Source organism: Lissotriton vulgaris, chromosome 10 (genome assembly GCF_964263255.1).
Source record: "Lissotriton vulgaris chromosome 10, aLisVul1.2, whole genome shotgun sequence".
NCBI lineage: Eukaryota > Metazoa > Chordata > Amphibia > Caudata > Salamandridae > Lissotriton > Lissotriton vulgaris.
Genome location: NC_141698.1, coordinates 55,970,067 through 56,042,155, shown reverse-complemented (window position 1 = coordinate 56,042,155; position 72,089 = coordinate 55,970,067). Strand labels below are relative to the sequence as shown.

General features: G+C 42.8%; 2 protein-coding genes across 2 annotated transcripts; both read right to left on the bottom strand.

The window, feature by feature from the left end:
* Nucleotides 1-19,566: 19,566 nt before the first annotated feature.
* LOC147684599 (uncharacterized) lies at nucleotides 19,567-57,323 on the bottom strand. Its single transcript, XM_086939719.1, has 7 exons — nucleotides 57,227-57,323; nucleotides 55,593-55,756; nucleotides 55,158-55,373; nucleotides 37,755-37,952; nucleotides 37,250-37,702; nucleotides 36,805-37,011; nucleotides 19,567-19,623 (listed from the first exon to the last, which is right to left on the bottom strand). Exons 1-7 carry the CDS (start codon nucleotides 57,321-57,323, stop codon nucleotides 19,567-19,569), a joined length of 1,392 nt encoding a protein of 463 aa, XP_086795845.1.
* An 11,773-nt stretch (nucleotides 57,324-69,096) lies between these two features.
* Nucleotides 69,097-71,383, bottom strand: LOC147684598 (uncharacterized). The gene is made up of 3 exons (XM_086942371.1): nucleotides 70,949-71,383; nucleotides 70,531-70,746; nucleotides 69,097-69,354 (listed from the first exon to the last, which is right to left on the bottom strand). Exons 1-3 carry the CDS (start codon nucleotides 71,381-71,383, stop codon nucleotides 69,097-69,099), a joined length of 909 nt encoding a protein of 302 aa, XP_086798497.1.
* Between the last annotated feature and the right edge of the window lie 706 nt (nucleotides 71,384-72,089).

The following is a 72,089-nucleotide window of genomic DNA, read 5'->3' as shown; positions in this document are numbered from 1 at the left end:
GGCTTGTTCTCTTGTGATCTTTTTCGAACGATTGATAGCCCCATCAATTATTTCATTACTGTATCCCCTATTAAGGAACCCTATTTTACTTTCCCTTTGAGCTAGATCACATTCAGCATCTGAACTACATATCCTCCTCAACCTAAGCATCTCCCCGTAGGGGATGCTGCGGATGAGATGTCGTGGGTGTTGACTAGTTGCATGAAGCAACGTGTTCCCCGCAGTTGCTTTTCTATGTAGTTTGGTCTCTACCTGAGTTTCTTTGTTGTACACTTCAACGTCTAAGAAGTTAACTGACTCCTTATGAATTTGTAAAGTCAATTGCAGATTAAAGTTGTTGACATTCAATTTCTCTGCAAAATCAGTGGCTTCCTCAATAGATCCCCTCCATACCATGAAGAGATTGTCTATATACCTGAGGTATAACATCACATTGTTGGTCATAATGTCCCTGTGTTGATCCATGAGGACCCGCTCCTCCCACAGCCCCCTGTGCAAGCAAGCGAAGCTGGGGGAAAAGCAGGCCCCCATGGCCACCCCTCTCATCAGTTGGTAAACCTGACTTTTTAAATGTAAAAAAGTTCTGCTCTAGGCAAAGTTTTAACATTCCAACAATCATTCTATTGTGGTGCATACAATCCATAGGCCGCTTATCCAGGTCATTTTCCACTGCTTTTACACCATCACTATTCTTTATAGACGTATAAAGTGAGGTCACGTCAAGAGTCATGAGCAAAAAATCAGCACTCTAGCTTACTCCTGCCAACGTGCAAATAAAGTCAGTAGTATCTCTTACATATGAATCCAGTTGCTTAACCCACTCAAGCAAGAAATAGTCAATGTATCTGGAGATATTTTCTGTAGAACTGTCAATGGCCGAAATGATTGGCCTCCCTGGTGGCATCGAGGCATCCTTATGTACCTTCGGTAAAAGGTAGAAGGTAGGAATAACAGGGTGATCTTTTTTGGGATAACGGAATTCATCTTAAGATATCAGGCCACTGCTCCGCCATGCCATCAATTGGAGTTTTGGTCATTCCATGCCGACTTTATTGCTGATATATTACTCTTTCTGTAGCAAACTAAGTCTCCTAGTTGCTGCTCAGCCTCTTTTATATATTGTTCTCGGTCCCAAAGGACGATGTGTCCTCCTTTGTCCGCCTATTTCACCATTACTTTGTTGTCTGCTTTTAGTTTGTTGACCAAATTATTATAGCTTTGGTTTTGTCTATTGATGGCCAAATGTTTTTTGTTAGAGGCAGTGTACAGTTTTTTGAGATCCCCTTTGATGAGTTCATGATAGACATCAAGATTATCATGCGTTAGGACTGGCAAGAAGGTGGATTTGGCTTTAAACGGTGTGGTTCCAATCCCGGTACCACATATAATAGTGCTTGTTGCCCCTAAACTGGTATCCATGCCCTCCCGTTGGAGGTCCCAGATTTCCTGAAAGGCAGGCCCCTCCCCTGCAGGTAGTAGTGAGGGGCTTTGTACTCCTATAGTTTTGTACTTCTTGTATGACTGCAAGCGGTGGAATTTACTTAGTTTTAGTTTCCTGACAAACCTAAAAGTTTCCATCCTGGTATTTGCATAGTTAAAATCCCTGGGTGGACAATAAGATAGTCCAAGGTTTTGAATGGCCATCTCTTTAGGTGTTAAAGTAATATTCGTCAGATTGATTATTTATGGGGCACTGGGACCTGCCCCCGTTTGTTCCATTTGCCTCGATTGGTCTTTTTCTCTCCACCTATTTTTGTGGCACTTCCGCCGTTCGAGCCGCTTGTGGTTTGCCCTTTGTTGCTTTAAGAGGACTTTAAGAGAACCCTCGGCCTCAGGGTGTCCCTGCGATTTTCACACAAGCAGCTCACTTCCTGCGTGGGGGTGAGTTTGGTAAACCCCAATCTCTGAGTTTTAGAGGGATCCCCCTCTGCCTCACTCTCCGCTGTCGAGCTTAAATCAGTTGATGAGGCAGACGCCGATATTATTCCCCGCGGTTTCTGCCCCAATTTTCTAATTCGTGCTCTGATGCCATCATATTTTGGGCAAAAGTAAAAATGTGTCCATTCAGGTAGTCCAATCTATCACGTTCAAACTTAAAGGCTTTTCGCTTTTTTATTATGTCCTCCTCCTTTGCCAGCCGTAATAACATGTCTTCCCTCATTTTTTTAATGTTATCATCAATTTCGACATTTTCCAATTCTGCCTCCACATTTTCTATTTCAGTTTGGAGCTTCACTCCATCGTTCTCCGCATATTTAACCAGAATCCTCATGAGTTTCGCAGAAGACTCCAGATTTGCTGTGGCCCATTCCTATAACATCAATGGATCCGGGCTTTCATAACTTGGTGCAAGCGTTATGCGGAGACCCCTGGGAACTCGTCCCACTTCGAGATAACGTGTAAGATTTATTTTCCCACCATTTTCCTTGTTCTTTTTTGGTGAGTTTCTCCAGTTTTCGAAATAAATCTCTAGTTGTAGGGTTTGTGTTGCCTGGTTGTTGGGAGATAGAGGCAGAGTCTCCCCCCCCAGCCGGGGTATCAAAAACAGATTCGGCAGCCTGTTCCCTGTGTCTCAACACGGCGGCGGACATTGCTCTTAATGGCTTTCTCATGCAGTTCACTGAGAAACCGATGACCTACGTGCTCAAAATTCCCCACGTTCTCACTGTGCACACTCTTCACTGCGCTGTACGTTAGCTTTCTTACCCGGATTAGGCTGCCCGCATACCTCAATTTTGCTCCGGTAGCGTCAGCTCCTCCAATCCCAGATGGACATGTGCTCACTCGCAGGGGCTCTCACAGCTTCCTCTGACCGAAGTCAAGTTTCCGATTCCGGTTCACGGAATCTCAGCTTCCTGACGTTTCTTGCCCAAAATCGAAGAGGGGTTCTGCTCTCACACGGGAGGCTTCCAGGTACTAAGAACTCGTAGTACTGCATATATTTTAATCTGTGTAAATATTTTAATGGTGCATTTTAGCTGTACTCACACGCACTTTGGGCGAGATTAGCGTCGCGCCAAAGACTATCTTCTTTTCGCTTTGTGCATCCACAGTGCAGCCGATTTTGGGGCTGGTACGGGAATTACACACACTCGGACGCCATCTTGAGGGGAGGAAAGGGGGGCGCTCTAGTTGATGCATGATCCCACCCTCCTCCAAACGCTTCCACTGACATGCTTAAAAACAATCCACCTTCCCGGCCGCTTAGCGGACGGGCGCAGCGGGCGCGCCAAAGGCAAACCAAAGGCAAACCAGTCTGCGCCCGTCCGCACTGAGTCCGGGCCTAGGGCCATGAACCCTGGTCAGCACCAACTGGACTCAAGGTTGGTGTACTCACGCTCGGCGCTGATAAGCCTACAACCCTCTCTCAGCTCCTGCTGTACGCGCCATGATCCTGCTACTACACTGCATAACAGCAACTTCACTTGTGTGGTCTGTAACACCATGATCTATATTTATAATCATATTATTCGTAATAAGCCCCAAACTCTGCATATAGGAACAGACATCGTTATGGCACTAATTAATGCACGTTCTGCTTGTAAACATCGTCAAGAAATAGCAGACCTAATCACTGATAACAATCTTGATGTTCTGTTCATTACAGAGACCTGGATGGACGATGCTTCTGCGCCTGATCTAGTCCTCGCCGTGCCGATGGCCTATAAGGCTTATCGACAGGATAGACAGCGGAAAAAAGGTGGAGGATTAGCAATTATAGCTAGAGAAAGGTTCTCAGTTAAAACACTCCCCATTCCTATTATCACATGCGAAGCCTTACAGTTTGCCATCAAGCTTACTCCCTTATTAGTTTCAATGGAATACTGGTATACCGATCACCGGGAGCAAGGGCGGCGTTTTTAGCCGACATGGGTACCTTAATGTAATCTCTAATTATGGAAGAGTCGTTCACCATAATGGGGGACATGAACTTCCATTTGGAGAAAAAAGACGATAGGGATACTAGAGCACCCATCACTGATATGGCCACATGGGGACTAAGACAAATGATTACAGATGCGACACATCAAGCCGGTCATACCTTAGATTGTATTTTTTCCAATATGAAGAACCTACATATATCTAACATTCAACCTATGCCCTGGACCGACCACTATGTTGTTTTTAGTAGACTCAACATTGGAGAAAAATTGAAGAATGCGAGCAATAAACAGACCCCACGATTGGTCAAAATCTGGAAAAACATTAACCAGATTGAACTACAAAACCTTCTGGATAGCACCTGCCCGTTACCATTCATAGACCCAAATACTGCTACCCAACAATATCATGATTGGATTGCCCACGCCACAAATATGCTGGTACCAACCAAGACTTTATCAAGCAACAGAAATACCCCAACTACGCCATGGTATACAGAAGAATTAAGGAGACAAAAACAGCAGAACAGAAACAGGGAAAGGCAGTGGCGAAAAAATTACAACCTGGAGGACAAGGCAAAGTATAGAGAGTCTCTGAGGATCTATAAAACCATGATAACAGAAGCTAAGAACTTTTTTCGCAGCTCAAATTGAAAATGCCAAAAACTCATCTAGGCAACTGTATGACATTACTAGATCCTTGTCAGGCAATGCCCCCGATCTAATCCCGCCCCCTTCCCAATTTCTATGCGATGAATTGGCTAAATTCTTCTTTTCGAAAGTGACCGATATTTATCAGACCTTTTCCTCGCGGCCCATAATACCCGCCTCAGTGGCTCCTCCTATGGGCAACGCTTTGACAAAGTTTAACACACTCAATACAGACCAAATAAAGGCTCTGGTTTCTACCATCAAATCAGGATCGTCATTAGACCCTTGCCCCCTATCAGCACTCTCTCCGGTGATGGACACCCTCATCCCGGTCATCACCGTAGTTTGCAACTCGATACTTACCTCCGGAATCTATCCAGATTCCCTAAAGAATACTCTGGTGAAGCCCCTGCTGAAAAAAGAAAACCTTGAGAAATCTGATTTAAAGAACTATAGGCCTATTGCAAACCTCCCATTCCTAGCCAAGGTGATAGAAAAGGCCATGAATCAACAGTTAGTTGAACATCTAGAGAAATACTCCCTCCTGGATGATTCGCAATTCGGCTTTCGGAAACATCACGGCACGGAAACTGCTTTAATCAAAGCTGCCGATGATATAAGTACCATCAGAGACCAGGGAGCAACGGCAATCTTGGTAATGCTGGATTTATCCGCGGCTTTCGACACGGTCGACCATAAGATCTTACTCGACCGTGTCGGAAAGAGTGCCATCCTCCTTACGGCAAAGGACCTAATTGCATCCTTCCTGGCTGACAGAACCCAGAAAGTCACCCTGGGCCCATATCAATCAGTTGAGATATCCCTCCCATGTGGGGTCCCACAGGGCTCATCCCTAAGTCCGACCCTATTTAATATATACGTGTCGGACCTTGCCAATGTCATCGGAGCATATGGGATGAGCATAACCTCATATGCAGATGGCACTCAACTAGTCCTAGCTATTAAAAACAATGGACCAGAGGGGGCAGAGTGCTTTCAATGTGGAATGCTAGCCATCGAAGAATGGATGGCAGCGAACTGCCTTAAGTTGAACACCGGAAAAACGGAGGTACTCATTTTTGGACCGCTCTCTCCTGACTGGTCACCAACCTGGTGGACTGCAGCGATGGGTGACCCCCCCACGCCGGCTGCCAAAGTTAGGAATTTGGGCATAATCTTTGATGGGGACCTCAACTTTTAGCTCATGCAAACAAGGTAGCAGCAACAGCCCACCACAAGTTAAGGCTGATCAGGAAAATTCTCCCATTTCTACCGGACTCTGCTGCTAAAACCCTGGTCACCACCCTAGTACTATCGTCCCTAGACTACTGCAATGGTTTGTTTATAAAGGCTCAGGTAAGGGTTATCACCAAGCTTCAAACTATTCAGAACGCAGCCGCACGTCTGCTCTCAGGGACTCCTAAGTTCCCCTCCATATCAAACACCATCAGGAAATATGATTGGTTGACCATCGCCAATCGAAAAAAATTTAAATCCCTGTGTATTGTATATAAATCACTGAACGATTTAGGGCCTCGGTACTTTAAGGATCAGCTTAGTTTTTATAAACCAACCAGACCGCTTCGATCGGCTAACCTAATCTTACTAGCTACCCCACGATCTTAAACTGTTTTCTGGGGGGACCGTCGCTTTTCGGTTGCAGCATCTAAGCTGTGGAATTCGCTACCCCAGCACATTAGGATGTGCCCTTCTTTGCTACTGTTCCGTAAGGGCCTTAAGACGTGGTTGTTTGACCAATAATTTGGTCTGCACTCGGTGAGCTTTCAGGATGATATAGGGCATATCTAGTGCCAAGACGCCTACGGGTAATCGTGCGCTTAACAAATAGCAAAAATAAATAAATAAATAAATAAATACTATTAGATTTGGGAAATCGTCATTCACAAATGCTTCCTTTCAAAAGAGGCTGAAAAACGAAAGAGCAGAACCACCATTTCTGTGCTTTTTCTCAGTGCTTTATTTGTGCAGAGTTTTCAGCCCGCAAACCGCCATGACGCTTTTCGCCTCCACCAACGAGGCTTGATCACATGACGTGTCGTAGACCTAAATAAGGACATTTATAGCTCAGAATATCTCATGGGAGCAGCTGTTATCAGTTCATTCATAGGCAGCAAGGAAATACTGCATATTTAAAACGACAGTGACAATGTAATAAAGGACATAGTGCCCATTTAAATATTAGGAGGTTCTACATATAAATTCATGGATATAAGTTGTCCACAGTTTCATATATATACAAATGTCTCACTAATTCATAAGAGACTGAATAATTTTTTCTGTACATATTTACATATGAAGAAAATAATAATTCATAAATATATACACACTTCTTCTGTACAAACTAATTACAATTATATACCAACATGATTTTTGCATAATAATTAGTCAGAACCATATAATACATGTTATGTCGTACAAAGATAGAATATAGCTCCTTGCTGTCATAAAAATCAAACCCCGGTGGGTCATAAAAAAATCAGTTAAAACAGCTGATCATACTCAAATTGATAATTCCTCCCTACAACGCCCTCCTTGGGATCCTGTAGTAAATTTGTGTATTAATTTCAAGTGCAAGTGCTTCATATTTAAAAACAATTCTACATTTCTTTACAGATTGTCGAATCTATTCATGAACCTTTTATTCGGGGGCTCTATTGCCATCATATTCATGGTTAAAAGGATTATTTTTAGAGTTGTTAAAGGCAAGCATACATGTCTTCACTGGCATTTAAACCTCCAGGGTTTTTGCTGTTAAAGCCCAAAATATATCTAGTTTCTAACAGCCGCAACTTCGCATCCCTGTTGCCACCCCTTTTAAGGGGTAGAATTGAATCAATGAGGAAATATTGGAGACCACTGGAGTCGCTGCTGTGGATAGATTCAAAATGCTGTGCCACTGGATATGACTGAGCTTTCCCTGATATGGCCCTAAGGTGTTGCAATATACGTTTATGGGCGGGCAGACGTGTGCTGCCCACATATTGGAGCCCACAGGGACATTGCAACACGTAGACCACATATTCGGTCTTATATGTGAGTCTCTTACTTATTGCTATAGGTTTATCAAAAAAAGGGCTATAAAAATAGGTCTTATTTATTCCATGGCGACATGCTTTACATGATTGACACTTCATAAAACCTTTGAGATCCATCCAGGATTTCGTAGTGTCAAGACTACTGCTTACCAGAGCATTGGCCATAGTTGGGGATCTCCGAAATGGGAGGTCCGGTTTGTTTGCTACCAAACCTCCTAATATCGGGTCTCCCTTAACCAGGTTCCAATTCTTAGTAAAGATTTTTCTAATTTCTGAGTTCTGATTGCTATATGTGATAATGGCTCTTGGTTGTATCTGCTCCTTGCCATTTCCTATTGTAACAAATCTAGCTTTGGGTATTAGGGCTTGTTCTCTTGTGATCTTTTTCGTACGATTGATAGCCCCATGAATTATTTCATTACTGTATCCCCTATTAAGGAACCATATTTTACTTTCCCTTTGAGCTAGATCACATTCAGCATCTGAACTACATATCCTCCTCAACCTAAGCATCTCCCCGTAGGGGATGCTGCGGATGAGATGTCGTGGGTGTTGACTAGTTGCATGAAGCAACGTGTTCCCCGCAGTTGCTTTTCTATGTAGTTTGGTCTCTACCTGAGTTTCTTTGTTGTGCACTTCAACGTCTAAGAAGTTAACTGACTCCTTATGAATTTGTAAAGTGAATTGCAGATTAAAGTTGTTGACATTCAATTTCTCTGCAAAATCAGTGGCTTCCTCAATAGATCCCCTCCATACCATGAAGAGATTGTCTATATACCTGAGGTATAACATCACATTGTTGGTCATAATGTCCCTGTGTTGATCCATGAGGACCCGCTCCTCCCACAGCCCCCTGTGCAAGCAAGCGAAGCTGGGGGAAAAGCAGGCCCCCATGGCCACCCCTCTCATCAGTTGGTAAACCTGATTTTTAAATGTTAAAAAGTTCTGCTCTAGGCAAAGTTTTAACATTCCAACGATCATTCTATTGTGGTGCATACAATCCATAGGGCGCTTATCCAGGTAATGTTCCACTGCTTTTACACCATCACTATGCTTTATAGACGTATAAAGTGAGGTCACGTTAAGAGTCATGAGCAAAACATCAGCACTCTAGCTTACTCCTGCCAACGTGCAAATAAAGTCAGTAGTATCTCTTACATATGAATCCAGTTGCTTAACCCACTCCTGCAAGAAATAGTCAATGTATCTGGACATATTTTCTGTAGAACTGTTAATGGCCGAAATGATTGGCCTCCCTGGTGGCATCGAGGCATCCTTATGTACCTTCGGTAAAAGGTAGAAGGTAGGTATAACAGGGTGATCTTTTTTGAGATAACGGAATTCATCATAAGATATCAGGCCACTGCTCCGCCATGCCATCAATTTGGAGTTTTGGTCATTCCATGCCGACTTTATTGCGGATATATTACTCTTTCTGTAGCAAACTATGTCTCCTAGTTGCTGCTCAGCCTCTTTTATATATTGTTCTCGGTCCCTAAGGACGATGTGTCCTCCTTTGTCCGCCTGTTTCACTATTACTGTGTTGTCGGCTTTTAGTTTGTTGACCAAATTATTATAGCTTTGGTTTAGTCTATTGATGGCCAAATGTTTTTTGTTAGAGGCAGTGTACAGTTTTTTGAGATCCCCTTTGATGAGTTCATGATAGACATCAAGATTATCATGTGTTAGGACTGGCAAGAAGGTGGACTTGGCTTTAAACGGTGTGGTTCCAATCCCGGTACCACATATAGTAGTGCTTGTTGCCCCTAAACTTGTATCCATGCCCTCCCGTTGGAGGTCCCGGATTTCCTGAAAGGCAGGCCCCTCCCCTGCAGTTAGTAGTGAGGGGCTTTGTACTCCTATAGTTTTGTACTTCTTGTATGGCTGCAAGCGGTGGAATTTACTTAGTTTTAGTTTCCTGACAAACCTAAAAGTTTCCATCCTGGTATTTGCATAGTTAAAATCCCTGGGTGGACAATAAGATAGTCCAAGGTTTAGAATGGCCATCTCTTTAGGTGTTAAAGTAATATTCGTCAGATTGATTATTTATGGGGCTCTGGGGTCTGCCCCCGTTGTTTGTTCCATTTGCCTCGATTGGTCTTTTTCTCTCCACCTATTTTTGTGGCACTTCCGCCGTTCGAGCCGCTTGTGGTTTGCCCTTTGTTGCTTTAAGAGGACTTTAAGAGAACCCTCGGCCTCAGGGTGTCCCTGCGATTTTCACACAAGCAGCTCACTTCCTGCGTGGGGGTGAGTTTGGTAAACCCCAATCTCTGAGTTTTAGAGGGATCCCCCTCTGCCTCACTCTCCGCTGTCGAGCTTAAATCAGTTGATGAGGCAGATGCCGATATTATTCCCCGTGGTTTCTGCCCCGATTTTCTGATTCGTGCTTTGATGCCATCATATCTTTGGGCAAAAGTAAAAATGTGTCCATTCAGGTAGTCCAATCTATCACGTTCAAACTTAAAGGCTTTTCGCTTTTTTATTATGTCCTCCTCCTTTGCCAGCCGTAATAACATGTCTTCCCTCATTTTTTTAATGTTATCATCAATTTCGACATTTTCCAATTCTGCCTCCACATTTTCTATTTCAGTTTGGAGCTTCACTCCATCGTTCTCCGCATATTTAACCAGAATCCTCATGAGTTTCGCAGAAGACTCCAGATTTGCCGTGGCCCATTCCTATAACATCAATGGATCCTGGCTTTCATAACTTGGTGCAAGCGTTATGCGGAGACCCCTGGGAACTCGTCCCACTTCAAGATAACGTGTAAGAGATTTATTTTCCCACCATTTTCCTTGTTCTTTTTTGGTGAGTTTCTCCAGTTTTCGAAATAAATCTCTAGTCGTAGGGTTTGTGTTGCCTGGTTGTTGGGAGATAGAGGCAGAGTCCCCCCCCAGCCGGGGTATCAAAAACAGATTCGGCAGCCTGTTCCCTGTGTCTCACCACGGCGGCGGACATTGCTCTTAATGGCTTTCTCATGCAGTTCACTGAGAAACCGATGACCTACGTGCTCAAAATTCCCCACGTTCTCACCGTGCACACTCTTCACTGCGCTGTACGTTAGCTTTCTTACCCGGATTAGGCTGCCCGCATACCTCAATTTTGCTCCGGTAGCGTCAGCTCCTCCAATCCCAGATGGACATGTGCTCACTCGCAGGGGCTCTCACAGCTTCCTCTGACCGGAGTCAAGTTTCCGATTCCGGTTCACGGAATCTCAGCTTCCTGACGTTTCTTGCCCAAAATCGAAGAGGGGTTCTGCTCTCACCCGGGAGGCTTCCAGGTACTAAGAACTCGTAGTACTGCATATATTTTAATCTGTGTAAATATTTTAATGGTGCATTTTAGCTGTACTCACACGCACTTTGGGCGAGATTAGCGTCGCGCCAAAGACTATCTTCTTTTCGCTTTGTGCATCCACAGTGCAGCCGATTTTGGGGCTGGTACTGGAATTACACACACTCTGACGCCATCTTGAGGGGAGGAAAGGGGGGCGCTCTAGTTGATGCACGATCCCACCCTCCTCCAAACGCTCCCACTGACATGCTTAAAAACAATCCACCTTCCCGGCCGCGCAGCGGATGGGCGCAGCGGGCGCGCCGGCGGCGCGCCGAAGGCGCGCCAAAGGCAAACCCGTCTGCGCCCGTCCGCGCTGAGTCCGGGCCTAGGGCCATGAACCCTGGTCAGCACCAACCGGACTCAAGGTTGGTGTACTCACGCTCGGCGCTGATAAGCCTACAACCCTCTCTCAGCTCCTGCTGTACGCGCCATGATCCTGCTACTGCACTGCATAACAGCAACTTCACTTGTGTGGTCTGTAACACCATGATCTATATTTATAATCATATTATTCGTAATAAGCCCCAAACTCCGGATATAGGAACAGACATCGTTATGGCACTAATTAATGCGCGTTCTGCTTGTAAACCTCGTCAAGAAATAGCAGACCTAATCACTGATAACAATCTTGATGTTCTGTTCATTACAGATACCTGGATGGACGATGCTTCTGCCCCTGATCTAGTCATCGCCGTGCCGCAGGCCTATAAGGCTTATCGACAGGATAGACAGCGGAAAAAAAGTGGAGGATTAGCAATTATAGCTAGAGAAAGGTTCTCAGTTAAAACACTCCCCATTCCTATTATCACATGCGAAGCCTTACAGTTTGCCATCAAGCTTACTCCCCTTATTATTTTCAATGGAATACTGGTATACCGATCACCGGGAGCAAGGGCGGCGTTTTTAGCCGACATGGGTACCTTAATGGAATCTCTAATTATGGAAGAGTCGTTCACCATAATGGGGGACATGAACTTCCATTTGAAGAAAAAAGACGATAGGGATACTAGAGCACTCATCACTGATATGGCCACATGGGGACTAAGACAAATGATTACAGATGCGACACATCAAGCCGGTCATACCTTAGATTGTATTTTTTCCAATATGAAGAACCTACATATATCTAACATTCAACCTATGCCCTGGACCGACCACTATGTTGTTTTTAGTAGACTCAACATTGGAGAAAAATTGAAGAATGCGAGCAATAAACAGACCCCAGGATTGGTCAAAATCTGGAAAAACATTAACCAGATTGAACTACAAAACCTTCTGGATAGCACCTGCCCGTTACCATTCATAGACCCAAATACTGCTACCCAACAATATCATGATTGGATTGCCCACGCCACAAATATGCTGGTACCAACCAAGACTTTATCAAGCAACAGAAATACCCCAACTGCGCCATGGTATACAGAAGAATTAAGGAGACAAAAACAGCAGAACAGAAACAGGGAAAGGCAGTGGCGATAAAATTACAACCTGAAGGACAAGGCAAAGTATAGAGAGTCTCTGAGGATCTATAAAACCATGATAACAGAAGCTAAGAGAACTTTTTTCGCAGCTCAAATTGAAAATGCCAAAAACTCATCTAGGCAACTGTATGACATTACTAGATCCTTGTCAGGCAATGCCCCCGATCTAATCCTGCCCCCTTCCCAATTTCTATGCGATGAATTGGCTAAATTCTTCTTTTCGAAAGTGACCGATATTTATCAGACCTTTTCCTCGCGGCCCATAAAACCCGCCTCAGTGGCTCCTCCTATGGGCAACGCCTTAAAGTTTAACACACTCAATACAGACCAAATAAAGGCTCTGGTTTCTACCATCAAATCAGGATCGCCATTAGACCCTTGCCCCCTATCAGCACTCTCTCCGGTGATGGACACCCTCATCCCGGTCATCACCGTAGTTTGCAACTCGATACTTACCTCCGGAATCTATCCAGATTCCCTAAAGAATACTCTGGTGAAGCCCCTGCTGAAAAAAGAAAACCTTGAGAAATCTGATTTAAAGAACTATAGGCCTATTGCAAACCTCCCATTCCTAGCCAAGGTGATAGAAAAGGCCATGAATCACCAGTTAGTTGAACATCTAGAGAAATACTCCCTCCTGGATGATTCGCAATTCGGCTTTCGGAAACATCACGGCACGGAAACTGCTTTAATCAAAGCTGCCGATGATATAAGGACCATCAGAGACCAGGGAGCAACGGCAATCTTGGTAATGCTGGATTTATCCGCGGCTTTCGACACGGTCGACCATAAGATCTTACTCGACCGTGTCGGAAAGAGTGCCATCCTCCTTACGGCAAAGGACCTAATTGCATCCTTCCTGGCTGACAGAACCCAGAAAGTCACCCTGGGCCCATATCAATCAGTTGAGATGTCCCTCCCATGTGGGGTCCCACAGGGCTCATCCCTAAGTCCGACCCTATTTAATATATACGTGTCGGACCTTGCCAATGTCATCAGAGCATATGGGATGAGCATAACCTCATATGCAGATGACACTCAACTAGTCCTAGCTATTAAAAACAATGGACCAGAGGTGGCAGAGTGCTTTCAATGTGGAATGCTAGCCATCGAAGAATGGATGGCAGCGAACTGCCTTAAGTTGAACACCGGAAAAACGGAGGTACTCATTTTTGGACCACTCTCTCCTGACTGGTCACCAACCTGGTGGCCTGCAGCGATGGGTGACCCCCCACGCCGGCTGCCAAAGTTAGGAATTTGGGCATAATCTTTGATGGGGACCTCAACTTTTTAGCTCATGCAAACAAGGTAGCAGCAACAGCCCACCACAAGTTAAGGCTGATCAGGAAAATTCTCCCATTTCTACCGGACTCTGCTGCTAAAACCCTGGTCACCACCCTAGTACTATCGTCCCTAGACTACTGCAATGGTTTGTTTCTAAATGCTCAGGTAAGGGTTATCACCAAGCTTCAAACTATTCAGAACGCAGCTGCACGTCTGCTCTCAGGGACTCCTAAGTTCCCCTCCATATCAAACACCATCAGGAAATATGATTGGTTGACCATCGCCAATCGAATAAAATTTAAATCCCTGTGTATTGTATATAAATCACTGAACGAGTCAGGGCCTCGGTACTTTAAGGATCAGCTTAGTTTTTATAAACCAACCAGACAGCTTCGATCGGCTAACCTAATCTTACTAGCTACCCCACGATCTAAAACTGTTTTCTGGGGTGACCGTCGCTTTTCGGTTGCAGCATCTAAGCTGTGGAATTCGCTACCCCAGCACATTAGGATGTGCCCTTCTTTGCTACTGTTCCGTAAGGGCTTTAAGACGTGGTTGTTTGACCAATAATTTGGTCTGCACTCGGTGAGCTTTCCGGATGATATAGGTCATATCTAGCGCCAAGACGCCTACGGGTAATCGTGCGCTTAACAAATAGCAAAAATAAATAAATAAATACTATTAGATTTGGGAAATCGTCATTCACAAATGCTTCCTTTCAAAAGAGGTTGAAAAACGAAAGAGCAGAACGACCATTTCTGTGCTTTTTCTCAGTGCTTTATTTGTGCAGAGTTTTCAGCCCGCAAACCGCCATGACTCGTTTTGCCTCCACCAACGAGGCTTGATCACATGACGTGTCGTAGACCTAAATGAGGACATTTATAGCTCAGAATATCTCATGGGAGCAGCTGTTATCAGTTCATTCCTAGGCAGCAAGGAAATACTGCATATTTAAAACGACAGTGACAATGTAATAAAGGACATAGTGCCCGTTTAAATATTAGAAGGTTCTACATATAAATTCATGGATATAAGTTGTCCACAATTTCATATATATACAAATGTCTCACTAATTCATAAGAGACTAAATACATTTTTTCTGTACATATTTACATATGAAGAAAATAATAATTCATATATATACACACTTCTTCTGTACAAACTAATTACAATTATATACCAACATGATTTTTGCACAATAATTAGTCAGAACCATATAACACATTATGTCGTACAAAGATAGAATATAGCTCCTTGCTGTCATAAAAATCTAACCCCAGTAGGTCACAACAAAATCAGTTAAAACAGCTGATCATACCCAAATTGATAATTCCTCCCTACAACGCCCTCCTTGGGGTGCTGTAGTAAATTCGTGTATTAATTTCAAATGCAAGCGCTTCATATTTAAAAACAATTATACATTTCTTTACAGATTGCCGAATCCATTCATGAACCTTTTATTCGGGGGCTCTATTGCCATCATATTCATGGTTAAAAGGATTATATTTAGAGTTGTTAAAGGCAAGCATACATGTCCTCACTGGCATGTAAACCTCGAGGGTTTTTGCTGTTAAAGTTCAAAATATATCTAGTTTCTAACAGGCGCAACTTCGCATCCCTGTTGCCACCCCTTTTAAGGGGTAGAATTGAATCAATGAGGAAATATTGGAGACCACTGGAGTCGCTGTTGTGGATAGATTCAAAGTGCTGTGCCACTGGATATGACTGAGCTTTCCCTGATATGGCCCTAAGGTGTTGCAATATACGTTTATGGGCGGGCAGACGTGTGCTGCCCACATATTGGAGCCCACAGGGACATTGCAACACGTAGACCACATATTCGGTCTTACATGTGAGTCTCTTACTTATTGCTATAGGTTTATCAAAAAAAGGGCTAGAAAAATAGGTCTTATTTATTCCATGGCGACATGCTTTACATGATTGACACTTCATAAAACCTTTGAGATCCATCCAGGATTTCGAAGTGTCAAGACTACTGCTTTCCAGAGCATTGGCCATAGTTGGGGATCTCCGAAATGTGAGGTCCGGTTTGTTTGCTACCAAACCTCCTAATATCGGGTCTCCCTTAACCAGGTTCCAATTCTTAGTAAAGATTTTTCTAATTTCTGAGTTCTGATTGCTATATGTGATAATGGCTCTTGGTTGTATCTGCTCCTTGCCATTTCCTATTGTAACAAATCTAGCTTTGGGTATTAGGGCTTGTTCTCTTGTGATCTTTTTCGTACGATTGATAGCCCCATCAATTATTTCATTACTGTATCCCCTATTAAGGAACCGTATTTTACTTTCCCTTTGAGCTAGATCACATTCAGCATCTGAACTACATATCCTCCTCAACCTAAGCATCTCCCCGTAGGGGATGCTGCGGATGAGATGTCGTGGGTGTTGACTAGTTGCATGAAGCAACGTGTTCCCCGCAGTTGCTTTTCTATGTAGTTTGGTCTCTACCTGAGTTTCTTTGTTGTACACTTCAACGTCTAAGAAGTTAACTGACTCCTTATGAATTTGTAAAGTGAATTGCAGATTAAAGTTGTTGACATTCAATTTCTCTGCAAAATCAGTGGCTTCCTCAATAGATCCCCTCCATACCATGAAGAGATTGTCTATATACCTGAGGTATAACATCACATTGTTGGTCATAATGTCCCTGTGTTGATCCATGAGGACCCGCTCCTCCCACAGCCCCCTGTGCAAGCAAGCGAAGCTGGGGGAAAAGCAGGCCCCCATGGCCACCCCTCTCATCAGTTGGTAAACCTGATTTTTAAATGTAAAAAAGTTCTGCTCTAGGCAAAGTTTTAACATTCCAACAATCATTCTATTGTGGTGCATACAATCCATAGGGCGCTTATCCAGGTAATGTTCCACTGCTTTTACACCATCACTATGCTTTATAGACGTATAAAGTGAGGTCACGTCAAGAGTCATGAGCAAAAAATCAGCACTCTAGCTTACTCCTGCCAACGTGCAAATAAAGTCAGTAGTATCTCTTACATATGAATCCAGTTGCTTAACCCACTCCTGCAAGAAATAGTCAATGTATCTGGAGATATTTTCTGTAGAACTGTCAATGGCCGAAATGATTGGCCTCCCTGGTGGCATCGAGGCATCCTTATGTACCTTCGGTAAAAGGTAGAAGGTAGGTATAACAGGGTGATCTTTTTTGAGATAACGGAATTCATCATAAGATATCAGGCCACTGCTCCGCCATGCCATCAATTTGGAGTTTTGGTCATTCCATGCCGACTTTATTGCTGATATATTACTCTTTCTGTAGCAAACTAAGTCTCCTAGTTGCTGCTCAGCCTCTTTTATATATTGTTCTCGGTCCCAAAGGACGATGTGTCCTCCTTTGTCCACCTGTTTCACTATTACTTTGTTGACCAAATTATTATAGCTTTGGTTTTGTCTATTGATGGCCAAATGTTTTTTGTTAGAGGCAGTGTACAGTTTTTTGAGATCCCCTTTGATGAGTTCATGATAGACATCAAGATTATCATGCGTTGGGACTGGCAAGAAGGTGGACTTGGCTTTAAACGGTGTGGTTCCAATCCCGGTACCACATATAGTAGTGCTTGTTGCCCCTAAACTTGTATCCTTGCCCTCCCGTTGGAGGTCCCAGATTTCCTGAAAGGCAGGCCCCTCCCCTGCAGTTAGTAGTGAGGGGCTTTGTACTCCTATAGTTTTGTACTTCTTGTATGGCTGCAAGCGGTGGAATTTACTTAGTTTTAGTTTCCTGACAAACCTAAAAGTTTCCATCCTGGTATTTGCATAGTTAAAATCCCTGGGTGGACAATAAGATAGTCCAAGGTTTAGAATGGCCATCTCTTTAGGTGTTAAAGTAATATTCGTCAGATTGATTATTTATGGGGCTCTGGGGTCTGCCCCCGTTGTTTGTTCCATTTGCCTCGATTGGTCTTTTTCTCTCCACCTATTTTTGTGGCACTGCCGCAGTTCGAGCCGCTTGTGGTTTGCCCTTTGTTGCTTTAAGAGGACTTTAAGAGAACCCTCGGCCTCAGGGTGTCCCTGCGATTTTCACACAAGCAGCTCACTTCCTGCGCGGGGGTGAGTTTGGTAAACCCCAATCTCTGAGTTTTAGAGGGATCCCCCTCTGCCTCACTCTCCGCTGTCGAGCTTAAATCAGTTGATGAGGCAGACGCCGATATTGTTCCCCGTGGTTTCTGCCCCGATTTGCTGATTCGTGCTTTGATGCCATCATATCTTTGGGCAAAAGTAAAAATGTGTCCATTCAGGTAGTCCAATCTATCACGTTCAAACTTAAAGGCTTTTCGCTTTTTTACTATGTCCTCCTCCTTTGCCAGCCGTAATAACATGTCTTCCCTCATTTTTTTAATGTTATCATCAATTTCGACATTTTCCAATTCTACCTCCACATTTTTTATTTCAGTTTGGAGCTTCACTCCATCGTTCTCCGCATATTTAACCAGAATCCTCATGAGTTTCGCAGAAGACTCCAGATTTGCCGTGGCCCATTCCTCTAACATCAATGGATCCGGGCTTTCATAACTTGGTGCAAGCGTTATGCGGAGACCCCTGGGAACTTGTCCCACTTCAAGATAACGTGTAAGATTTATTTTCCCACCATTTTGCTTGTTCTTTTTTGGTGAGTTTCTCCAGTTTTCGAAATAAATCTCTAGTCGTAGGGTTTGTGTTTCCTGGTTGTTGGGAGATAGAGGCAGAGTCCCCCCCCCAGCCGGGGTATCAAAAACTGATTCGGCAGCCTGTTCCCTGTGTCTCAACACGGCGGCGGACATTGCTCTTAATGGCTTTCTCATGCAGTTCACTGAGAAACCGATGACCTACGTGCTCAAAATTCCCCACGTTATCACCGTGCACACTCTTCACTGCGCTGTACGTTAGCTGTCTTACCCGGATCAGGCTGCCCGCATACCTCAATTTTGCTCCGGTAGCGTCAGCTCCTCCAATCCCAGATGGACATGTGCTCACTCGCAGGGGCTCTCACGGCTTCCTCTGACCGGAGTCAAGTTTCCAATTCCGGTTCACGGAATCTCAGCTTCCTGACGTTTCTTGCCCAAAATCGAAGAGGAGTTATGCTCTCACCCGGGAGGCTTCCAGGTACTATTAGATTTGGGAAATCGTCATTCACAAATGCTTCCTTTCAAAAGAGGCTGAATAACGAAAGAGCAGAACCACCATTTCTGTGCTTTTTCTCAGAGCTTTATTTGTGCAGAGTTTTCAGCCCGCAAACCGCCATGACTCGTTTCGCCTCCACCAACGAGGCTTGATCACATGACGTGTCATAGACATAAATGAGGACATTTCTAGCTCAGAATATCTCATGGGAGCAGCTGTTATCAGTTCATTCATAGGCAGCAAGGAAATACTGCATATTTAAAACGACAGCGACAATGTATATATATATCTATATATCATTTTTGTAACTGATTTTTTTTTTCTTTCATCGCACCTTCATACATAATGTGCGTTTCTTTTTCCTAGATGGGAGATATTTAGTTTATTGATACAGATAATATCAATGGTAACAACCCCTCTCATGCACCTTGGGTACCCTAGAGGGCCAGTTGGAAACATCCACAGTGTCGATTACTATCTGTTGGCCAGTTAATTTCTATATGGGTTGAGGTCCTACTGCTTTTAAATCTAATCACTTCTGAAAATGTATGTCCCACATTTCATTGCAAACATAGGTTCAAAGAGCAGTTTGCTCATGTTGACAGTAACTAAGCTTTCCAGGATTGGAGTAGCACTGTATAATTAATTAATTGAACTATTGTTTCTACGAATTTACTATCTTTTCAGATAATAGATCACATCATTTAGGCTCTCAGATTGCAATAGGTGCACCTTCCGGAGGTTTTATGTGCTAAATACAACACTTTCAATGCTCCCAATCAAGTCCGCCTCATTCGGAACCTGCGTAATAGAAGTCACAATAAGTGAAAAAAATGTTCCACTGCTGAGGATAGCTGGAGGGAATTCTCACAAACATAATGATAAATTCTGATCTGGCAACCAGAGTGTGATTTAAGAGGATGAGATAAAGTTACGCCTTGCTTTGAAATGTGTCTCAATTATTTTCGCGTTTAAACTGCTAAGGTAGAGGGATTGTGCACCATCACTGACTCTCCTAAGAAAGTAAAGCCATATGCCACTGTGTTGAAAAAGAAGAAAAAATTGCTGTTTGTGAATGAACCTAATGGCAAATGCATACATTGCCTGTTCCCTAATCATAAGGGAACCCATATAAATGTTTCTGCAAAGTTTCTGCTAAACTATTGACGCACCAGGAAAGCCAAATCCCTTTAGTGCAGCAAGGATAAATCCACGAGGAGGGCTCCCTCTGTGAACGAAATTGGACACTTCCAAAGTATAGATGCCTTGCCTCATTAAGAAGCATCCACTGTGGACCTTCTACCTCAATTGAGCCCCTTCCTAAACGCCCCATGGCCTTCATAAAAGACATAGAAAAAGATTGACCAGCATTTCAAGTCACCCTCTGGGTCAAGTTGCAAGTAGGTAAAACTCCATCCAAAATAATTCCTGAAAGGAGTAGCGTTGGTGGCAACCTAGCGAGTGAAGCGGTTCATGGGTCCAGTATCTGTGCGAACGCTATTGCCACCTTACAACCACTGACTATCTGCAATGCAGAGTGTCAGCTACCACCTAATCAGCGACTACTTCCTCCTCTGCAGCCCAACCACCCCCTGGGATATCTCCGGATTTCTGCATCTCAATGCAGCCATTGCCCCCTAACGTTACCATCCTGCATAGCCGGGGTGAGAGGCGGTGCGGGAACTACTGAATAGGATAAAGAAACAGTAGTAGCACTGTTTGACAGCGGGCTATCCTCATCAAGAGCAGAGAGCGCACTGTACAGTGATAGTTCCTGTTTATGCTTCATGGAGGAGTTTGCATATGAAATGTTTGAGCTGCTAGCCAGAGCACCGGATCTGTACATCTTTTGGAATAGAGATAAATTGAGAGAGTCAAAACAAGTGTGGAGGGTGCAGCTGCTGGTGGTATCTCAAATGGAAGGCCTCTGAGCTCCGTGGGGGCCTGATGGCAATCCAGAGAAAGTCCGCAGTGATCCAAAGAGCCAGAGATTGACTGCGCAGAACTCTGTGCTGTGGCATGGCCGAAGGCCCTACAATCTTTGGTTGTGCCAGAACCAGCTGCGCGATTGGCTCTGAAGTCAGTCAACTTTGGGAGTAAGCTTGCGAGGGTTGGTGCTCAGGTGAAAATGTTGTGAAGAAGCGGTATCCCGTTTCAACTTATCTTTAGTACGCTTACCTGAGGATTTGGAGCATGACAAAGACCGACCTCTAGAGCGACTTCAACTCTGGGAGCTGGGTTGAGAGCGGGTTTTGCATGCATAGCAGAACCTGGATTTGTACTTATGGGGAGCCACCTCATGCTTCACAACATAGTTTCACAGCACGTTCCCTGATGGCTGTAGTGTTCATCAACACAGTTGCCACAGGCCTTGGCACCACCGGCACATCTGATGGAGATCCATCCGAGACATTTTGTTTGCGACAGTCCCTACAGGGCTTGAAACCTGTCATTGTAGGTGATGACACCCCTTACGCACTTTAGAATTTTGTTGAAATATCGATGTGTCTGAGAGATGAGCGTGAGTTCCGGATCAAAAAGGAATGGACCTTAGCAAACAGGGGTGGTGCTTGTTTACGCTCCGCACGTTGTTACTGGAGCAGAACAACTGTGGTGTGGAACCACAAGGTGCCACTTCCGGGAGGTACAGGACACTGCCTGCCCATAAGCCTTTCCTCTTCCTTAGAGCGATATGGATATTTGGGAGATAATTCCAAGTTTCTGGTTCTACAGGTCTTGCATCTGCTTGGTCTCATGCATCCTGTTGGTGCCACACGGGAATTTTTTTTTACAACAGTCATTACATCGCACTACCTTTACATAGCAGTCATTACATCGCAACATCCTCTACATAGCATGTCATTACATTGCATGTCACTACAACGCAGGCATTACATCGCAAATCATTACAATGCATGGTACCCTTACACTATCGAACACTTATCCTACTGTTGCACTCACTGAAGTTAGAATAGTAATTTTTACCCCTACACTATCCAACACCTACCCTACTGTTGCACTTACTGGAGTTCGAATAGTAATTATTACCCCTATACTATCTAACACTTACCACCTTAAATGCGGTGTAATGGTATGCGTTGTAAAGGTATAATGCAATATAATGGAATGCTGTGTAAAGGTTGTTTCAGAAAATGCAATGTAAAGGAATGCGTTGTAAAGGATGTTGCGTTGTAAAAACTGCGTTGTAAAGGCATGCATTGTAAATGTATGCGTTGTAGCGTCATACATGCGTGCCACACACTAGGTGGTAGATTAGGGCCCTTCTGTGGATCCTGGGGTCAGGGTCTTCAGCTTCATGAGTCACACAGCCGGAGTGCAGATCTCCCAGTCTGTTCATCTGGATGTGTACTGGTGGCTTGTCCCGTCCACTCAACTTCATGGAGTCTCCGGTTACTGTGGTCTCTATTGGGCTGTGGTTCCCATTTGAGCAACAGGACGGTACATGGCTTTTGGTCTATGTCAGAGCCATGCCTTCACATAATTGTGCTCAAGCTGCAGGCAGACTGTTTTGGAATTAAGACATTGTGAAATCTGTTGGGAGGTCATTTCACTGTATACATGGGCGCAGGGATAGGGAATTTTTCTGATAGTGAGTCTTCTCGCAGGCTCCTTCTGTATGAGGGCAGATGCTCTCGGTCTCTCACTGGAAGTGTATGAGGGGGAGCTGCACCCCTAGTGGCAGAGGTCATCCGCTCCAGATTTGAGGACACATTTGCGGATCTGTTTGCCACAGCCTGAAACGGAGTGTGTCCTCAGATATTTCCCATACACTTCCCTCTAAATGATTACCCGGGGAAAGAGTTGCTGGGCCTGCTGAACACATTTCTGCCAGTTCTGCCTCGGTCTAAAGTACCGTGGAAGGTGCAGTAGGATCACAGTCACCTGATCAGACTGCCCAAGCTGGACACAGGGAATCTGGTGGTATGCTAATCTGTTGGTACTCAGCTGCTTTGTCCACTCTCCTGCAGAGCAGATATTCGTTCTCTTGGCAAGGTGGTCAGGCACTTCACCTCAATCGTCAAATATTGCTAGTACATGCGTACGGGTTGAACGGTACCTCAGACTTCTTTTGCCTTCCGGTTGAGGTTGCAGAAATAATGAAGGAAGCCTGTTCTCTGGAACAAGTTTATCCAGCACTGACCCGGAAGCTTTCTGTCCCATTATATCTCAATTGTCTGATGGCTTGTGCTTTGCGTGGTCTCTTGCACAGCAGTGTCTGGCCTTGGCCACAGGTATGGCTTATCTAGTAGCCCGTCTCCTTTCTTGTCGTTCTGATTAAGCGTCCCTGTTCAGATCACCACTAGTGGCACATTTTCTAAAAGGTTTGCTTTATTTATTTAATCTTTTTCAGTTTATTCTTCACTGAAATGAGTCCTGTATTGACTTTCTTGATGGCATCCCTATTCGTAGTGATCCATGGTTCCCTGGTTCCACTTACCCAGATTATGGCACTGTTGGTGGCAAGAACTTCTCGGCATGTAGAGTTGAAAAACCTCAGCCCATCTTCTACATTTTCTACCCAGATTAGCTAGTACTTTGCACCTGCCCATCCTTCATCCACAATGTGGTTTCTGCATTTCATATGGCCCAGTCTAGCACCCTTCCATCTTTATTCCATACTCCACAACCAGCTGTGGAGGAGTAGTCGCTGCGTAGACTGGACTTCAGATGTGTGGTGTGGAGTTAAGAAGGTGGTGGTGACCAAAGGCACCATTTTGCCTTGTGCTAGTCGCTGTACTAAGATCGGTTCTGTCCTGACAAGGAATTTCCTCTGGACTGCATTCATGCCCATTCTACTAGGGTTATGGCATCCTCCCACCCCTCTCCAGATATGTTTTGGTTGCGGACATATGCCCAGTAATAGCTGCATGGTTATCCTTGCATACTTGTGCTAAGCACTACTGCCTCATGTTTCCACCATAGAGTGAATGGGTAATTTGCCTAGTGCTGTGTGCAGTACTTCCACTCATTCCCACTTTGCAGGTAGTTATTGTTTTCGGACTTGTTTATAAGACCCACCTGCAAGGGGATGTGTGGGTCGTCCATTGGATCCCCTTTTTCCCTCCATAGGTCTGCCTTTAGGAAGTGCAGTAAAAGTGCACCACCTTTTTGTGGCACAATTTCAGTTCTGCTCCTAAAGGAGCTTTTCTCTGCACCCTTGTCCCTAATGCGCAGCGGGTGCAGAGGCAAAGAGATTCCCTCATTTGGGTGGGTCATACCCCCATGGAAATGAGGGGATGCCCTTTATTGTGCACCAGCGCTATCTGTAATACAGAAGGGGCCACACACACCTCTGTGGCTCCTTCCGTAATACCAAAATGCCCCAGGGCACAAAAAGTGGGCGCAAACACCTGTTGCACCCCCAGGGAACTTTTGTAAAACAGGCCATGGGATTCATGCACTTCCAAGCCTTAAGAGTAAAAAGTCCACCTCTAGGCGTAAATTAACGGTAAATCCCTACTTGAGTTCTGCTGTCAGTAAGCCCGGAAGCATAGGGCAAGTTTTTGCAGGAAACATTTCACGGTGCTGCTAGACTTCCTGACACCCCTCGCAGTACATTTGTCATGTTGGTGGTGTTCCTGCCCAGTCTGGGGCACCACAGAGGTCAATCTATATGCAAATAAGATCCTCGGGGAGCATTATGGGTGTGCCTCCCCCATTCCTATGAAAAACCTATAAGATAAGACATCAGACAGTGTTTGCACTGTGAGGCTTCATGCTGTGAGCATTTTTTCTTTTCATACTTTTTTTTCCAGGGTTCTCCTGTTCCCCATTGGGCAACCACAGCCTAGATTATTCATTTTGGACAGCAGGGGGGGGGAAGTCCCTGCCTTCCTGCTCCTGTGCTGCGCAGATGCCAGCAGATTCTCTTCTGCTGCAGTTGAAGCAACTACCTTTTTGCTCCTTCCCACAGGTGGGAACTCCTGCATTTTCCCTTAGCCTGAAGTGAGCATGAAAGGGGAGTTCACAGGTCAGCGTGACCCACCCTCACAAGGCATGGGGCAGGCAATGCGCCCTATGCAGCCATCAGGGAAGCAAGGCAGCTGAGGGGAGAAATCAGAATAGGAAGGAGTACCCATCCACACCGCTTTAAAAGAAAGGGAATCATTAAAAAAAAAAAAAAAAAAAAAAAAAAAAAAGAATCCACTTTGTGCTATCAGACAGGAGCTTGGCCCTCCCCATGGAAATTTGCCAAGATCAGGAGGAGCAAAAGTATATTAGAAAGTGATGGATGGAACGCTTCAATTACTCTCAGCTGCTGGCAATTACTCGTGCCGTATCCCATTTCATCGTTATTTTGCACACCATGCCATCTCAATTTGGGACCAGCCATATGCAAATCAGTCTGGACTCCTGGCCCTTTGAAAGGCAACCAGGTGGAAGTGGAATCCAGGTTCTTTTTCCCCTAATTAGTCCTCGGTGGGTATAATGGGGGCAAAGGCACTGGCCCTGGAGAGACCCCTCTCCGCCCTGGGGTCAGCTGAGTCAAAGTCCTTTGTGCTTCCTTGTTGGGCATCAGATTGATTCTCCTTGCAACAGTTCAGCATGGTCTGCACCAAACATTCCTGCTAGTACGCAAGGTATGTTTGGCTTTACAACATCAAACTGGTTTGATGTACTCGCTGAGGGTAAACGACAAACTCCCATGGCAGGCTCCCTTAGACATGCCTCGACTGAAATAGTTCACCCTTGGAGTTTGGAAGATGAATATGACAAACAAGATCCAGTCCAGAACAGGCTGGTTTAATATTCCAGTACCTGGAAATAGGACTCCCGCCCACATTTCAACTAGGCGGTGTAAGCCGTCCAATTAGAGTGACCTGACTGAGGATAAACAAACTACCAAGTTGCACACACAGGAGACCTGATAAATTCCTCTCTTAATTTTAGCAGGCTGAGAACCCAGATTTGGTCAAATTTTGATAACCATAAGCTGGTTCCCCTCCCCAGCCCACCCATAGGACACACACCTGGTGGGGATGAGGGAGGGAGGGCTGGGTCAGATCCTGCAGATGTACACATTGTCCAAAGCTCAGCTCCCCTTTTAAATTACTTTCACAGAACATTGCAGGGCTTGCATTTCCAGGAGGAGAAAGGCCCCTTTACTAGCCGCCATCTTTGGGCTCTAGCTTTCTAGTGGTTGGCAGGCTCCTGTATTTAATGAGCCTGCCAACACAGACGTGTGCAGCGGGCGCGCCTAAGGCAAGCCCGTCCGCGTCTGGAACGCGCCCAGCACCAGACATGCTGCCCGATCTCCCCTAGGGCCTGGATTGACAGTAGAATTTTTAAACCAATTCTACACGGGAGTGATTTGTGAATGCGGTTTGGTACCTTGCAAAATTAGAAACCCACCAACATGTCACAAATGTAAAAAGGAATTCAATTTCACAGAAACTAGACCCAAAACATTGACTGGCACTTCACTGAATAAACAGTTAAAGGGGGGGTTCATCAATGTGTACTCTCTGTGCAAACACTCATTAGACATCAAAGAAATGATTGTCAAGTTACAATTCGACTTTCTTTTTATCATTGAAATATGGCTTAAGGAATGGTGCAATCCCGACATTGCATTAGCACTCCCCCACAACTGTACTATCTGTAGACGAGACGGAAACAAAACAAGAAGAGGAGGAATAGCCATTATCTTCCGGGATATCTTCCAATGTACACATTTTGAGCTTCCCACCCTGAAAGGGACTGAAAGTTTGGGCTTTTCTTTTAAACTAAATGGCTCTATGTCCTTTACGGGTGCACTGATTCCCCACCCAGAGTGCACCAGCCTGGATTTTCTGGAAAGCCTAGGAGAAACATTAGGCCATCTCACGCTCCGGTAATCTAATTTTACACTGTTAGGGGACTTTAATCTCCATTTAGAGTGCAGGTATGAACCAGGAGTACACAATAACCTAGTCCAAAAGGCAATAGTTTTTATATAAATCTGTGGGTATATATGGATTTGTCAAAGGATCATTCCAATCACACCTCTGAATGCAGCAATAGGTGTCAGGCTCCAGATACTTGCCAAAGAAAAATAAAAGTAGCCAATCTCTGATGCGTCTAACACTAGACAACACAGTACAAATCCGGTGCTGAGAAGACGCCGTTCAAGCATTCTCCACTGATAAACTTTTAAGGGAGGAAAGACCACACTTACCGACTGGGAGTGGGTCCTTGACTTTTAAAGACGTGGCCATAACGGTATGAAAGTCAAAGCTGTAAGCCAGCACCCTAAACACAGTATTTGCTGGCAGTGGCTTTTCATAAACATATTGCCCTGAAGAAATTGCCTGAATCTTTACCAAGGCAATGAAACATGTCGGCAGCGAGTTGAAAGCGAATCGATAGGTAGTATTCGCTTCTCTCCTTTTTTTATATATATGTTTACAGTTGGCAGACAAGAGAATACAAATAAAAAGGTTCCTATTCTTGTATGCACAGTAATTGTTGTGTTATATGTTGAACGTTGTTAGTCCTTGTCACATATAAGTTTGTATACACTGCACCATTCACTGTCTTTTACTTTTGGGAGTCGGACACGTTTACGTTAAGCTAGTTGACACCGATGATAACAGGGCCACCCTGGTGAGTACCAACCAGGGGCCCCATTGGTGGTGCGCCCGTGAGGTGTCTTCTAGCTATTCACACATTTTTTTCAAATGTCGTCTCTCTATTGAATGTTTGTACTGTGTTGTCTAGTGTTAGACGCATCAGAGATTGGCTACTTTTATTTTTCTTTGGCAAGTATCTGGAGCCTGACATCTATTGCTGCATTCAGAGGTGTGATTGGAATGATCCTTTGACAAATCCATATATACCCACAGATTTATATAAAAACTATTGCCTTTTGGACTAGGTTATTGTGTTTTTTGACTGATTGAGTGGAGGGCGACCTAGTCCTATAAATCCCTCTTTACTCCTAGTATATGAACATGAACCAGGAGTAGACAACTTTTCAGAAATCCTAGAAACCCTTGGAATTCATCAGTTGGTGCTGGCACCCACTCATCAGGCAGGTCACACCCTTGACGGAGTCTTTTCCAATTTCCCCCTACTAACTGTAAACTCGCCAGTTCCCCAAATCTGGTCAGATCACATGTTAATCCCTTTGAGCATTAACACCCCAACCCCAAATCTTTCCCCCAAACAATCTTCTGATCCACCACCAAGTTGCAATTGGGCTAGGATGGTTTCCAACATTGAATTGTCACACCGGGCAAGCACAACCATCCCCACGCTGTCGGGAAACACCTCAAAAGACACCAAACTCTTCCACACATGGTCATGGCCAGCAATGAGCTAGCTCCCTTAAACAACAAAAAACTCAAAACCTAAGCACCCTGGTTCACGCCCATTCTAACAGAGCTCCACCTTCAATTCAAACAACTGGAACAAAGGTGGAGAAGCGCTTGCTCTTTAGAAGAACTCAACCTCTTCAAAATTAATAGGAAAAAATGCCACCTTCATACCAAGCTTGCAAAAAAAGAGTACTTCTCAAAAAAGATTCTAGAGGCACAACCAGATCAGAAAACAATTTACACAGTAGTAAAGTCCTTCACCCATCCTAAAACGTTAGTTAACCGCATGCGTGCGGGCGGAATTCCGCTCGCACGCTGAGTTTTTTAAAAACGCATGTTACATGACGAGCTGGGCTCGTCATCCGCGTGCGAGCGGGCTACGCCATGACGAGCCCAGCTCGTCATCAGCATGCAAGGGGTTAAGGAAATTCCCCCATCACATATGTTGTACGATCAGATCTCTATCTTCTTTGAGCAAAACATTCTCTCCGTCCAAAAGGAATTTTCTGCCACATACATACAGGTCCCAGTTTCTGAGCCCGATCCTACCTATATTGGCCCATCCCTCCAGATCTTTGATAAATTCACACTTAACCAGTCACATCAAGCCATAATGACATGTAAAACTGGCTCTCCCTGCGATGCATACCCAATAGTAATCCATAAGATTATCGAGATCATCAACCCAGTAATTAACAATGTAGTTAACTCTTCCCTGGCCACAGCAACAGTACCAGCAGAATGGAAATAGTCAATCGTCCAACCCCTTCAGAAAGAGCAGTCTATGGACTCATCCGCCCTTTCCAACCTCTGCCCGATCTCTTTATTTCCTATTCTGGGAAAAAGCACAGAAAGACCGTTCTATAGACCGCTAAATAACCTTCTTGAAAATGCCAAGATGCTGCATCCCTGCCAATCAGGATTTCGCCCTAATGATTCAACTGAATCAGCTCTATTAGAAACAGCGGAAACTCTAAAATGCACCTTGGACAAAGGGAAAAATGCGGACTGATCCTATTGGACTCGTCGGCTGCAGTTGATACCATTTCACAGGATATTCTCCTAACTCAGATAAAAGATTGTGGTATATCTGGCACTGTGTTGGCCTGGTTAAAATCATTTCTCACTAACCGTAGACAAGAGGTAGCCCTAGGACCATTTCTTTCAACTAAACGTTCCATCACTTCAGGCGTTTGCAGGGCTCCTCCCTTAGCCCTCTCTCGTTCAATATCTACATTGCTCCGCTTATCTCATTAATATCCTCCTTTATTATTGCTACTACATCTTACGCAGATGACACACAACTAATCCTGTCTTTAGACAAAGACTATAATAAAGCAGAGGTTAACTTTAAGCTATCCCTCACAGAGGTTATTAGTTGCATGAAGGGCAATCATCTTAAATGCAACCGTAGACAAGCGGTAGCCCTAGGACCATTTCTTTCAACTGAACGTTCCATCACTTCAGGCGTTTGCCGGGCTCATCCCTTAGCCCTCTCTCGTTCAATATCTACATTGCTCCGCTTATCTCATTAATATCCTCCTTTATTATTGCTACTACATCTTACGCAGATGACACACAACTAATCCTGTCTTTAGACAAAGACTATAATAAAGCAGAGGTTAACTTTAAGCTATGCCTCACAGAGGTTATTAGTTGCATGAAGGGCAATCATCTTAAATGTAACACTGATAAAACGGATATCTTGTAATAGGGAAGGACAATCCCTTCAAGCCAAACCAGTGGTGGCCAGGTGACTCTCCAGCCCCCCCTAACACAGTGGAAGTGGCTAAGAACCTGGGGTAAAATTTGATACCTCCCTTTCATTTCGGCCACAAGCTCTCGCAGTTGTCATGATGTGCTTTAACCTCATTGAAACTCTTAGAAAGGTCTTTGACTCCATTCCCTTCTCAGCGAAGAAGACAGTGGGGGTTGCTCTTATACTATCCAGATTAGACTACTGCAACAGCCTACTTGCAGGAACCAATAGACCAGTATTATGGTGCAACATGCAGCAGCGCGTCTAGTGCTAAAACTGCCTTGTAAATCATTGGCTTTGGCAGCCCTCAAGACCCTTACATTGGCTGCCCGTTCATAAAATAATTTTGTTTAAGGTCCTGCTGATCACTTTAAGAGCCTTCAGAAAATCTGTACCAAATACTTATCTGCCAGATTCTCCCTCTACACCAATGTCCACCAATCACCAATGAGTGAGTATTAAAGTGTGAGTATAAAGTTAGGAGTACTTTTGAGTGTATACTAAAGATTGAGTAGTAAATAGTTAATAGTGGAGTCATTAGTGGAGTGAGTAGTAGAGAGTATTAGTGAGTATAGTAGTATGGAGTAGTAAAATGAGTAGCATATATTTTTAGTTGTAAATAGTGAGTAGCATATAGTGGAGATTTATTAGTAGAGGGTGAGTAGAGTAGTAGCAAGTTGTTAATACAGTTGGTAGAGTGTAGAATTTTGTGTGGATTATTAGATGTGTCGTGTACGCAGTCGAGTAGTAGAGGGAGTAGTATAGAGAGTCTTAGAGAGGGAATACAAAAGTGTGAGTATTAAAGTGTGAGTAGTAAAGTAAGAGTAGGTAATTGATAGTTGTAAAATGTGAGTATTAAAGAGTGAGTATTAATTTTAGTGTAGTAAAGTGTTCTTTTTAAGGCACGAGTAGTAAAGTGTAGCGGAGTGAGTAGGAGAGAGTATTAGGGAGCCTTGTAGTGAGTAGTAGAATGTGTAGTATAGAGTTATAGTTGTAGATAGTGAGTATTAGATAGGAGAGTTATTAGTAGTATGTGATTAGAGCATTAGAAAGTGGTTAAAAAAGTTAGTAGTATAGATTGACTAGTAGAGTAAGGTATAATATTGTTATGGCCGGGATGCCTGCCACCCTCTCCCAACACCAATTCCCCAAGGGGAGGAGACAGACACAAGTATGAGCTTTTGGAAGGCGGGGGGGAGTTACCCCCCTCCCCCCCCCCCGGCCCTATTTATTAAAATATGAAACAAAATTTAAAACATTAAATTAAAACGTTTCATAAATTATATACAATTTTACTTTCATTACATTTTGATGAAGACATGTTCTTTGGCTAACCTTAACAGATCTCTAATACAAAGGTTTCCTAGCCGAGTCTAGCATCCTGAAAATGCATACATTCTAAAATAAAATTGTACATCCTAGCATTAAGGGCCAACGGCAAGGTCTTAACCGGTGTCAGATCCCTACTACCAAACTCCCGCCCTCACGGTGTGAGTGGCGCATGCGCAGAGGACTTTACCCTCGTTGCCAACTGTAACTTCCCTTGTCGTGGGGGCCCCCTTCCACTCGATGCCATCTTAAAGGTCGTCCGAGTTCCCGTGTGAGGTATCTGTAAGAAGGACAGCGTGGACTCCCCCCCCCCCCCCCCCCCCCCCTTCCCCACACTCTCTTCCGCCGGAGCAGATATCCGTCCCCCGGGAAATTCGTAGGAGGGGCATCTAGCCGTCTCCCCCCTGGGAGGGGCCTATGGCCGTCTCCCCCTAGGTGACCCATCCGTAGTGGGTGCCGCCTCCTCGTGGGAGGGGCCAATGGCCGCCTCCCCCCGGGCGCTCCCATCCATTCTGGGTGGCGCCCCCCCTAGGGACCTTGAAATTACTGCTCACCGATCATGACCTTACCGCCACAGGCCGGATAGTTGACCGACTATCTGCCCCCCCACACCTCCTAAAGGTCATGCCTCCTCAATCCCACTAGCCATGCTATGAAGTCTCCTATGAGTAAATCATTCCCCGCCCTGGACAGGTGAACCCCATCATTCAAGTAAAAGTGATCACCCCGAATACACCCATGGGGAATGCTTTGTAAATGCGCGGAGCGAAACAATTTCCCAATTTTATTGTTGACCCTCTTTACCGAGTGGTTCAACGCCGTCACAGAGAAACCCCCCCGCCAAACTCTCCTGGGGATCATGTGAGACCAGGCAATTGTGCACCCCGGGAGCCTCTTAGCCAACCAGCTGACTGCCGACAAAATGTGTTCCACTAACACTCGTCTTCCCAGTCTTACCAAGTCGTTGCCCCCCAAGTGTACTATGATTATAGATGGCGGTGACCTTTGCCGCCCTAAGAGTCCCTCCACAAACGATTGAAATTGGTCAAAACAGAGGCCTCCCTTCCCATGGAAGGTTACTCTGAACCCGTATTCCCCAGATGCGTGAGTCGCGTCACCTGCCATGAATACGTCCCCGGCACGCCTCACGTATGAGTGGCCCAAGACCCATACCACTTGCTCTCCAGTCGGTGATCCTTGACCGCTGGTCCCCTGGTGATGGGTTGATCCCAAATTCCGCCCCGCGTCACAGGCTTGCGAAACTGTAATTCAAACAAGACAACAAGCGTGAGTGCATTTCATCAGTCTTTTACAACATGTGCAGTCGCACATACCTCTTGAAACAGTTCGAGGACCAACGGCCTAGCTGTTTCACTTCTTCCGCACCCAGACCCCGAGCCGTAGCCTCAGTAGCGGCCCCTATTCTGAATGAGTGGGTCCCAAAATCGCACCAGTTCAAGCCCGCCGCAGCAATCGTAAGCGTCAGCACCCTCTGAAATTGAATTTTCGTCAACGGGGTGCCATCCTTGTGTCTAAGCAGACTCCCTCCCCATGTTGCCGGCCTTTGTGCCAGGTAGTCCTCCACATACCTTATCGGACAACTGGGGCTCCCTTGAGCGCGCTGCATAACAACACTACTCCCTATAGCATCCTGGTCTGTCTTGGACCTGGCTATCGAGACTAGCATAGAATCACCCCGTATTTGAACGTGATCCCTGCATAGGCCTCCCTCCATATCTTTCTTGTTCCTCGCTACGAGTTCACTCACCCGCATAGCCCCATGGAATGCCAAGGCGAAAGCCGCTCGGAACAGAACTACCTCGGAAGGGGAGGAGCATGTCTCATCCAGTTTTGCTAGTAGCAGAGACAATCTCTCCAAACCAATCGGGTGCCTTGTATCTTGTCTGCGACCCTCAAGGCGTTGCCAACCGCGGAGCGCCTTCCTGACTAAAAAGGAACCCGTCGGGTCACGTATTCCATGGAGCTGTGCCATGAATGATATGGCCGCCCTATGTATGTTGGCCGTCGTTGCTGATCGGCCTTCTCTATGAAGCGCCACTAAGAACCCCAGGAAGGATTCCTCCTGCCCCCAGCTATGTCTCCCTGCCGGCCCTAAAAAGGCACAGTAAGAACGAAACGCTCCCTCATAGGCTTTCCTCGTCCTGGGCGCTAAACTGGCTGCCACGAGGTCCTGTAATCCGGGGCACCGATCAGCCATAGTGCTTTTGGGACGGTGCCGCCACTAGATCCGCTGTAGGTAGATAGCCCCTGAAAGCCTGCATGTGTGAACGAGAGAGTGCATCAGCTGCATTATTCAGTACACCCGGCACATGCTTTGCCCTGAACTGTACATTCAATCTCATGCAACGTAATACAATTTCTTTCAACAGTCTCAAGATCCACTTGCAGCGTGCTGCCTGCTGATTAATGCACTCGACCACTGTCATATTGTCTGACCAAAACACAACTGAGCGGTCCCTAAAATCTTCTGGCCATGCCAACAGAGCCACCCAAATGGGAAATAGCTCCAAGAACCCAATGTTACCGGTTAGGCCACTGGAGTGCCACCACGTCGGCCATACTTGCGCCAACCATCGGTTACCAAAGATGGCGCCAAATCCCACGCTCTCGGCTGAGTCGGTCCACAAACCCAGTTCGTCCGACGATGCTGGGGGTTTGTTCCACGCCACTCGACCGTTCAAGTCCGCCAGGAATGCCAACCAAATGCACATATCCTGGCGAACCTCTGCCGACAGTCTCGTGTGGTGGTGTCCCTCCTTGAGGCCGGCCATAGCCTGTGCAATGGAACGTGAGAAGGGGCGAGCCATCAGTATTACTCTCAAGGCAAAGTTAAGCTGACCCACTGTTTGTTGTAACTGGTGCAGGGTCACTTTTTCTTTGCCCAGGCATTGTATTAAGGAAGCCCTGAACTTGGCCACCTTCTCCATTGGCAGACGGAAGCCTCCCTCCACTGAATCGAGCTCAATTCCCAGAAACTCCAGTGAAGTAGATGGCCCCACTGTCTTACCTGGTGCCAATGGGACCCCAAACTCCTGCATGAGAATGCAGAAGTCCTGCAGTGCCTGTGCACATTTCGCAGTGCCAGCCGGCCCTAAGAACAGGAAGTCGTCTAAATAGTGCATCACATGTCTATGCCCTGTGGCCTCAGTGAATGCCCATTCTAAAAAACAGCTGAACATCTCAAAATAAGCACAAGAAATTGAGCAGCCCATGGGCATGCATTTATCCATGTAATACTTCCCCTGGAACGTAAATCCTAGCAAGCGCTGGTCCCGCGGGTGTACCGGGAGCAACCTGAATGCTGATTCGATGTCGGATTTCGCCAACAGAGCACCGGGGCCCAGGTGATTCAGTAGGGCAACGGCATCGTCGAACGATGCGTACCGAACTGAACAGACATCCGGGTCAATGGCTTCATTCACCGAGGCCCCCCTCGGGGCCGACAGATTGTGAATGAGTCTATACTCCCCTGGGTCTTTCTTCGGGACCACTCCTAGAGGTGAACACACGAAATCCGCCACTGGCGGGCATGGAAAAGGTCCTGCTACCCGTCCCAAGCTGACCTCTTTGGTAATTTTCTTGGCTGCCACTGCCGGGTTGTGTTGAACGGATAGCTGATTTTTACAAAAGGGGTTCCCCCAAAAATTCCCCGCCGGGATGTTGAAGCCATATAGGAAACCATTCCTCAAATTCCCGGCGGATACATGATCAGGGTATTTGTTCAGCCATGGAGTCAAAGCCATGATGTCGATGGGTGAAGACGATTGCTTCCCAAGCATCACTTCAATCCGGCTTGGATCCCCCCTTACCTCCCGAACTACCGCTCTTGGACCTACAGCTACTTTCCGGGTGTGAGGAGTTCCCACAGCCCGCACAAGCATGCCGGAACCTACATGTTCCCTGGGGCCTGTTACAGTTACCTCTGTTGAAACCCCCACAAACCCCCCGCTTGCCCCCATTCCCGCCGGTCTTGGGTTGTGATTCCCCACCGGCGCTTGCTCGAAAGGGCTGTGCCGGCCTTTGTTGAACTGTCCCAGACCCGCTCCCGCCCGGCGAGGACGTACCCGCCGATCCAGGCAAGAGCTGTTTGTGCCACGATACCGTGTCGAGGCAATCCCACGTTAAAGTTGCATCAAACTCTTTAGACTTTCGAAAGTGTACATCATAACCTTTCCACTCATTCCCCCCGTACATGTTATAAAAATCCATGATCCTGTTCTGGTAACAGGATAGATCGGGCAACACTTCAGGTTTACGCTCCCCCATTACTGCCGTAAATATAGAGAAGGCCTTCACCCAGTTTGCTACGGTCTCGTCGACCCTAAATTCCGCCATCTTGGCCCGCCATACGCTGGGGTGCCATAAATCTTTCTGGGTCTTTGCGTACTCTATTTCACGATGGTCGGTCAATAGTGAAAACATATTAACATATTTGTCCCACCATATCATTTCCTTCGTGGCCGCCGGGATGTGCTGGGCTACCCTTTCGCGCCTCGAAGGCACTGAACTTTCCCCTACCATTGGCAATGGGTTCTTACCGGGTTCAACCGCCGTGTCTGCTGTCTTTTCTCGGCCCACCGTCGTCACTCCCGGTGCCACCTGTGGGGAAATAGAAGGAACATTCGCCGTCCCGGCTTCTCTTGACTGCCGTAACTGCTCGATTATTAATCTGGCTTCCTCGGCTGGGTCCCCCGCAGCCCCTGCCCCCACTGTTTTCTTCTTAAGCCAGGGCAATACTGCCGCTAATTGAAGGGCCAGTTCTGGGGGCATCTGATCATCAACCGGAGTTATTACGACCGGGATTGGTAAACCCACATCTGGACTCGGTACCGGGCTGTCCACCGGTGTGACGGGGCCTGCTGGGGGTACCTCCGGGACCGGGCCCTCCCCGGAACCGCCCTCTTCTTACTACGTCTCCCCCTACCCTCAGGGGCGACTCCCGGCAAGGCCGGACCTATCACCTTCTTAGGACGGTTATGATTGTTCTGGGCTGCTATCTGCTTTTTAACCTCTGCTAAGCCCTGACCGATCGAATCCACTTTACCCAGTTTTTGGTCCATGACCGCCATTCGGTTCGACAAAGTGCGCAGTATCTTCTCCAACTCGGAGCTCTTTCCCGCTTTTTTGCCGGACATGGCTTCGTTCACTCCGTTAGAGTTGATCGACGAGGTCCTAGATCCTTCACACGCTTGATACTGAAAGAGAAACAACAAAGATTAAAAGTTCTCAAAATTGCCGCTTGTTCCGTCGAGGGCTCACGAGCACCGAGTGGTGCAGCCTTCAGAGCACTGGAACAAGAGGACGCTTCATTGGATTCCCGCTCTATTTATCCGTCTGTGGGAGGGCGGGGACCCTCCTCAGGTACGCCCACTGGGCGCGGTCTTCCGGGCGGGTGTCTAGGACAACCCCTTCTGGGCGGGAAGGGCGTGCTCCGGCTACGCCGTTTTGGGCATACCCCCGCCCAAAATGGTTTCCCGGGGGGGATCGGGGCACCCGTCCATACGTTCGGGGGGACCGAGTGGTCTTCCCTTTCCAATAGCATTTTGTACTTACTTGAAATTGTGTATTCCGCGTCGTATTTAATATTTTATTGTTGTTGAATTCGTGCACTGTTAGGTGAATCATTTTTATGTAGGAACCGATTTCTACTGGGAAGTCTGTGGCATCTCTCCAAAGGGTTATTTTGACTGAGTCTGTTGTATCTTTATCAGTTATTGATTTTAGTTTTGTTTCTTGCCCAGCGATAGATAATTTTGGTTTCTTCTTCCTGTAAGACAAACATGAATATATGTATCAAATTTTTGTACAATGTTAGTGTGGGTGTGTAAGAGTGTGGGTGTGTAAGGGTGTGGGTGTGTAAGGGTGTGGGTGTGTAAGGGGGTGGGTGTGTAAGGGGGTGGGTGTGAAAGAGGGGTGGGTGTGAAAGAGGGGTGGGTGTGAAAGAGGGGTGGGTGTAAAAGAGGGTGGGGTTGTGAAAGAGTGTGTGAAAAATGTGTACTTTTAATGAGCGTACCTCAGATATTGTCCCCGATATGCTCATTAATGAGCGTAATTTAGCTTCTTTTACAGTTTTTATTGGTGAAATCGGTGGAGCAGGCGGTTGTAGTATATATTCTGCCTCTTGCATAATTTCCTGAGGAATAGTTAAGGATAACATTCTTGATATCTTTGTTTGCTTTGTGATGATTAGTACATTGTTTTTTGTTAGGAAATTTCGAATTAAAATTGCATTTCCTTCTTTGGTTTGTTGGTAAAAGTCCTCATTGTAGCATGTTGCTTTAATTGAAGCACTTTCATCAGCTAGAGCAAGATGGTATAATACTTTGTTTTCTTGTTTTGCATTCTTATAGTTAGTTTTGGTCGAACATTTCACAATGTTAGCTCTGATTGGTTTTTGGTACTGTTTGCTTTCTTCTTGTTTTGTGTGTTTGAGTTCTAGTATGGAAATCACCTGAAACAAAATTTCGAATTAAAATTGCATTTCCTTCTTTGGTTTGTTGGTAAAAGTCCTCATTGTAGCATGTTGCTTTAATTGAAGCACTTTCATCAGCTAGAGCAAGATGGTATAATACTTTGTTTTCTTGTTTTGCATTCTTATAGTTAGTTTTGGTCGAACATTTCACAATGTTAGCTCTGATTGGTTTTTGGTACTGTTTGCTTTCTTCTTGTTTTGTGTGTTTGAGTTCTAGTATGGAAATCACCTGAAACAAGAGTAAATGTTAGTACACATTCTGGACATAATGTTTTCCCCTTTGTAATTATCTGGAATAAAAGAACATGTTAAAGGATACTCTTTGCATTTTAAACTGCTACCCATAATGCTTTGTGATCACTATAATATGATTCCAATGTACCTTAGTGCATTACATCTACATTACTATAGATATGATCTAGTGTTAAATTGTAGTCTGTTGTTTGTTGTATTTTTTGGTGACATTGAAATTGTTCTAGCATATATTCTAATAGTAATGTTGTGTTTTGTGACATTTGTGTTAAATCTATGGTGAAGTCTCCCATGATTACATATTTATAATTTGGATAAAAGTTCATTATGGTAGTTAAAACTTGTAGTAATGTCTGTAGACGTACATGTGGTGGTTTGTATAGTATAACAAGTAGTCACAATTATTAAGATGGTGAGTAAAATATAAAATGTCAATTTCGTGTTGTGTTTCATATATTGGCAATAAGAAAATGTTTTTCCTGTAATAAATGGCAATTCCATGTTTTGTTTGCTGATTATTAAATTTATCAAATATTACTAGATGATATTGTTCTAGTAAGAAACTATTGCTATCTGCTTTTCTAGTTGTGTTTATTTCAGTGAGGCATATAATATCACTATTCATGATATTTTTGTCTGATTTAATAGCAGTGTAATTTCTTTGCAAGGACCGTATGTTATGGACAATTATATTACACTGTTGGCTATAGCTATCTAATTGTGGTACTGATATTTGCAATTGCATGTCTGTCCCTAAGCGGGTTATTTCTTCATGTACTTTTGGATGTACAGCTATTTTGTCTTGCTGAAAGTTTTTAATATATATGTTGGCTAAAGATTTAGCTCTGCTTAAAGCTACGTAATGCAAATGATATGGCCGAGATACCCGCCACCCCCTCTCAACACAATCCCCAATGATGGGAAACTGGAAACGCTCTGTACTTTTTGGAAGACGGGAGGGAGTGACCCTCCCGGCCGTATTTATTAAAAATATGAAACAAAATTAAAAACGTTAAAATAACCGTTTCATATTAAATGTACAATTTCATTTCCACATTTGCGATGTTTGGCTAACCTTAACATATTCTCTAATACAAAGGTTCTCCTAGCCGATCTAACATCCTACAACTTTAAATTGAAATTGTACATCCTAACGTTTAAGGGCCAACGGCAAGGTCATAACCGGTGTCAAGATCCCTAAACCAGACATATCCCCCTCACTTGTGAGGGGCGACCGCACAGAGGCATACCTCAAGTGCATTTACCAATTTCCCTTGACTTTGACGGGGGCCCCATTAAACTCGACGCCATTTAAAGGCCGTCCGAGGACTCGTGTGAGGTATCTAGAAGGTAGCGTAGACCCCCTCCCAAACCCCACACAACTTACCACATCTGCCGTCGCAGATGACCTGGCCCCAGGAAATTCCCAAGGAGGGGGCTGTAGCCCCTCCTACCAAGGAAGGGGCCTTGACCGCCTTTCCTTACCTTTCGGCGGCCCATCCTTAGACGGGACCCCCCCCCCGTTGAGGGGCCAATGGCCACCTCCCTCGAGCGCTCCCATCCGTAATGGGTGACGCCCACCCCTAGGGATCTTCCAATTACTGCTCACCGATCATGACCTTACCGCCACAGGCCGGATAGTTGACCGGCTATCCGGACCCCCCACAACACTCCTGCCTAAAGGTCATGTCATAAAGTCTTTAGCCAAGCTAACAGGTCTCCTATAAGTAACTCGTTCCCCATCCGGGATAAATGAACACCATCCCCCAAATACATACTGTCCCCTTTAATACAACCATGCGAAATAGAATGCAGTGTATTTGAACGGAACAATCTACTCACTTTATTATTAATCTTCCTTACTGAGTGATTCAGAGCAGAAACCGAAAGAGCCCCCCGCCACACTTTCCGTGGGATCATATGGGACCATGCAATTGTGCACCCTGGAACTCTTCTCGCTAACCAACTTACCGTGGAAAGCATCGCCTCAAGAAGAAGTCGTCTACCAGTGGTCACCAAATCATTACCCCCAAGATGTACTATGACTACAGACGGCGGTGACCTCATCCGCCCTAACAAACCCTCAAAAAATGATTGAAACTGGTCAATACAGAGCCCGCCCTTTCCGTAGAAGGACACCCTGTACCCGTATTCCCCAGTGAATCATGTCACCTGCATTGAATACGTCCGCGGCACGCCTCACGTATGAGTGGCCCACGACCCACACCTCCTTTTTCACAGCCGGTGACGTCTGACCGCTGGCCCCCCGGTGTCGGGTCGACTGCCCAGTCTGCCCCGCCTCGTAGGCTTGCGCAACTGAAATCAAACAAAGACGAGAAGCGTGAGTACGTCATTACAGCTTCACAACATGTGCAACCGCACATACCTCTTATAACAGTTTGAGGACCAACGCCCCACACGTTTTACTTGATCAACATTCAGACCCCTGGCTGTAGCCTCTGTAGCAGCGCCTATCCGAAAGGAATGGGTCCCAAATTCGCCGGGGTTCAAGCCCGCGGCCGAAATCGACATCGCAAGCACCCGCTGAAACTGAAACCTCGTCAGTGGGGTGGCGTCAGCGTGTCTCAACAAGGTCCCCCCCCATGATGCCACCCTTTGCGTCAAATATTCCTCTACGCATACAACCGGGCACATGGAAGACCCGGGAATCCTTTGTATGACTGTGCAGTCCCCAATTGCACCCTGATCGGTCTTGGACCTGACAAACGAGACAGTCATTGTCTCCCCCCTGACCTGAACGTGCTCTCGGCACAGTCCCCCCATGGTATCCTGCTTGTTCTTTGCCACTAGCTCGCTTACCCGCATAGCCCCATGAAATGCTAGCACAAAAGCGGCTCGGAATAATACCGTTTCATACTGGGATGAACAAGTTGCAGGAAGTACAGATAACAGAGCCAACCTATCCAAACCTATCGGGCGCCTTTCATCTACTCTGCGACCCTCAAGGCGTTGCCACCCACGTAGCGCTTTTTGCACAATAAAAGACGCAGTCGGGTCCTGGATCCCATGAGCCCTCGCCATAAAGGAAATGGCGGCCCTATGCCTCTGGGCCGTAGCCACTGATTTGCCTGCCTGATGTAAAGACAGCAGAAAATCCACCACTAATTCTTCCTGGCCCCAAAGCTCCCTTCTAGCATCCCCCACAAAGGCCATGTAGGATCGGAACGCCCCTTGGTATGCCTTCCTTGTCCTGGGTGCTAAACTCTCTCCCACGAGGTTCTGTAATTCGGGGCACCGAGAGACCAGAGAGCTTCGGGAAAGGGTGCCGCCACCGGGTCCGCTGTGGGCAGAAAACCCCAGAAGGCCTGCATACGAAAACGAGAGAGCGCATCAGCCGCCTTATTCATTACTCCTGGCACATGTCTCGCTTTGAATAGTACGTTCAACTGCATACATAATAACACAATCTCCTTGAGTAATCTCAGAACCCATTTGCATCGTGCTGCCTGGCTGTTAATACACTCAACCACAGTCATGTTGTCAGACCAAAACACCACAGAGTGATCCTTAAACCCCTCAGGCCAAGTTTTTTGGGCCACAAGAATAGGAAACAGTTCCAAAAAGGCAATGTTACTTGTCAGTCCACACTCATGCCACCATAACGGCCATTTTTGGGCCGACCATCGTGTGCCAAATATGGCACCAAAACCAGTGCTCCCTGCCGAATCCGTCCACAGCCCCAGCTCCTCGGAGGACATCACCGGTTTGTTCCATACAATTCGACCATTGAAATCCGCCAGGAACGCCAACCAAATGCGCATGTCCTGACGAACCTCAGCCGACAACCTCGTGCGATGATGACCCTCCTTCAGGCCGACCATGGCTTGAGAGATCGAGCGGGAAAAGGGGCGGGCCATCGGCATGACTCTCAGAGCGAAATTCAGCTGTCCCACCAATTGTTGTAACTGATGTAGCCTGACCTTAGACTCCCTAATACAAGCTTCCAGGGCTGCCCTGAATCTTACTACCTTCTCCTTAGGCAACCTAAAACAACCTTCCACAGAGTCGAGCTCGATCCCCAGGAATTCGAGGCAAGTCGAGGGTCCCACGGTCTTACCTGGTGCCAATGGCACACCGAAATGCTTCATTAAGATACAAAAGTCACTCAAAGCCTGTCCACATTCCGGAACCCCGGCCGCACCCAGAAACAAAAAATCATCAAGATAATGCATGACATGTTGAAAACCCGTCTTCTTCGTGAAGACCCATTGCAGAAAACAACTGAACTTTTCAAAGTAGGCACAAGAGATAGAGCAACCCATTGGCATACATCTATCCATGTAATAGTGACCCTGAAACATGAAGCCAAGTAGACGCTGATCGTCTGGGTGTACCGGGAGCAACCGGAACGCTGACTCGATATCTGACTTCGCCATCAGCGCCCCGGGCCCTAGGCGATTCAACATGGCGACGGCCTCATCGAAAGATGCGTACCGCACCGAACATACATCCTGGTCTATTGCATCGTTCACAGACCGACCACGTGGGGCTGATAAGTTATGTATCAGTCGGAACTCACCCGGGTCTTTTTTAGGAACCACCCCCAGAGGAGAACAAACAAAGTTAGCACATGGTGGCTCATCAAATGGACCGGCCACTCGCCCTCGAGTAACCTCCTTCCCAATCTTTTCCCGTACCACGGTCGTATGTTTCAAGACCGATATTTGATTTTTACATTGTCTTACACCCTGAAAATCCCCCACTGGGATGCGGAAACCATATGAAAACCCGTTCCGCAGTACCCCAGCGGAAGCATGATCCGGGTATTCGCTGAGCCAAGGAATCATTGCCATGGTATCAACCGGAGTAGGTAAAGGCGCCCCTCGGACTATTTCAGACCTGTTTGGTGCCTCCTTTACCCCCGTTATCACCCGTTCTGGCTCTGCACATGGACTCCGGATGGGATGGCTGTCCACACCCTCCACATTCGTGACGAAATTTGCATGACCCCTGGGGCCTCGTACATTTTCCCCTGTTGAAGTTCCAACAAACCCCCCTTTTACCTGTGTTGCCGTTCGGCCTCGAATGGTACTCGTAACCTGAACCTGATCGAAAGGCGCCCCGGCATTTTGGCGGGAGGAATCACCCCCGCTGCTCCCCACCAGTGGTACCTTTAACATACCGGTACTCTCCATTTTTGACCATGAAACAGCATCATAACAATCCCAAGTCAAATCCTTATTGTGTTCTTTTGCTTTCCTAAACAGATTATCGTAACAAAACCACTGATTTCCCCCATATGCTACGGAATATTCCATAATCCGTGTCTGGTATATCGGCAATTCGGACAGCAACTCGTGTCTACGTTCGCCCACAATGGATGTAAAAATTCCCCACGCCTTGCCCCAATTGCCAATGTTTTCATCAACTTTAAAGGCGGCCATCTTTGCGCGCCACACACCCGGATGCATGTGCTCCTTTTGGCTCCGAACATGCTCCATCTCATAATGATCAGTAAGCAATGAAAATATGTTCACATACTCGTTTGCCCATATCTTTTCCTTAATAGCCAGAGGAACATGTTGACCCACCCTTTCCCTTCGAGAAGGTGTAGACTCATCCCTCGCCATCGGCAACGGCCGCTTACCTGAACCGGAAGCTGTATCTGTAGCTGAACCTGTTCCTGGTGGTTTTTCTACAATCGCAACCGGCGTGATAACTGGCGAAGATGTTTTCGCCGCCTCTTTCGTTTCGCGCAACTGCTTCATCAGTACCCGTGCATCGTCAGCCGTGGTGCCCTCGCCATCTTTCCCCAACCACGCTGCTAATTGAGCTGCCAGCTCGGGCGGCATATCGTCCCCGGACACGGGGGTGACCACTACGGGAATCGGATTCCCCTCTACCGGCACTGGAGTTGGCTCTTCGAGCGGGGTACAGGGAACCGGGACGTCCCCCCCAGCTGCTCCCCTCCTGGGCCTCTTGCCTTTTCCTCCCGGAGCTGCTCCCGCCAAGGGACGTTTCGGTCCCCCTTCCCCCTCTCTCTCCGCCACCCGCTTCTTTAGCTCGGTCATCTCCTTCATGAGTACCCGCAGCATCTGCTCGGTAGTCATTCGCTTTCCGCCTTTCTTAGGCATTCTCCGACAGAGTATCTGCAAGACAAAAAGAAAGATTACCACGCTCAAAATTGGCTCTTCGTTCCGTCTCGAGCTCACGTGCAGCAAGGAGGTGCAGCTTCAGAGCACAGGAACAAGAGGATGCTTTCTTGGCTTGCTGCTCCTTTTATCCGTCTTCAGGGCGGGAGTAAACCCGCCCCTGCCTGCCCCGAGGGGCGTGGCCGGCCGCGTGAGTGTCTAGGCCAGCCCACTCCAGGGCGGGAAAAGGCGCGCCCCGGCTACGCCGCTTCGGGCATACCAGCCGAGACTCTCCTCCCGCCCAAGATGGCTTCCCGGGGGGATCGTGGTACTCTGCCATACGTTCGGGGGGACCGAATGGTCGCCCCTTTCCATGTACCTTGCTATTGTTAAAGTGGATGTAAAGGGGTTCAATAGTTTCTCCTTGTGTCCTATGTATAGTACGTGCAGACGATTGTCGCAATGGGAATTGTTTGCGTATAATTGTTATATATTTCTGTGTAAATTGAAAATGTTGTGTTATAGCATGAATTGGTTTCCAATGAGGCAAAATGTTACTGTGATATGTGTTTATTTTCTTGCCTTGTTAATTTGCCAACCGTTTCTTAATCCAAAATCCAAATTACACTTGGGCTGTTATTGATAGCTTCTACAAATTCCACTATACCTGTTGCACCATTTGTTAATCCATCATTGACATTTATGTCGATAGTTAAATCATATCTTAATTTTAATGCAATATGTAATATGAATGGCAGGCCCATTGTTTTAGTTGTGTCTGTGGGTAACTGTTGTAGTATTTTTTTTTTACTACTTCACTTAGGTCTGATGCAACTGTATCCATTGCTGTAGCTGTGTAAACTGGGTATTGTGTTATATGTTCCAATAAAACTGCACTATTAATGTTATTCACTTCATTGTTAGTTCCCATAATATAAGGAATAGTTTTGCTAATGTTTTCAGGCGGTTCTATTTCTTGTGTTTGTATCTGTTCTAGCAGCCCGTCCCGACATTGTCCGGGGATGAAAAGTAAAGTGTGTAATGTTGTGACAGATGAAGTATGTCATTATTGTAAGATTTCGCGGTAAACTACATTTTTAGTTTCATTTGAATGAGGATGTAGAATAAATTGATTTTGCACATTCCCGGTGCGAGAGAGTGCAACATATAACTGGCCATGAGTGAAGCACTCTTCTCGTAAGTCGATGCCTATAACTTTATATGTTTGACCTTGCGATTTGTTAATGGTAGAAGCAAAGGCAATGTTAATCGGGAATTGCAAACGTTTAAATTGAAATGGTAGATCTATAGGTATCATGGGTATGCGTGGAATGTGAGCTAACTGGCCAGCAGCAGGGCCAAATAGAATAGTTGCTTTAATGACATAAGGTAAAAGACTTTTAACTTGTAGTCGGGTTCCATTGCATAGATTTGGCGGATGTAGGTTTCGCAATAAGATGATTGGAATGCCAACTTTTATTTGGAGTACATGAGGTGGAAGTCCCGAAGGGTTAAGTGAGTTTAGGAATTCTTGAGGATAATGTACTATGTCTAAAGTATCTAATACTGTGTCAATGGATTTATATACTTTTGTTTCCCCTGGGATTTGAAGTAGTATGTTCATTGATGTGGTTGACACTTGTGTTTCTGGGTCTATAGCTCTTTCACAAATCCATTGGTAGTCTTTGTTGATAATATTGTGAACGTTAGGGTATACATGTTGTATGAGTACCTGTAAGTTTGAGACAGCCGTCCCAAAATTTTCAATATTAATTGTATCATTTGTGTTGTGTAAATCTCCATTACCAACTTGTAGTAGAAGATCAGCAAAGAGATTATCTCCACCTCCTAAATGTGTTCTCATGTTAGTGCGTAAGGTAAGAGTTTCTATGGAGTCCCATAGGTGTGATGCTTTTAAGCATGCTTTTAGTATATCAGCACGTGTTCCTCTTGGGACAACAGGAAGAGTCTGTCGGAAGTCACCTGCAAAGACAAAAGTGACCCCACCCATGATTGTAGGACAATTTCTAATATCTTGTAGAGTTCTGTGTACGGCATCTATATGTGCGTGGTGTGTCATAGTACATTCGTCCCACATAATAAGAGACACTTTTTGAAGCAGGGTGCCTAAGGGTCCGTTTTTGCGTACTGAGCAAGTGGATTCATTTTCAATGGAAACAGTTAAAGGTAGTTTAAACGTGGAGTGTGCTGTTTTACCTCCAGTTAGCAAAGTGGCAGCTATTCCAGAAGATGCAACTGCCAGAGCCAATAGTCCTAAAGAGCGTACTTTTGCAAGTATTAGATTAAGTAAGTTTTCCCAGTCCCTCCTGGTGCGTCTAAGAAGAATATTTTTCCATCTTTTGTTTCCACACTTTCAACAATGGTGTTGTATGCTATTGTTTGATCGGGCACTAAGTTTGGCAAATGTTGTACAACGTATTGCAGTAGGTTCTCTGTAGAGTTTTCAAAATCAGTATGGTTGTATGGTGTATGTATAGTTCTATTTGTTTGCGGCAGTTTGAAATCTTGTAAAGTTTTTTCACTTAGTACATACACCGAGTCTTCAATTAGTATGAGACCTGGTTAAATATGTCATTACTCATTGGTATTGATTCATCATTTGTTTCTTGACGCCTATTGTGTAGTATATCTTCACACAAATCTTCTTTGTATTGGTCCCATAAAGTGAGAGGATCAGATGGGTTACAAAACAGCAGAATAGTAACAAACAATTCACGTAGCTTAGATGGGGAATGTGAAAGTGCAGCATCACCTAATGTATGTTACCAATGTTGGTCATCTTCAATGAGTCCAAAATCTTTACACGCTGCTTGATAGGTAGGCATTAGTTGTCCGTTAACCGTTAAGAGTGTCAAAGCCTGTAGGTCCGCAAACATGTTGTAAAAGAATGCGTAAGTGGAAACACTCCGATTGGTTTGGGTGAATAGTGTACATTCTACCAAGAGCTGAGTCTTTTTTTACACCAGGGTGTCCTAATACTTGCTGTCCACGTTTTCGCCGTTTAAAACTTGATTTTGACCATGTATAGTATTGTGGTACTTCTTGGTATAGCAATGTTTTTGCAAAATTATCGGTGGCACACAATTGGAAGAAGGCAGTAAGCGTTGTGTGTGTTGGGTTCTGTGCTACATGTAGAATGTTCTTGTCATTGAAATAGACTCCTTGACCATTTTCAAGATGCACAGCTAGATGTGTGACAGTGGGATGGCGTTCATGAATGTGAAACTCTAGAATGCGCCACACTGCTTCGGAAGTGCTAATATACCGTCCATTTAGATATGTGTCTATTTCATTGTGTTTGTTTTCAATAGCAGCAGTTGCTTGATCCGAGCCTTTGTTAATATATTTGCTAATATATTTGATAGCTTTAACAGATTGGCAGTATTCAATATTAATGTGAGCATTGAAAGTGCGACAGAGTAGTGGTGAATATGGAACAACCCACTGATTATTGACAGTGACTTCCTGTCCTCTAACCGTCATTGTGACAGTATGTCCCCCATGTTCGGTGTTCCTCCTACGATAAATGGGGTAGCCGTTAACCCCAGTTTGTCTCATTAATGAGAGGGCGTGGGTATTTTTTGGTGCAAATCCCGTTTTTCATACACGTTGAAAGAATGTTGTGTTTACCACAAGGACCATGTATCATGTTTTTCTTGACAATAAGAAATAGTTGTGGATCGTTAATAGGATCAGGCAGCTCTGCGCAGATACTGAGATCAACGTCATCGGCATTAATTTTTGGTTCAAGCCATAATAGTATGTGTACATGAGGTAGCCCTCTCTTTTGCCATTCAATAGTAAATACGTAAGTTTTAGCAGATCCAAAGATACCCTGTTGTGTTATTAGTTTCATTAGTGTTTTAACTTTTAAATTGAAGACCCTTGCAACTATGTCATGTCTACCGCATGGTTTTTGTTTTGGGAAGAGTTGATCTTTAATTTCTTGCCAGTCTGGATTGCATGTGAAAGTAATGAATAAGTCTGGTCTGCCGTAGTGCCTGACGTATGTCATAGCATCTTGTGTTTTTTCGTGCATGTACCTTGGTGATCCAGTGAAGGTAGCTGGTAAAATAACGTGCTGTCCAATGTCTTGAGCTTGTACGTTGTGATCTTGATTGACAGCATCTTTTAAATTGATGTAGTTGTCTGCACGTAGTTGTTTTTGATTGTGCCTGATAAAGTAGAGTCTTTCTGTGATCATTTTGGCCATCATATCTACAATGTATTGATTGAAGAGATTTCGGAACCAATGCAAGGTATTGAAAGCTGTATTTCTAACCATAAGAGTATAGGCATAGTACTGCATGCATGTAACAGTTTTGTTTGTTGCAGAGTTTCTTTGTGGTATATTGAGACAATAACCATCTTCACCTTTAGGGAATAGGATGGGGTATTGTAAAGGATCATAGGATCTATGTAATTCAGATCCTTTGCGTAGTACTCCCTCTCGGGTATGTAATACAATGTCGCGTGGTCCCTTGTCCTCGTTGACTAAAAGAACTGCAACTTCATCGGTAGTTGGTGCATTATATCTTCCTGCATGTGTATTTGTTGGCCGTTTATCAGCGTGTATAATAATGCGCAAATCTTCCTCTTGTGAATTTATTTCATAGTTGTACTTTAGTGAACAAATGTATGTGTTATGATGGTGCAATGTGTCTTGTAGTAGTTGTATAAGGTCTGTGTTCAAGTTTGGCACCATGTGTGAGCGTGCGTCTATTTGTTGTTGTTCAGATAGGAAATATATTTGTAGGAACTGTGGCGCTTTCCCTTCCATTGGAAGCATACTTCCAATCAAGTGGTATAACTGTCCCTGTATTTTAAATGTTGGCATGAAATTTCCTTCCCTAACTTCATTTGCACCAAAGGATGTCATTTGGGATAGAGTATTGTAACGGCGTGTGTTTGTTAAGAAATGATTTGAAAGTGTGTGAGTGCCATCTAGTAGTTGTCTGAGTGGCGGTGGATCTTGAATGTTGTTAAGAAGTACTTTTCCTGATGAGCAGCAAAGGCCTTTAGGTTCTGCCTTCCATTTAAGTGCGTTGCAGTGAGTACATACATTGTCCATGTCTCCAATTTTGACATGTTGACTGTTGTAGTAGTCATGAAGTGGGTTGTAGTTGAATGCAGATCTGGGAGTGTGTGTGTGTGTGTGTTGTACTGTTTGTTCTTCTTGTTGTGATTGCATATTTGGAGTTAGTAAATTTTGCTGTATTTGTATGTGAGTGGTGTCTTTGTTGGTTTTGTTAGTGTTGTCAGCGTGTGTGATATTAGAGGTTGTTGGCTGTGGAGTACTGTTATGATGCCGTTGTGAATAAGTTATATTGTTTGTTTGTGGAAGATGTGAGGATGATGGTGCATCGATGTTATGTAATGTTTCCTCATTATTTGTGTGTGTTAGTCTTATGCGCTTGTTTGTGTTTGCGCGTTTTTTATATGTAGTCCGTGAAAGATGTGTTTTCCTCTTCACCATATTGAAATGTATGTGTTTTAAATATTTACAAAAGAGAGTAATGTATTTACGTTGATGTTCACTGTTGCTTTCCCTAATTGTTTTTGCGTAGTAATGTGTGTGCCACCATTGCCTACGTAACGTTTATTTTTGTGCCTGAGTGTGTAGCATATTTTGCAGTATTATACCTCTAATTGTACTTTGTTTTGTAACCTGCACACTTGTCACTGTTTCCTCCTGGCAATTTTTGCTATCTCATGTATTTTGTTTGGTCACAATTGTCACTTTTCCCTCATGTATTTTAACGTTTGTTTTTGTAATCTGTTCCCGTGTAATGTGCTCCTTATGTTTTAATCCTGTTAGTTGCACACACCACTTTTCCCTTGTAACAGACAGTATGCTACCGGTCACATTTTGTTTGCTGTTGATACTTGCACAAGTGCCACCATTGGCTACTTAACGTTTATTCTTGTGCCTGAGTGTGTAGCATATATTGCAGTATTATACCTCTAATTGTCTTTGTTTTGTGTAGTAACCTGCACACTTGTTAGTGTTTCCTCCTGTCAGTTTTTGCTACCTCATGTATTTTGTTTGGTCACAATTGTAATGTTTCCCTTATGTATGTTAAAGTCAGCTTTTGTAATTTATTCACGTGTAATGTTCTCCTTATGTTTGATTTCTGTGATGCGCTCTGACGCCCTTGGGTAAGGTTTGCGCTCTATAAAGACGCCTTTGTGTAAGTTCAGCGCTATGTAGGAACGGGTCCGCGCTATATAAAGACGCCTTCGTGTAATTTCTGCGCTATGTAAAAATGCATAAATCAATCATTGATAGCGTTCCTCTCTGAAGAAATGGTGCCTTGTTTTGTGGCTTTTGAAGTGTTTCCTCGTTTTAATAATGTGTCTGTATTTTTATTTTTAATTTTGTGGCCAATCCCTTTCACTATTAAAATGATTAATTTGAGGCTTTTTAAGTGTTTTTCCTTGTTGTAGGCTTGGTATGCCTTCCAGAAATTGTCCGTTTCGTTTTGTTAATTGTCTCTGCAAGCCTTTGCACTGTTGAATAGAATTTGTTATGGCTCTGTAAGGCTGTTTCCTTGGTCTTCGTTTTCATAAACTGTGTATTATTTGTGATTTGTGTGCAAGCCCTTTGTGTTGTGTAAAGTTTCCTAATCCTTTTTTGTTATTTCTGTGTGCAAGTGTTGGCCCTGCTCGTGTGAATATGCCTAGTTGTCTTTTTTGTGGCTCTTGAAGTGTGTTTCCTTGTTTTAATAAGTTGTCTGTATTTTTTTTTTAATTTTCTGGCCAATCCCTTTCACTGTTAAATTGATTAATTTGAGGCTTTTGAAGTGTTTTTCCTTGTTGTATGCTTGATATGCCTTCCAGAAATTGTCCTTTTCGTTTTGTTAATTGTCTCAGCAAGCCCTTGCACTGTTGAATTGAATTAGTTCTGGGTCTGTAAGGCTGTTTACTTGGTCTTAGTTTTCATAAACTGTCTGTTTTTTAAGTGATTTGTGTGCAAGCCCTTTGTTTTGTCTAAACTTTCCTAATCCTGGTTTGTTAATTCTGTGTGCAAGTGTTGGCCCTGCTTGTGTGAATATGCCTATTTTTTTTTTAATTGCGAAGTATTGTTTTCAGCGTGGTGGTTCATCAGGTTATCTTTCACCCGATCGCGTTTCACTTTCCAAATGGTTTCCTGTCTACTATGTGCAAGTCCTGGCCCTGCTAGTCAGGTTATCTTTCACCCGATCGCGTTTCACTTTCCAAATGGTTTTCCTGTCTACTATGTGCAAGTCCTGGCCCTGCTAATGTGATTTCCCCAGTTGTTTATTTATATTAATTTAGTTAGTATTATTTTCTTCTTAGAAGATAGTCTGTAGCTTTTGCCCCAGTTCACCTTTGTCCGTGAATATAATGCGCCTTCGTTTGTTCCTGTTTAGCCCCCTATGACGTCGTTGTCCAATGGTTGAAGACTTCTGATGTGTTTTTTCCGAAGTCGTGTGTTTATATCTTTATTAGCGTTGCTATTGGTGTTCTGTCCATTTAACCCTGCCCCCTGTGTGACGTCTATTGTGTTTCAATGGGAGACTTCTGTGTGACGTCTTTTGCGTGTGAATGGAAGACAATCATCATAGATGCAAATGTAAGTCACGGCTGCTGTTGAATGTTGTCTGGGTAACTCCTTTGTGTATTTTTCTTCTTGTTATAGCGCGCACGTCGTGAGTTTTCGTGCACCATTTCCGCGGTATGTTTTTTTTTTAAATGTGCGCCCTAAATGCTATTTCTGTTTTTTTTCTATTTCTTTTGAAATGTGCATCCTAAATTACGTTTCTGCTCTATGTCTGCATATTAAGCGCATTTCCGCTATATCTGGGCATATGTATCTGTGTTGTTCTTTACCTTAGACGCTGTCTGGGCATATGAATCTGTGTTGTTCTTTACCTTGGACACTGTTTGGTATTCGCGTTTGACACATTTGTTCTTTGAGACGCCCATGACCACGTTATTACACTCGACCACGTCCCCAAGGGACCACTTTTCCACTTTTAGCGTTTTTGCTTTTTTAAACGTATATTGTTTTTCATCTATAGCCTATGTCCTTCTGCTACATCTCCCCTTTCAAATGGTGTATTGTGTGTAGTGATTGGTGCATTACTTTTCTAGTTTACCTGCCTCAAAGGTTTGTGTTCTCTCTTTATAATAGTAGTATAGATTATATCTTCATTAGTTTGTTTCCCTTCTCTTAATCGGTTTAGTAGGTCAGCAAATGCCAAGTCATTTTGTTGTCTCATTATTTTAGTTAACTCAAATAACTTAAAATGTGTCTGCCATAAATTGGTACTTACTGGCCTGTATGAATGTTTTGGATTTTCAAATATGTATGTGTCAAAAACTGGCTTTAATTGGTAAAAATCTCCAATTGCTAAAATTGATATTCCGCCAAAAGGGAGATTAGACATTTGTATTTCTTGTAATCTATTATGTATGAAATTGAATACATTAGCCCCTACCATTGATATTTCATCAATTATGAGCAATTTAAGATGCATTAGCTCACTCTCTAGGGTACTTCTATTCTCATGAGTTAGCTGTTTGAGAGTTAGTGTTTGCGAAACTGGTATTTAAAGGTACTATGTAGTGTAAGAGTAGTAAAGTGTGAGTAGTAAAGTGAGAGTATCAAATATATATTAGTAAAGAGCAATTAGTAGATTAGTAGTAAGTAAAGCAGTAGAGTTCTAAGAGAAAGGATTGTGACAATACTTATGCACTGCTTTTGAGTGCAGGTAATGTAAAACCTGGATGTGTTTTAATTTAAACAGGAAGATCTATTGCATTTGCAATGCAATGAGTTGCAGATGCACAGTGAATGAGAAGACTAGGTATTTAAAAAAGCATGAGAGCATTTGTTTTTGAGCCTATATATATATATATATATATATATATATATATATATATATATATATATATCTATATATATATATATATATATATAAATATATCCTTGCACAGTAATATATCTTTATGCAGTTTGTAAGTAATAATGAAAATACAAGATAAAAAGTTTAACATGTTTTATTTATTTTATTTATTTTGAGAATTTGTAGAGCGCACTGATACCTTGCAGGCTTCCTGGCGCTGGAGAGTACTCTGTTAACGGATAACCGGGGGAACAGTCAGACGGGCAATTATTGTTATTATTGGGGGAAAAGCCAGGTCTTAATACGTCTCCTGAATGGAAGAAGCTGTGGCGTCTGACGTATGTCCGTGGGCAAGCTGTTCCACAGCTTGGCCGCTGCAACCATGAAGGATCTTCCCCCTGTTCTGGTTTTGTTAAATCTTGGTACGTTTACCAGACAAGCCGAGGATGAGCGTAGGTCTCTGGCAGGAGTGTACCACCTAAACAGGGCTTGCAAAGGTTTAGGTCCAAGTCAGTGCAGAGCCTTAAAGACAATGCAGAGGGATTTGAAGGCCACTCGTTGTTTTAGGGGTAGCCAGTGTAGCTCAGCCAGAGCAGCTGCTGCTTATTAAAGTAAATATATTTATTATACATTTTATTTTCAGTTTTTATAAAAGCAAAGTATTGTGAACTATTTTATTCAAGGATTTGTATGATGTATCCATTTTGGAAAATTACAATAACTGTTTTTGGCAGGTATTGTATTAGAGCTTCAAAGTCTTCAATGTCAGCTGGGAAGTTTAACCCCTTCGATGCTGATGACGAGCTCAGCTCGTCATCAGCCACGGGTGGCGTGTGCGAATGACGAGCTGAGCTCGTCATGTAACGCGGTTATTCGAAATCAGCCGCACAGCGCAAAAATAACCGCAGCAGCGATGCGGTTAAGTAGTCCATTTGAACTGCATTATTTATTTCAACTGATTGAAAGTTTTCTGCGCTTTTAATTTGTACAGTAATAGTACTTTGTTCTTGATTTATACTTTCCAGTCCATATATGGTTAGATTAATTTCTTCTTGTGGCGGTTGTATTTTCTGTGAAGAAAAAAGAAAAGTGTTAGTTGTTTAAGTCTTTCCCTCCATTTTTTTCCCCATGTATTTTCTTTGTGTTGACCTAACGAGAAAAATGATTGTTTTATGCAGGGACAAATCAAGTTAATAACTGGTGAGGGTAATTGAAGATAGCATAGATGTGAGTAAACATAGTAGAGAGGTATTATTGTAGAGTGTATAGTAGAGGAGAAGAGATTGTGCTGATAATGGTAGTTAGTAGTAGGTAAAAGAGTTATTAATAGAGAGTGAGTAGTAGGTAGTAGTAGTGAGTTGTAGAGTAGTATAGTAAGTAGCGAGTATAGTGAATAGTGGAGTGTGAGTAGAGAGTAGTTGAGTTATTAGTAGAGAGAGACTAGTAGAGTTAATAGGGATTTTTCGAGTGGTGTAGAGTAGTTGAGGGACTAGTACAGTAATTTTTAGAGAGTGTATAAAGTTAGGAGTACTTTTGAGTGTATACTAAAGATTGAGTAGTAAATAGTTAATAGTGGAGTCATTAGTGGAGTGAGTAGTAGAGAGTATTAGTGAGTGTAGTAGTAGTAAAATGAGTAGCATATATTTTTAGTTGTAAATAGTGAGTAGCATATAGTGGAGATTTATTAATAGAGGGTGAGTAGAGAGTAGTAGCAAGTTGTTAATAGAGTTGGTAGAGAGTGTAGAATTTTGTGTATGGATTATTAGATATTTTTAGTGTACGTAGTAGAGTAGTAGAGGGAGTAGTATAGAGAGTATTAGAGAAGGAATACAAAAGTGTGTGTAGTAAAGTGTGAGTATTAAAGTGTGAGTAGTAAAGTAAGAGTAGGTAATTGATAGTTGTAAAATGTGAGTATTAAAGAGTGAGTATTAATTTTAGTGTAGTAAAGTGTTCTTTTTAAGGAATGAGTAGTAAAGAGCGAGTAGTAAAGAGTGAGTAGTAAAGTGAGTAGGAGAGAGTATTAGTGAGTCTTGTAGTGAGTAGTAGAATGTGTAGTATAGTTATAGTTGTAGATAGTATTAGATAGGAGAGTTATTAGTAGTATGTGATTAGAGTATTATAAAGTGGTTAAAAAAGTTAGTAGTATATATTGTTTTGTAGAGTAAGGTATAATATTGTATAGCATTTTGTACTTACTTGAAATTGTGTATTCTGCGTGGTATTTAATGTTTTATTGTTGTTGAATTTGTGCACTGTTAGGTGAGTCATTTTTATGTAGGAACCGATTTCTACTGGGAAGTCTGTGGCATCTCTCCAAAGGGTTATTTTGACTGAGTCTGTTGTATCGTTAACAGTTATTGATTTTAGTTTTGTTTCTTGCCCAGCGATAAAGATAATTTTGGTTTCTTCTTCCTGTAAGACAAACATAAATATTTGTATCAAATTTTTGTACAATGTTAGTGTTGGTGTGTAAGAGTGTGGGTGTGTAAGAGTGTGGGTGTGTAAGAGTGTGGGGTTGTGAAAGGGTGTGGGGTTGTGAAAGGGTGTGGGGTTGTGAAAGGGTGTGGGGTTGTGAAAGGGTGTGGGGTTGTGAAAGGGTGTGTGAAAAATGTGTACTTTTAATGAGCGTACCTCAGATATTGTCCCCGATATGCTCATTAATGAGCGTAATTTAGCTTCTTTGACAGTTTTTATGGGTGAAATTGGTGGAGCAGACGGTTGTAGTATATATTCTGCCTCTTGCATAATTTCCTGAGGAATAGTTAAGGGGGTAGCATTCTTGATATCTTTGTTTGCTTTGTGATGATTAGTACATTGTTTTTTGTTAGGAAATTTCGAATTATAATTGCATTTCCTTCTTTGGTTTGTTGGTAAAAGTCCTCATTGTAGCATGTTGCTTTAATTGAAGCACTTTCATCAGCTAGAGCAAGATGGTATAATACTTTGTTTTCTTGTTTTGCATTCTTATAGTTAGTTTTGGTCGAACATTTCACAATGTTAGCTCTGATGGCTTTTTGGTACGGTTTGCTTTCTTGTTTTGTGTGTTTGAGTTCTAGTATGGAAATCATCTGAAACGAGAGTAAATGTTAGTACACATTCTGGACATAATGTTTTCCCCTTTGTAATTATCTGGAATAAAAGAACATGTTAAAGGATACTCTTTGCATTTTAAACTGCTACCCATAATGCTTTGTGATCACTATAATACGATTCTAATGTACCATAGTGCATTACATCTACATTACTATAGATATGATCTAGTGTTGAATTGTAGTCTGTTGTGTATTGTTGTATTTTTTGGTGACATTGAAATTGTTCTAGCATATATTCTAATAGTAGTTTTGTGTTTTGTGACATTCGTGTTAAATCTATGGTGAAGTCTCCCATGATTACATATTTATAATTTGGATAAAAGTTTATTATGGTAGTTAAATATTGTAATGTCTGTAGACGTACATGTGGTGGTTTGTATAGTATAACAAATAAGTAGTCACAATTCTTAATATGGTGAGTAAAATATAAAATGTCAATTTCGTGTTGTGTTTCATATATTGGCAATAAGAAAATGTTTTTCCTGTAATAAATGGCATTTCCATGTTTTGTTTGCTGATTATTAAATTTATCAAATATTACTAGATGATATTGTTCTAGTAAGAAACTATTGCTATCTGCTTTTCTAGTTGTGTTTATTTCAGTGAGGCATATAATATCACTATTCATGATATTTTTGTCTGATTTAATAGCAGTGTAATTTCTTTGCAAGGACAGTATGTTATGGACAATTATATTACACTGTTGGCTATAGCTATCTAATTGTGGTACTGATATTTTCAATTGCATGTCTGTCCGTAAGCGTGTCATTTCTTCATGTACTTTTGGATGTACAGCTATTTTGTCTTGCTGAAATTTTTTAATATATATGTTGGCTAAAGATTTAGCTCTGCTTAAAGCTACATAATGCAAATGATGTACCTTGCTATTGTTAAAGTGGATGTAAACTGGTTCAATAGTTTCTCCTTGTGTCCTATGTATAGTACGTGCAGACGATTGTCGCAATGGGAATTGTTTGCGTATAATTGTTATATATTTCTGTGTAAATTGAAAATGTCGTGTCATAGCATGAATTGGTGTCCAATGAGGCAAAATGTTACTGTGATATATGTGTCTATTTTCTTGCCTTGTTAATTTGCCAACCGTTTCTTTATCAAAATGAATCCAAATTACACTTGGGCTGTTATTGATAGCTTCTACAAATTCCACTATACCTGTTGCACCATTTGTTAATCCATCATTGACATTTATATTGCTAGTTAAATCATATCTTAATTTTAATGCAATATGTAATATGAATGGCAGGCCCATTGTTTTAGTTGTGTCTGTGGGTAACTGTTGTAGTATTTTTTTTTACTACTTCACTTAGGTCGGATGCAACTGTATCTATTGCTGTAGCTGTGTAAACTGGGTATTGTTATATGTTCCAATAAAACCGCACTAATAATGTTATTCACTTTATTGTTAGTTCCCATAATATAAGGGATAGTTTTGCTAATGTTTTCAGGCGGTTCTATTTCTCATGTTTGTATCTGTATTATATCTTCATTAGTTTGTTTCCCTTCTCTTAATAGGTTTAGTAGGTCAGCAAATGCCAAGTCATTTTGTTGTCTCATTATTTTAGTTAACTCAAATAACTTAAAATGTGTCTGCCATAAATTGGTACTTACTGGCCTGTATGAATGTTTTGGATTTTCAAATATGTATGTGACAAAAACTGGCTTTAATTGGTAAAAATCTCCAATTGCTAAAATTGATATTCCGCCAAAAGGGAGATTAGACATTTTTATTTCTTGTAATCTATTATGTATGAAATTGAATACATTAGCCCCTACCATGGATATTTCATCAATTATTAGCAATTTAAGATGCATTAGCTCACTCTGTAGTGTACTTCTATTCTCATGAGTTAGCTGTTTGAGAGTTAGTGTTTGCGAAAGTGGTATTTTAAAGGTACTATGTAGTGTAAGAGTAGTAAAGTGTGAGTAGTAAAGTGAGAGTATCAAATATATATTAGTAAAGAGCAATTAGTAGAGTAGTAGTAAGTAAAGCAGTAGAGTTCTAAGAGAAAGGAATGTGACAATACTTATGCACTGCTTTTGAGTGCAGGTAATGTAAAACCTGGATGTGTTTTACTTTAAACAGAAAGATCTATTGCATTTGCAATGCAATGAGTTGCAGATGCACAGTGAATGAGAAGACTAGGTATTTAAAAAAGCATGAGCATTTGTTTTTGAGCCTATATATGTATATGTATATATATATATATATGTCCTTGCACAGTAATATATCTTTTTGTAGTTTGTAAATATTAATGAAAATACAAGATAAAAAGTGTAACATATTTTATTAAAGTAAATATATTTATTATATATTTTATTTTCAGTTTTTATAAAAGCAAAGTATTGTGCACTATTTTATTATTCAAGGATTTGTATGATGTATCCATTTTGGAAAATTACATTAACTGTTTTTGGCAGGTATTGTATTAGAGCTTCTTCAAAGTCGTCCATGTCGGCTGGGAAGTTTAAGTAGTCCATTTGAACTGTATTATTTATTTCAACTGATTGAAAGTTTTCTGCGTTTTCAATTTGTACAGTAATAGTACTTTGTTCTTGATTTGCACTTTCCAGTCCATATATGGTTAGATTAATTTCTTCTTGTGGCGGTTGTATTTTCTGTGAAGAAAAAAGAAAAGTGTTAGTTGGTTAAGTCTTTCCCTCCATTTTTTTCCCCATGTATTTTCTTTGTGTTGACCTAAAGAGAAAAATGATTGTTATATGCAGGGACAAATCAAGTTAATAACTGGTGAAGGCAATTGAAGATAGCATAGATGTGAGTAAACATAGTAGAGAGGTATTATTGTAGAGTGTATAGTAGAGGAGTAGAAAGTGTGCTGATAATGGTAGAGTAAGTAGTAGGTAAAAGAGTTATTAATAGAGAGTGGGTAGTAGTAGTGAGTTGTAGAGCAGTATAGTAAGTAGCGAGTATAGTGAATAGTGGAGTGTGAGTAGAGAGTAGTTGAGTTATTAGTAGAGAGAGACTAGTAGAGTTAATAGGGATTTTTTGAGTGGTGTAGAGTAGTTGAGGGACTAGTACAGTAATTTTTAGAGTGAGTATTAAAGTGTGAGTATAAAGTTAGGAGTACTTTTGAGTGTACACTAAAGATTGAGTAGTAAATAGTTAATAGTGGAATCATTAGTGGAGAGTAGTAGAGAGTATAGTAGTATGGAGTAGTAAAATGAGTAGCATATATTTTTAGTTGTAAATAGTGAGTAGCATATAGTGGAGATTTATTAGTAGAGGGTGAGTAGAGAGTAGTAGCAAGTTGTTAATAGAGTTGGTAGAGAGTGAGTAGAATTTTGTGTATGGATTATTAGATATTTGTACTGTACGTAGAAGAGGGAGTAGTATAGAGAGTATTAGAGGGAATACAACAGTGTGAGTATTAAAGTGTGAGTATTAAAGTGTGAGTATTAAAGTGTGAGTATTAAAGTGTGAGTATTAAAGTGTGAGTATTAAAGTGTGAGTATTAAAGTGTGAGTATTAAAGTGAGTATTAAAGTGTGAGTATTAAAGTGTGAGTATTAAAGTGTGAGTATTAAAGTGTGAGTAGTAAAGTAAGAGTAGGTAATTGATAGTTGTAAAATGTGAGTATTAAAGAGAGTATTAATTTTAGTGTAGTAAAGTGTTATTTTTAAGGAGCGAGTAGTAAAGAGTGAGTAGTGGAGTGAGTAGGAGAGAGTATTAGTGAGTTTTGTAGTGAGTAGTAGAATGTGTAGTATAGAGTTATAGTTGTAGATAGTGAGTATTAGATAGGAGAGTTATTAGTAGTATGTGATTAGAGTATTAGAAAGTGGTTAAAAAAGTTAGTAGTATAGATTGACTAGTAGAGTAAGGTATAATATTGTATAGCATTTTGTACTTACTTGAAATTGTGTATTCCGCGTCGTATTTAATATTTTATTGTTGTTGAATTCGTGCACTGTTAAGCGAGTCATTTTTATGTAGGAACCGATTTCTACTGGGAAGTCTGTGGCATCTCTCCAAAGGGTTATTTTGACTGAGTCTGTTGTATCGTTAACAGTTATTGATTTTAGTTTTGTTTCTTGCCCAGCGATAAAGATAATTTTGGTTTCTTCTTCCTGTAAGACAAACATAAATATTTGTATGAAATATTTGTACAATGTTAGTGTGGGTGTGAAAGAGGGGTGGGTGTGAAAGAGGGGTGGGTGTGAAAGAGGGGTGGGTGTGAAAGAGGGGTGGGTGTGAAAGAGGGTGGGGTTGTGAAAGGGTGTGTGAAAAATGTGTACTTTTAATGAGCGTACCTCAGATATTGTCCCCGATATGCTCATTAATGAGCGTAATTTAACTTCTTTGACAGTTTTTATGGGTGAAATTGGTGGAACAGGCGGTTGTAGTATATATTTTGCATCTTGCATAATTTCCTGAGGAATAGTTAAGGGTATCATTCTTGAGATCTTTGTTTACTTTGTGATGATTAGTACATTGTTTTTTGTTAGGAAATTTCGAATTATAATTGCATTTCCTTCTTTGGTTTGTTGGTAAAAGTCCTCATTGTAGCATGTTGCTTTAATTGAAGCACTTTCATCAGCTAGAGCAAGATGGTATAATACTTTGTTTTCTTGTTTTGCATTCTTATAGTTAGTTTTGGTCGAACATTTCACAATGTTAGCTCTGATGGCTTTTTGGTACGGTTTGCTTTCTTCTTGTTTTGTGTGTTTGAGTTCTAGTATGGAAATCATCTGAAACGAGAGTAAATGTTAGTCCACATTCTGGACATCATGTTTTCCCCTTTGTAATTATCTGGAATAAAAGAACATGTTAAAGGATACTCTTTGCATTTTAAAACTGCTACCCATAATGCTTTGTGATCACTATAATATGATTCTAATGTACCATAGCGCATTACATCTACATTACTATAGATATGATCTAGTGTTGAATTGTAGTCTGTTGTGTATTGTATTTTTTGGTGACATTGAAATTGTTCTAGCATATATTCTAATAGTAATGTTGTGTTTTGTGACATTTGTGTTAAATCTATGGTGAAGTCTCCCATGATTACATATTCATAATTTGGATAAAAGTTTATTATGGTAGTTAAAACTTGTAATAATGTCTGTAGACTTACATGTGGTGGCCTGTATAGTATAACAAATAAGTAGTCACAATTATTAATATGGTGAGTAAAATATAAAATGTCAATTTCGTGTTGTGTTTCATATATTGGCAATAAGAAAAAGTTTTTCCTGTAATAAATGGCAATTCCATGTTTTGTTTGCTGATAATTAAATTTATCAAATATTACTAGATGATATTGTTCTAGTAAGAAACTATTGCTATCTGCTTTTCTAGTTGTGTTTATTTCAGTGAGGCATATAATATCACCATTCATGATATTTTTGTCTGATTTAATAGCAGTGTAATTTCTTTGCAAGGACCGTATGTTATGGACAATTCTATTACACTGTTGGCTATAGCTATCTAATTGTGGTACTGATATTTGCAATTGCATGTCTGTCCGTAAGCGTGTCATTTCTTCATGTACTTTTGGATGTACAGCTATTATGTCTTGCTGAAAGTTTTTAATATATATGTTGGCTTAAGATTTAGTTCAGCTTAAAGCTACGTAATGCAAAATATGTACCTTGCTATTGTTAAAGTGGATGTAAAGGGGTTCAATAGTTTCTCCTTGTGTCCAATGTATAGTACGTGCAGACGATTGTCGCAATGGGAATTGTTTGCGTATAATTGTTATATATTTCTGTGTAAATTGAAAATGTCGTGTTATAGCATGAATTGGTGTCCAATGAGGCAAAATGTTACTGTGATATGTGTCTATTTTCTTGCCTTGTTAATTTGCCAACCGTTTCTTTATCAAAATTAATCCAAATTACACTTGGGCTGTTATTGATAGCTTCTAATCATTCACACCCCTCGACTGAAGAACAGAGGTGGTGGAATTGGTATCATCTATCGAGAGTCGTTGGGTCTTCTCCAGCTTAAAATCAGTGAGGTTTCGGGCTTCGAACTGATGGGATTCTCCATTAAAGACCTGGAGAGAACACTCCTTGCAGGCGTGTTATGTTATCGCCCACCGGGCTCTGTTCCCTCCCTATCAGACTTTCTTGATCTGATATACGACCTATCGAATACTCACTCTAAGTTGTTGGTCCTGGGGGACTTCAACCTATGGCAGGGAGGCCCACTGGATGGAGCGTTCACGACACTTTGCCAAGCTTTTGGTGATATTCAGCTGCAGCAACTGGTCGGCGCTGCTACCCATAGGGGAGGTCACGTCCTGGACCTGATTTTCGCTGACGCTCAATCAGTAGTGGTCAATGATATCCTACGCCAATGCTGGACCGATCACGCACTGGTGGCTTTCTCCCTTTGCATAGGGGTTTATCCCTCTGAAGCTGCCGGGGTAGGATTATCGAAACTAGGTAGACCTTGGTCCAGACTTTTCAAGTCATCTTCACTGCCTTCTTTACTACCAGACAACTTTTGTCTGAGCAACTCGGTGGAGGAAAGCTACCTCTCCTTGTGTCGGTCTATTACTGACTCGCTAGATAAGCTGGTGCCCCTTCGTAGGTCTCGAGGGAGAGTGAATCGTGCCTTCCCCTGGTACACGGAAGAGCTACGACAGCTAAAGCTGGGCTGTAAACGTGCTGAGAGCCTGGAGGAAGCAGTACTCATCATCGGCTACTCGGTGGAGGAAAGCTACCTCTCCTTGTGTCGGTCTATTACTGACTCGCTAGATAAGCTGGTGCCCCTTCGTAGGTCTCGAGGGAGAGTGAATCGTGCCTTCCCCTGGTACACGGAAGAGCTACGACCGCTAAAGCTGAGCTGTAAACGTGCTGAGAGAGCCTGGAGGAAGCAGTACTCATCATCGGCTAAGGCATCGTTTAGGCTCGCACTGCAGGGCTACAAGGCGCAGATTAAGTTGGCAAAGGCGGCCTTTCTGGAATCCACCTTGAATAAGGCGCCTAATAAATCTCAAGCCCTGTTCAAAATTGTCAGGGACTTGTCTCACCCAGTGTGTGTAGCCAACACTGTCGTGGCGTCGCAAGCCCTGTGCGATTCCCTGGCGGGTGCTTTCGAGGAGAAGACTGCAAAGATCTTGGAGGGCTTAAAAAACCCTCTGCCCGCTGCTCTCGGTTTGGGAGCTCCGGTTAGCCCGCTCAGTCGACCCCGGCCAGTAGGGCTCTGCCCTGGCTCGGGAGCTCCGAACGGGTCACCCAGTCGACCCCAGCCGATTGCCGCAGCTCTCGCACAGGGTACTCTTGGCTTGGGAGCTCCGGTGGGTCCGCCCAGTCGACCCCAGACGGGTACGCCTGGCCCTAGTCTGGGAGCTCCGGATGGACCACCCAGTCGACCCCAGCCGAGTGACCCAGTCTCTTATTTGGGAGCTCCGGAGACTTCCTCTAGTCGACCCCAATTAAGACTGTTTCCTTGTCCGTCCTTTGAGGATTTTTGCAGCTTGGCACATACGGTAGCCTCGGGTTCTCCGCTCGACCCACTACCTCCCAAATTCTGGAAGGCCTTCCATGCAGAACTCTTTCAGCCTCTGCATTCCATCTGCCTCCAGTCTTTGGAGTTGGCATCGGTCCCCGAGTGCTGGAAGTTAGCAGTAGTGTCACCTCTGCTCAAGAAGCCCACGCTGGATCCGGCTTGCCTTTCTAACTATAGGCCAATCTCTTTGCTCCCATTTCCTATCAAGATCATGGAAAAATGGGTGACCCGCTCGCTCTCAGGTTTCCTGGAGAACATCGGTTGGTTTGACGAGGCACAGTTTGGCTTCCGCCCTGGGCACGGGACGGAGTCTGCCCTGGTAACCATACTGGACAACCTTCGGTCGCGTGTCGACAGTGGTCGGGCAGCCTTTCTAGTGCTGCTCGACATTTCGGCCGCGTTCAATATGGTCTGCCATCAGACCCTTATCAGGAGACTAGAGGAGTGTGGGGTCACAGAGGGCGCAAGAGACTGGCTGATATCGTATCTGGGTAGCCGGCAACAGCTGGTCTCGCTTCCTCCATTCAGTTCTGAGCCAAGGAAAGTTGGACAGGGGGTCCCACAGAGCTCGGCCATCAGCCCGATACTTTTTAATCTGTATCTTCGCCCCTTGGTCCAGCTTATAAAATCCTTTGGTGTCTCAGCTTTCAACTATGCCGACGACACCCAGCTGGTCTTCTCTCTGGAAGGAAAGAATGCGGTCCCGCTGGAGACATTTTATCGCTGTATGGCAGCCACAGCGGACTGGTTACGGGCCAACTCCCTCCAATTTAACAGCTCAAAGACGGAGGTGTTATATTGTTCCATAGACCGGATTCCTCAAGTTCTTCCAGAGAACTTTTGGCCTACCACCTTTCCCGAGCCAGTAGCGGCGGCAGGATCAGCCCGCAACTTGGGGGTGATCTTCGGCCCAAATTTACAGCTTGACTTGCACGTCAATAAAACCATCTCTACGGGCATGATGCTATTACGCATGTTGCGTAAAGTTCTGCCCCTTCTCCCCGCCCAGGCCAGGCCAGAAGTAGTCCGCAGTACCATTCTAAGTCGTTTAGACTATTGCAATGCGCTACTTCTGGAGGCCCCAAAAAATCTGCTGGGGAAGTTACGAGTGCAGAACATGGCCGCCAAGTTGGCTCTTTCTCGTCCCAGGTCCAGCTCTTCCACTCTCGCGCTAAGAGACTTACACTGGCTTCCGGTACATCTGCGAGTGCTGTATAAAGGCGCGTGCCTGGTGTTCAAGGCAGTACACCAACTGGGCCCAGTACCACTGCGGAATATGTTTGCCTGGTACTCGGCCTCGCGGCCCCTTCGTTCCTCTTCGGCACAACTGCTGGTTGTCCCGAGGTTTCAGAGAGCTAGGATGGGTGGCTGCTCATTTAGTGTTGCAGCGGCCAAACTCTGGAACTCCCTGCCTATTTCTCTGAGAAGCCACAAGGACTACCTGCCGTTTAGGAAAGCGTTGAAAACGCATCTCTTCCCGAAAATTGTCTGAGCAGTGAGAAGTGTAATCGTCCAGAAGTTCAAAGCGCCAGGATGCCCTCTGGGTGACAGGTCTGCGCTCTACAAGTGCACAAAAATAAATAAATAAAAAATAAATTCTACAAATTCCACTATACCTGTTGCACCATTTGTTAATCCATCATTGACATTTATATTGCTAGTTAAATCATATCTTAATTTTAATGCAATATGTAATATGAATGGCAGGCCCATTGTTTTAGTTGTGTCTGTGGGTAACTGTTGTAGTATTTTTTTTTACTACTTCACTTAGGTCTGATGCAACTGTATCTATTGCTGTAGCTGTGTAAACTGGGTATTGTTATATGTTCCAATAAAACTGCACTATTAATGTTATTCACTTCATTGTTAGTTTCCATAATACAAGGGATAGTTTTGCTAATGTTTTCAGGCGGTTCTATTTCTCGTGTTTGTATCTGTATTATATCTTCATTAGTTTGTTTCCCTTCTCTTAATCGGTTTAGTAGGTCAGCAAATGCCAAGTCATTTTGTTGTCTCATTATTTTAGTTAACTCAAATAACTTAAAATGTGTCTGCCATAAATTGGTACTTACTGGCCTGTATGAATGTTTTGGATTTTCAAATATGTATGTGCCAAAAACTGGCTTTAATTGGTAAAAATCTCCAATTGCTAAAATTGATATTCCGCCAAAAGGGAGATTAGACATTTGTATTTCTTGTAATCTATTATGTATGAAATTGAATACATTAGCCCCTACCATTGATATTTCATCAATTATTAGCAATTTAAGATGCATTAGCTCACTCTGTAGTGTACTTCTATTCTCATGAGCTAGCTGTTTGAGAGTTAGTGTTTGCGAAACTGGTATTTTAAAGGTACTATGTAGTGTAAGAGTAGTAAAGTGTGAGTAGTAAAGTGAGAGTATCAAATATATATTAGTAAATAGCAATTAGTAGAGTATTAGTAGGTAAAGCAGAAGAGTTCTAAGAGAAAGGAATGTGACAATACTTATGCACTGCTTTTGAGTGCAAGTAATGTAAAACCTGGATGTTTTTTACTTTAAACAGAAAGATCTATTGCATTTGCAATGCAATGAGTTGCAGATGCACAGTGAATGAGAAGACTAGGTATTTAAAAAAGCATGAGCATTTGTTTTTGAGCCTATATATGTATATGTATATGTATATGTATATGTATATGTGTGTATATATATATATATATATATATATATATATATATATATATTCATATTCAAAGAACACCAAGTTCCGGTTGATAATCAGTCTCGCTCACGGGCGGGTCGGCGTAGGGCTACCGGTCACCCAATCCATCCGAAAATACATTTCTCCATTGGAAAAAACGTCGCCAACACCCAGAAAGTTGCTGTGCACGGTAAATTTAATAGGCAGGAAAACAACGCGTTTCGCTTTGCAGCTTGATCACGTTTACAGTGAAACACCAAACAATTGTCCTTTTACAGTTTCTTCACCTCTGAAGAAAGGACAAACCACCAAGTGTCTAAAACATAGGTATTCTCATGGCAGCCATGTTTGAAAGGGCAAAAATTACTTTATGCAAATCATAATCATGCCTTAACTGAAATAATGTCAACATGATACAGAAAAGTAACAGATCAGCCAAGCAATGCGTGAATGTTGAAGGCATTTTGTGATAATTGCATGCTGACATCCGACTTTATATTTATCCCGTATATAATGCTTGAAATGCAAAGTAACAATTGTGGACCCCCATGGGTGAGTAGACAGTTAAGGTTGTGAATACTGTTATTGTTATATTGAGACAATTGTTATGCACATCTATCATAGTGGACAAAAATCTAGCCCAAGTGGGCAAATGACCATAATTCAAACGTCATACAGAAATCTAGCCCAAGTGGGCAAATAACCATGATTCTGAGTAAAGTCCACGCCCCAGTGGGCAAACTTGCATGTATCACATCATCATTCATGTATCTTAGGGAAGGATGTTAGGCACTGCATTAATTTCCATGTTTCGCATGCTTGGATTTGTATGGCTTGTTCCAAAGTTTATCATGGCAGCTCATGAGGTACCTGAACAATAAATAAAAAGGGGAAATTAAAAGCTTGGAATGCTATGCAGATAATCTAATCTATTCACAATTATAACTTCATTCAGCAAGATGTACTGCCAGTTCTTCATGCAGGTTTAATCCATTAGGGGTCATACTCTCAAAATCAATGATATATCGAGATTCGAGTTGTCGTAGGGCCAATTTTCTATTGCCACCTCGTGTACCTAGGGCAACCTTGTCTATCACCACCATCCTCACCAGGTTCTCATTCTGAAAGTGATGGCTAGAGAAGTGGCGAGCCACTGGGTATTGTAGGTTGAGGTTCTTGATCGCCCTCAGATGTTGCAGCACGCGTTCTTTAGCTTTCAAGATAGTACTGCCTACATACCAGAGGTTGCAGGGACAGATGAGAACATACACACAATACGTGGTGTTGCAGGAAAGGTTCTTTTTGATCACAAACCTACTGCCTGTCGTCGGAACAGTAAGTTCCTTACAGTTACTGCTGTTCCGAGGCCTGTCGGAACAGCAGTAACTGTAAGGAACTTACTGTTCCGACGACAGGCAGTAGGTTTGTGATCAAAAAGAATCTTTCCTGCAACACCACGTATTGTGTGTATGTTCTCATCTGTCCCTGCAACCTCTGGTATGTAGGCAGTACTATCTTGAAAGCTAAAGAACGCGTGCTGCAACATCTGAGGGCGATCAAGAACCTCAACCTACAATACCCAGTGGCTCGCCACTTCTCTAGCCATCACTTTCAGAATGAGAACCTGGTGAGGATGGTGGTGATAGACAAGGTTGCCCTAGGTACACGAGGTGGCAATAGAAAATTGGCCCTACGACAACTTGAATCTCGATATATCATTGATTTTGAGAGTATGACCCCTAATGGATTAAACCTGCATGAAGAACTGGCAGTACATCTTGCTGAATGAAGTTATAATTGTGAATAGATTAGATTATCTGCATAGCATTCCAAGCTTTTAATTTCCCCTTTTTATTTATTGTTCAGGTACCTCATGACCCGCCATGATAAACTTTGGGACAAGCCATACAAATCCAAGCATGCGAAACATGGAAATTAATGCAGTGCCTAACATCCTTCCCTAAGATACATGAATGATGATGTGATACATGCAAGTTTGCCCCCTGGGGCGTGGACTTTACTCGGAATCATGGTTATTTGCCCACTTGGGCTAGATTTCTGTATGACGTTTGAATTATGGTCATTTGCCCACTTGGGCTAGATTTTTGTCCACTATGATAGATGTGCATAACAATTGTCTCAATATAACAATAACAGTATTCACAACCTTAACTGTCTACTCACCCATGGGGGTCCACATTTGTTACTTTGCATTTCAAGCATTATATACGGGATAAATATAAAGTCCGATGTCAGCATGCAATTATCACAAAATGCATTCAACATTCACACATTGCTTGGCTGATCTGTTACTTTTCTGTATCATGTTGACATTATTTCAGTTAAGGCATGATTATGATTTGCATAAAGTAATTTTTGCCCTTTCAAACATGCCTGCCATGAGAATACCTATGTTTTAGACACTTGGTGGTTTGTCCTTTCTTTAGAGGTGAAGAAACTGTAAAAGGACAATTGTTTGGTGTTTCACTGTAAACGTGATCAAGCTGCAAAGCGAAACGCGTTGTTTTCCTGCCTATTAAATTTACCGTGCACAGCAACTTTCTGGGTGTTGGCGACGTTTTTTCCAATGGAGAAATGTATTTTCGGATGGATTGGGTGACCGGTAGCCCTACGCCGACCCGCCCGTGAGCGAGACTGATTATCAACCGGAACTTGGTGTTCTTTGAATATATATATATATATATATATATATATGTCCTTGCACAGTAATATATCTTTATGTAGTTTGTAAATAATAATGAAAATACAAGATAAAAAGTGTAACATGTTTTATTAAAGTAAATATATTTATTATATATTTTATTTTCAGTTTTTATAAAAGCAAAGTATTGTGCACTATTTTATTATTCAAGCATTTGTATGATGTATCCATTTTGGAAAATTACATTAACTGTTTTTGGCAGGTATTCTATTAGAGCTTCTTCAAAGTCGTACATATCGGCTGGGAAGTTTAAGTAGTCCATTTGAATTGTATTATTTATTTCAACTGATTGAAAGTTTTCTGCGTTTTCAATTTGTACAGTAATAGTACTTTGTTCTTGATTTGCACTTTCTAGTCCATATATGGTTAGATTAATTTCTTCTTGTGGCGGTTGTATTTTCTGTGAAGAAAAAAGAAAAGTGTTAGTTGGTTAAGTCTTTCCCTCCATTTTTTCTCCATGTATTTTCTTTGTGTTGACCTAAAGAGAAAAATGATTGTTATATGCAGGGACAAATCAAGTTAATAACTGGTGAAGGTAATTGAAGATAGCATAGATGTGAGTAAACATAGTAGAGAGGTATTATTGTAGAGTGTATAGTAGAGGAGTAGAGAGTGTGCTGATAATGGTAGAGTTAGTAGTAGGTAAAAGAGTTATTAATAGAGAGTGAGTAGTAGGTAGTAGTAGTGAGTTGTAGAGCAGTGTAGTAAGTAGCGAGTATAGTGAATGGTGGAGTGTGAGTAGAGAGTAGTTGAGTTATTAGTAAAGAGAGACTAGTAGAGTTAATAGGGATTTTTTGAGTGGTGTAGAGTAGTTGAGGGACTAGTACAGTAATTTTTAGAGTGAGTATTAAAGTGTGAGTATAAAGTTAGGAGTACTTTTGAGTGTATACTAAAGATTGAGTAGTAAATAGTTAATAGTGGAATCATTAGTGGAGTGAGTAGTAGAGAGTATAGTAGTATGGAGTAGTAAAATGAGTAGCATATATTTTTAGTTGTAAATAGTGAGTAGCATATAGTGGAGATTTATTAGTAGAGGGTGAGTAGAGAGTAGTAGCAAGTTGTTAATAGAGTTGGTAGAGAGAGTAGAATTTTGTGTATGGATTATTAGATATTTGTACTGTACGTAGAAGAGGGAGTAGTATAGAGAGTATTAGAGAGGGAATACAACAGTGTGAGTATTAAAGTGTGAGTATTAAAGTGTGAGTATTAAAGTGTGAGTATTAAAGTGTGAGTATTAAAGTGTGAGTATTAAAGTGTGAGTATTAAAGTAAGAGTAGGTAATTGATAGTTGTAAAATGTGAGTATTAAAGAGAGTATTAATTTTAGTGTAGTAAAGTGTTATTTTTAAGGAGCGAGTAGTAAAGAGTGAGTAGTGGAGTGAGTAGGAGAGAGTATTAGTGAGTCTTGTAGTGAGTAGTAGAATGTGTAGTATAGAGTTATAGTTGTAGATAGTGAGTATTAGATAGGAGAGTTATTAGTAGTATGTGATTAGAGTATTAGAAAGTGGTTAAAAAAGTTAGTAGTATAGATTGACTAGTAGAGTAAGGTATAATATTGTATAGCATTTTGTACTTACTTGAAATTGTGTATTCCGCGTCGTATTTAATATTTTATTGTTGTTGAATTCGTGCACTGTTAAGCGAGTCATTTTTATGTAGGAACCGATTTCTACTGGGAAGTCTGTGGCATCTCTCCAAAGGGTTATTTTGACTGAGTCTGTTGTATCGTTAACAGTTATTGATTTTAGTTTTGTTTCTTGCCCAGCGATAAAGATAATTTTGGTTTCTTCTTCCTGTAAGACAAACGTAAATATTTGTATACAATTTTTGTACAATGTTAGTGTGGGTGTGAAAGAGGGGTGGGTGTGAAAGAGGGGTGGGTGTGAAAGAGGGGTGGGTGTGAAAGAGGGGTGGGTGTGAAAGAGGGGTGGGTGTGAAAGAGGGTGGGGTTGTGAAAGGGTGTGTGAAAAATATGTGTACTTTTAATGAGCGTACCTCAGATATTGTCCCCGATATGCTCATTAATGAGCGTAATTTAGCTTCTTTGACAGTTTTTATGGGTGAAATTGGTGGAGCAGGCGGTTGTAGTATATATTCTGCCTCTTGCATAGTTTCCTGAGGAATAGTTAAGGGTATCATTCTTGATATCTTTGTTTGCTTTGTGATGATTAGTACATTGTTTTTTGTTAGGAAATTTCGAATTATAATTGCATTTCCTTCTTTGGTTTGTTGGTAAAAGTCCTCATTGTAGCATGTTGCTTTAATTGAAGCACTTTCATCAGCTAGAGCAAGATGATATAATACTTTGTTTTCTTGTTTTGCATTCTTATAGTTAGTTTTGGTCAAACATTTCACAATGTTAGCTCTGGCTTTTTGGTACGGTTTGCTTTCTTCTTGTTTTGTGCGTTTGAGTTCTAGTATGGAAATCATCTGAAACGAGAGTAAATGTTAGTACACATTCTGGACATAATGTTTTTCCCTTTGTAATTATCTGGAATAAAAGAACATGTTAAAGGATACTCTTTGCATTTTAAACTGCTACCCATAATGCTTTGTGATCACTATAATATGATTCTAATGTACCATAGTGCATTACATCTACTTTACTATAGATATGATCTAGTGTTGAATTGTAGTCTGTTGTGTATTGTTGTATTTTTTGGTGACATTGAAATTGTTCTAGCATATATTCTAATAGTAATGTTGTGTTTTGTGACATTTGTGTTAAATCTATGGTGAAGTCTCCCATGATTACATATTCATTATTTGGATAAAAGTTTATTATGGTAGTTAAAACTTGTAATAATGTCTGTAGACGTACATGTGGTGGTTTGTATAGTATAACAAATAAGTAGTCACAATTATTAAGATGGTGAGTAAAATATAAAATGTCAATTTCGTGTTGTGTTTCATATATTGAGTAAGAGGAAGGGGTCCCAGTTGCCTAGGAACAAATAACCACAGTGGTACACTTAAATCAATGAAACAAGGAATTAATTAGATCCACATTGTTTTATTCACAATGGGACGGCACAATAAATATATACTGTTTAAAGACAATCAATTAGTGGTTTACACAGTGCCCCATAGTAGAGGGGAGAAAGGGAGGGGGGGGTGTGTGATAACGTGAGGAAAT

Excerpts from the sequence above, each read along its gene's own strand:
- LOC147684599 (XM_086939719.1), bottom strand. The coding sequence starts at position 57,323 with ATGGGCCTGCCATTCATATTACATATTGCATTAAAATTAAGATATGAT. Across the intron at positions 37,012-37,249 it reads CTGAGGTACGCTCATTAAAA|AAACCAAAATTATCTATCGC; the intron begins GTACACATTTTT and ends TACAGGAAGAAG. Across the intron at positions 19,624-36,804 it reads CGCGGAATACACAATTTCAA|GTTCCGAATGAGGCGGACTT; the intron begins GTAAGTACAAAA and ends TCTATTACGCAG.
- LOC147684598 (XM_086942371.1), bottom strand. The coding sequence starts at position 71,383 with ATGATTTCCATACTAGAACTCAAACGCACAAAACAAGAAGAAAGCAAA. Across the intron at positions 70,747-70,948 it reads TATCGGGGACAATATCTGAG|GAAGAAGAAACCAAAATTAT; the intron begins GTACGCTCATTA and ends TTTGTCTTACAG. Across the intron at positions 69,355-70,530 it reads CGCGGAATACACAATTTCAA|AAAATACAACCGCCACAAGA; the intron begins GTAAGTACAAAA and ends TTTTCTTCACAG.